Source organism: Rattus rattus, chromosome 11, assembly GCF_011064425.1.
Source record: "Rattus rattus isolate New Zealand chromosome 11, Rrattus_CSIRO_v1, whole genome shotgun sequence".
NCBI lineage: Eukaryota > Metazoa > Chordata > Mammalia > Rodentia > Muridae > Rattus > Rattus rattus.
Window position 1 is genome coordinate 85,534,788 of NC_046164.1, and position 72,089 is coordinate 85,606,876.

Below are 72,089 nucleotides of genomic sequence, written 5' to 3' on the forward strand. Positions count from 1 at the left end.
TGGAGCCTTGGCTGACCTGAAACTCACTTGGTAGACCAGGCTCGATGTCCCAGGGCAGGAGAATGCTATGGCCGTGAGACAGAAGTGAGTAGATGGGGAAGCACCCTCATAGAAGCAAAGAGGAGAAGGGATGGGATAGGGAGTTTGCAGAGGGGAAACTGGGAAGGGTGATAATATTTGAAATGTAAATTTAAAAAAAGAATAAAGAAAAAAGGAAATTAATCTTTAAAAAGAAAACAAGAAGACAAACTACACAACATAGGCCACTATTTCACATACCACATAACACTCAACTCCAAATGGATCAAAGTCCTCATCATGAGGCTGGAATTTCTAATAAGGAACACATAGTACACTTCAAGACAGAGGAATGGTAAGAGTAATCTGAATAGGATCCAATGACTCCGTAAGTAAGGCCAACAATTGAAAATGAGACCTCATGAAACTAAAAAGCTTCAGTAAGGTATCAAGACAGTTGCTCAAGTGAAGAGAAAGTCTACAGAATAGAAGAAAAGTTTTAGCTAGCCAGAGGTTTAATATCTAAAACAAACAAACAATTCATAACATTAAACTTTAAGAAAGCAAAGAGCCTAACCTAATCAAAAAGTTGATCCAGCCTATGACTATTCTTTGGTTAGTGGTTGAGTCTCTGAGAGTCCCAAGGGTCTAGGATAGTTGACTCTGTTGGTCTTTCTGTGAACTTCCTAACCCCTTCTGGGCCCAGGTTTCTTCCTCCTATTTTTCCATAAGAGTCCCAACCTCCACCCACTGTTTGGCTGTGGGTGTCTGCATCTGTGTGAGTCAGCTGCTGGGTGAAACCTCAGAGGACAGCCGTGCTAGACTCCTGTCTAAAAGCTCACCGAAACAGTATCAGGGGTTGGTACTCACTCATGGGATGGGTCTCAAGCTGGGCCAGTTATTGGTTGGCCATTCCTTCAGTCTCTGCCCCATCCCCCACCCTGCATTTCTTGTAGACAAGGTAAATTTCGGATTTGGTGCCCTTTTCACTCCATTAGGGGTCCTGCTTGGCTACAGGAGGTGGCCTCTTTAGCTTTCATGGCCCCAGTGTTGTGAGTCATAGCTAAGGTCACCCCCTCTATTCTTGGGTACTTCCCTTAATCCAGGTCTCTGTCATGTCCTGGAGATTCCCCCTCCCACCTCCCCACCCTTATTAGTTGCAGATTTCCATTCATTCTCATGGCCATCTGGCAATCTCCCCTATCCCTCCCCATACCTGATCCTGACCTCCCGTCGGCTTCCCCATCCCCTCCTACCCATTTCCCAGTGGGAGATGATATGCCTAGTCTCAAAGAGACTTGATGTGCCAGGATGGGGGATACCCACGGGAGCCCCACCCACTTGGAGGAGAAAAGGAGGAGGAGGGGGAAGAGTTGTGGGGGAGGTGTCCGGGAGGGGGCAGTGAGCAGGATGTAAAATAAATAGGTAAAGAAAAAGAGAAGTAAACTATGGAACTGAACAGAATCTTCAAAAGAAGAAATATGAACGGTTAATATGTTGTGCCAGGAAGCATATGTGAATCCCAAAAGACCGCCAAGGAGCCAGTTCTGATGTAATCACATTAGGGTCTTTTAATTACAAACTCAAGTGTGGCCTTACTCGCCACTGCCCCACAGGATGGTTTGGTGAAGTAGCCCTGATCTCTCATCAGGACAAGGTTTTATAGGAAACGGAAGTGAGTGAGGGGAGGTCCACCCTGGCATAACTAAATGTCTATTGTAATCCAACAGGTAGGTTGGTTGCTCTGAAGCCAGACAGTATACAATCAGGAACAGTCTAAAAATACATCTGAAACAATCAGACTAATCTTTGATTGACTGTTGCTAGGAAGCAGCTAGGGAGTAACTCTAGGGTGTGGGCCAAGGACAAGCCATGGGATCCTTCCTGGTACTTGGGTATAGCTGGGTTTCAGCTGTGGGCCAACGTCTCAGGCTGGCTTGCTTTCTTTCTTCCTTCCTTCCTTTCTTTCTTTCTTTCTTTCTTTCTTTCTTCCTTTCTTTCTTTCTTTCTTTCTTTTTCTTTCTTTCTTTCTTTTTTCTTTTTTCTTTATGATGGAGACTGGTCCTAAAATGAAGTAGGTTTGGCCTCTTGAATTAATGTGTTTTAAAGCACTCAACATCTTTAGTCATCAGGGAAATACAAATAAATTAAAAGTGCATGGAGAATCAGTCTCAGCCAAGAATGCCTATCATCAAGGAGCAATGACAGCAAATGCTGATAGAAGGCTGGACAAAGGGAATCCTTATTCAGTGTTGGTGGAAAGGTAAAGCTGCTATGAATCTCAGTATGAAGGTTTCTCAAAAAGTCAAGCTAGAAATACTAAATGACTGAGTTATTCCACTCCTGATCATATACCCAACATCCTAAACCAGAGGTCCTTGCAAATCCGTGTTTATTGATGTCCCAGTCACAATAGCTGGATGATTGAGTCAACTTAAACATCCATCAACTGGTGAACAGATAATGAAATGTGGTTGAAACATATGCACAATGACATTCTACTCAGCTACAAAGAAAAATCAAAACACAAAACTTACAGTAAAATGGATAGAACTGGAAATACCACATTGAGGTAATCCGGGCCCAGAAAGACAAATGTTGCATACACTCTCATATGAGAATCCTGTTTTCAAAGTTTTTGCTTTGTGAGTTTAAACTGGAGTCCCTGTAGAGGCCAAGATGCTCATAAGAGGTGATGAAGGAATAAGAAGAATGCCAGGCTGTGTCTGCCTGGCCATTGAGGTCCCCAGAAAACATGCTGCTCAGGAAAGGCAGAACACAGTCCATGATGGGGGTCATCAGCCCATGTCTTCCCAGGTGGGAAACAGCAACGTCTGGAACAATTTCTGTGGTTCCCAATCTCCTGTGTACCCAGGCACCGCTGGAGTACTGCTGGGAGTTAGGAACAGGGGTCCTGGGCTGTGCTTTTCCTCTGGGAAATTCTTAATTAATGTTATAGAAATCCTTGTATTTAACTCCTATTACATGATTTCTTTGTCACTGTAGTAAGAATTAAAGGCCTGGGAGCAGATATCTGAGGGTAGAAAGGAGCAGAACATGGGGAAAGACCTGAAGGATAAAAAGAATCCAAAGAGGCCAGGCAGGAGTGGGGCACACCTTTAGTCCCAGCATTCAGGAGGCAGAGGCTGGTGGATCTCTGTGCATTTGAGGCCAGCCTGTTCTTCAGAATGAGTTCCAGAATGGCCAGGGCTACAGAGAAACCCTATCTTTAAAAAAAAAGAAAAAGAAAGAAAGAAAGAATTCAAGGAGAAGGAAACTTCACAGTTGATGACAGTCTTATGACTGAGGGCTCACACAAGTTCTCTGATGAACCTGGAGAGCCAGAACCCAGTAGCATGCCAGGCTATCCATGGGTTTTCTTAACCTGTGCTGAGGAGATGTAGCAGAAATTCTACCCATCCTCCCATCGTCAGGATCACTGTGAATTCTCAGTCCTTATATTTAGAGTGTAAGATTTCACAATTCTCAAAGCCAATCTGTCCTGTCACTTCTTCTAAAAAGAACCTGGATCACCATGGTAACGGCAAAGGCAGTCAGTGAGGTGCTCATGTTTTAACACTACTAAAATAGCAGGTGAAAGGCAAAGGTTGGAGAAAGCTTCCTCACTGTCCTTTAGAAACCATCCCAGTCACTCTTTAGTACATTAGAGGGGTGCAGATATTGTCTCCCAGTGGCTTCTATGGCACCCCTCCAGAGAGCCTGGTTTATGGTGCTCCATCTGGACACCCAAGGAAACCACTATTATCTGCATTTGAAGAAGGGTAAAATGAGGCATCAGATGGCACGAGCCTCCCTAAAATCTGGTAATTGCCAAAAACAGAACTGAAGCCTGGATCCACCGGTGTCAAGGCCAGGATCTCTATGATGCCAAGGCATTAAGGCGCTCATTCAGAAACTGTCTGTGTGATCCTTTACGCCATAAAATGAGCTCGGCTTGAAATCTGATGAAGGCAAAGGTAATCAGAAGTGTAAGCTGTGTGTACTTAAAGTTCCAGCGGGTCTTGAAAATTTGTATTTACTTCCTTTCTTCTCTCAACTTTCTACCAGAAAAAGAGAATAATATTAGTAAACAATAAGAGGAAACAATTTTTATAGAAACTATAAAGAGGTAAACAAAGAACCCCATGAAGGTATGGATCATACGAACAATATTCTGGGATAAATAGAAATTATACCACTCACTCTAAACTTCTTCACACAGCTCCTTGAAAGATCGGAGCAATGTTAACCACAACATTTACTAACCCCCCCCGTAATAAATATTTTGTTGGGAATTATAAGTGGGGACTGAAGAGATTACTGTAGGATACGTGATCACACTGTGAACCCTGAGACTGTATTATGTACCGAAATAAAAAAACTTTCTAGCTATGGTGTAGCCCACCCCTTAGCACATGCCTTTCATCGAAACCTATGAAGGTAAAAGTATTTTGTAGAAGGAAGCACCCATGTTTGAAAGTGATGTCTAACTGAGTAGCGATCAAAGCGATGAATCAGAAAAAGATTTAACAGGATAGGATATGCCCAACTCTGTCAAGAAGAGAGAGAAAAGAGAAGCTACTCAAGAGAGCAGTGAAGAGAAGGTAAAAAAAAAATCGGCAGTTGAGATGTTCTTGTTTTTCTGGCCGGGAACAGCTGAGTTCTGGCTTCTCATCTCTTCCTAAATGAGCACCCCTGCCTACTGGTAAATTCGAGTGTGAGGACAAGAGCAACCATGCAAATGTAGATCCCTTGTGGTGATCAGCTTTGGAAAGGAATCTCTAGATTTTGTGTGTGTGTGTGTGTGTGTGTGTGTGTGTGTGTGTGTGTGTGTGAGAGAGAGAGAGAGAGAGAGAGAGAGAGAGAGAGAGAGAGAGAATGAGTTGTATATCATCTCCAATGTCCCCATACCTCCTAACTGAGCTTAGAGTTGCTGCTTCAGAGGGGAAACTGATGCAGTAAAGAATGGGATTTATCTCCAGGTAGATACTGGTAGTTGTCTCCTCCCTTAAGAGTTAGTCCAGTTGAGCAGGTCAAGAACCTGGCTCAGGGATCCACCCCCCTCAGGAAGGTGGATCCACATGAAAATTGCTAAAGAGAGAAGAGGAATAACTCTTTACTAGGACAATCTACTTTTCCTTCCAGGGTTCTATGCAGTTACTCAACAGCCACAACAAGGCTCTGTTGGGTCTGTCTACCTTTCTAAAAAAAGGCATAACTTTCCTCTTTCTTTTTCTTTTGGATGCTAGCCAGAGCCTACACATGCTTTCTCCAGTACATTGGACTTTTTTCCCTTTCTCTCAAGCTCCCCTCCCCACCTATGAAGCCACTTGTCTACCACGTGACTGACCTCCCAGGATCTTAACTCAATCATCATGGATTTTCTCTTTCTCTGTCTTCCTCCAGATTATAGCTAGTCTTTCCTAGGGTTTTTCTTTTAAACTAAAGGTGGCTCCCAACCTTCAAAATAAATGATAAAATTACACAGACCTTGTTTACAATTAGGTTTGCATCTCTTTGCACTCATCACAGGTGAATTCACATTGTGAATCTAAATACTTTTAGATGTGGAAGAAGTCACATATGACCAGAGTTAAAACACAGCAATAATTCAAGTCTGTCAACATGTTGGGGACATGTATGATGTTCCAGGTACTGGTTTGTGCGTGTTGACAATTTAGTAATAAGTAAAATAGAGAAAAATCCCAGCCTAGTGTTTCAAATCCCACCCTCATGTTTCCACTGCTCATCACCCACCCACACTTGTAATTAAGTCTGAGCATGGGTTAGCCAATGTAACATATGATACATTTAAAATAGTTGTATAGCAACCGTAGTATAAGTATGTGAGAATGTATTCAGCCATTCTTTATGTTGCTGGGTCTTTTTGCATTGTTTACAGATTGGCAGTCCACTTACGTTTTGTTTTGATTTTTGCTAACATAGTTACAATAAATACCAATACCTCATTTGTATACACATATATAGCTTATTATCTCTAAAGAAAAGCAGTCTAACCTGGATGGGTACAAAGTTGCAAACAAGCAGAATCTGTCCCAATGGGTGGCATCCATTGGATCCGCATTTTCCAGGTATGAGGCAGAGCCTGTGGTACTATCCACCTGTGTGGTGCTGAAGAAGGAACTCATTTTTCTCTGTCAGGAACCAATTTTCATGCACCTAGTTTCTCTTTGGCTGCTTGGAATCTTCAGCTGTCAACTAACATCTACAAGAAAGCCTTCCAAAAGCAAATCTAGCACGCAAGCGCAGACTCCACGCTGTCATACGAAGTGTTCTGCGGCAGTTCTTTGACTCAACCTTCTTGGACATTGTCAGGAGCTACACCTGACTCGCCATACTTACTACCTTGCCTTTTACAGAGTTGGCTAGACTCGCCCTTCCAGATTTGTGCAAATATATGTGATTGATTACAGTGTCAATTTTGAGCCAAGATAGGTACAATGAAAATGAAAATACAGGACTCTCTCAGCCTCTTCCCGCTCCCCTTTTTCCCTAAGCCGCAACTGTCTTTCTATCCCAACCTAATCTAGGTTAGTTTCCACTCAGCATGAGATGGAGTTCTGCCTTCCCTGGCCATTTGCCCTAACTTCTCAGTAGGATACACTCATTTCCTGAAATTTAAATCACTAGCCAGCAGTTTCCTACCCCATTTCCCGCCACTTGCCTCCACTTCCCCTCTCAGCCTCTTTACCCCAAACCGCAGCTCAAACCCACTAGAAAGTGAATTGCACAGCCCTCGGCGCCTAGATTCTGGGGTCTCCGCTCCTTGTTGTAGCAACTAATCTTGGCCCCAGTGCCTGCCCGCCCCATCCTCCTCGCATCCGGTGCTGTTCTAGGAGGAGCCTAAACGTCAGTCCTGCTGAAGGGGATTGTGGTGCGTAAACAAGATTAACTCTCTAGCCCCCAGCAGTGCTGATTTGCGGGGCAGCCTGCCAGTCCAGTCACTGCGAGCCCTCGCGTGCGCGCAGGGCCCTGCGTGGGGAGCGGGGGATGGGGCAGCCTGCCGCCTCCGTGCTGTCTCTGGTGCCCGCTCCTTGTCTGAGTGTGGTGGAGGGCCACAGCCTCGCCAGCTGCTTCTCAAAATCTGGGGTGGACCGAGGCGACCGCTCCTAGCTGTGGCCTGCATCCATCAGCTCTCTCTTCCTCCCTGCTTGTCCCTGCCGCCCATCGCGCTGCAGCAGCTCCCCGCAGCCCGCACTGTCCACGACTCGGGTCACGGTTGCCAGCCCCTCTGCCAGCTATGGGGGATCTACCGGGGATCGTGCGCCTTTCCATCGCGCTGCGCATCCAACCCAACGATGGCCCTGTTTTCTTCAAGGTGGACGGGCAGCGCTTCGGCCAGAACCGTACAATCAAGCTGCTCACCGGTTCCTCCTACAAGGTGGAGGTGAAGATTAAGCCCACAACACTGCAGGTCGAGTGAGTGTGGGGCGTGCCGGGTGGTGGCAGGGCAATACTATCCGGGGCATGGGAGGAGCATGGAGGCTCCAGGACTTCCCTAGCCTCCACTGGGCCCTTCTAGTCTCTTGCTTGCTCAGCAGGACCTGGGGTGAGGGCCAGAAGCAACGTCCAGTCCCTAAGCTACTCCCCCCTCCCCCGCTGTGAGCTTGTGGTCTTACATTCCTGAACCCTTCCACCCATCTCAGTAAGTTCCTTTAAATCTGAGACAAGAATTTAGGGTTTGGGGGCTTTTGTTGTATTTTGGGGTTTGCTTTGTTTTGATTTCTTGTAAATCTCTCTTCCGTCTACCTACAGCAGAGAACCACAGGTAGACAGGGTGGGGCAGATGGTAGAAAGACGGAGGGTTTCAGCAACCACAATCCCATCTCTCCTCTCCTGGATCCTGCGATCTCTCTTGCTTCTGCTGACAATACGGAAGGGGGAAGAGAGGCCGAGGAACGAGTAATGTCAGTGGACAGATGGTCGCTGGATTCCCTGAAGGATGCTCTCCAGGTGTCCTTTGCAGGGTTAATGGCAGCCGAGGCATCAGGCACAAATAAGCGGGCATTGCCTGTGCTGGGCCTACCTTTATGGTTTTCCATGCGCTGTCCCTTTTCTTTCCTTCCGGCTGATTTTTTTGGTCAACCTAGTGCTGTTCTCTGTGGTGGTTAACAGCATCTTCACAAGAGGACTGCAAAACAGCATGATGGCAGTTGGAAAAGAGATTACATATGGGTCTTAGTCGTCCCCCCCACCACCACACCGCCCCATGGCTGTGATAAAATACCCTAACAAAATCAATTTACTGACGAAAGGTTTAGTTTGACTCAGATTCGACGTTACATTCCATCATGTGAAAAAGTCAACTTGAAGTAGCTAGTCATACTGCATCCATAGTCCAGAGCAGAGAGCAGTGAACTGGGGCGTTCACGCAAGTGAACTGGGGCGTTCACGCAAGTGAACGCTCATCCGCTCCCTCCTTCCCATTCTGCCCGGCCCACTTTTGGACGGGTCTTCCAACTATGATTAAACAAAATCAAAAAACAAAAACAAAAACAAAACAAAACAAAACAAAAACAAAACAAAACAAAACAAAAACACCCACATAGGCCAGGAAGCAGTTCTCATTGAGAATCCCTTCCCAGATAATTCTACATTCCCTCAAGTTGACAATTAAAACTAACTGTCCCAGGGTCCTCTATTGGTCACATTTCACCCAAGCCTTGTGTGAAGTGTAGTTTGTAAGAAAGGATAAAACAACATTTATGATCCCTAACATATGCTGAGGGAAGAAGAGACTTTCAAACAATCAGATACTCTTAGTTTGAATTAAGTTAACTTAGTTTATTTAGCCCCCTCCACACAAAGATCTGTTGCCACACTTGGCCGTTTCTGGTGTTCCCCCCAAACCTCCACCTCCCTGTATCATGGTCCCTAGTTGTCCCTGCACTTGTACCCAGGCTTCGTCCCTGTCTTCTGCCCTGTTGAATGTTGCCCTCACTCGCACATGTTATTTTCCCATTCTTTGGGGGGTTTTCTAGATTTCGAGCTAATCTAAAAGCAGATTTGGTGCTGGTAACTTTTCTCTAATTACATTTAAGTTGTGGTAAGGGTTTCTTCAGTGACTCCCTATCGAGTTTCTATCAGAATTCGCTGGAGAACTTGTTGAACTATAGTCAGTTTGGGCTCACCAGAGTTCCTAGTTTGATATTTCCAGGATGAAGGCTAAATGTTTTATTATTGATGGGTCTTCAGTTGATACTAGGACTTTGCATTGAGGACATTTATCCTCATATGAAGGGAACAGCACCACTGAGAATTTCTCGAACACAGTAAATCTGAAGGAAAACCTTCAATTGTTGGAACAAAAAGTAAAAAAGTATTAAAAACTATGTTTTAGGTCAGAGGCCTTTGAAACTATTCACACGTCTGCATCATTGAGATTTGTCAGTGCCAAATTACACCCCAGACCAGTGGGATCCTGGTCTCTAGAGGCTGGACATACATGAAATTTTAATTCCGAGATGATTTCAATGAGAAAAGAGATCTTCATGAAAATACTGAAGTTACTCTAGGCAGGGGAAGTGGTTGGCCTATGGTCAAGTTTCTGTTTAGCTAGACAACCGTGACCTCCTGAATTTTCTGAAACGTCTGCACGTCTTCTTTAGCCAAACCCTGGAGGTTTCCTCTCCAGGATTTTGATTCAGAATAGAAAAGGATGCCTGAGATAATTCTTGACAAACGCAGAGGCAGATGCTCCCAGCCAACCATTGAACTGAGATCAGGGTCCTCAACAGAGGAGTAAGAGAAAGGAGTGAAGTAGTTGAAGGGGTTTGCAACCCCACAAGAACAACAATATCAACCAACCAGACACCCCACAACAGAGCTCCCATGGACTAAGCCACCATCCCAAGAGAACACAGTGTAGCAGATGGCCTTGTCCAACATCAATGGGAGGAGAGGCTCTTGATCCCGACAAGGCTCCCAGTGTAGGGGAATGTCAGGGCAGGGAGGTGGTGGGGAGTGGGTGGGTGGGTGAGGGAGCACCCTCCTAGAAGCAGGGGGAGAGGGGAGGGGATAGCACGTTTCTGAAGGAGAAACCAGGAAAGGGGATAACATTTAAAATGTAAATGTAAAAATCCAGTAAAAAATAAAATCTAAAGAAAAAGATAATTCCTACTATCTATGCTCAGCTCAAGTCCATTGCAGGAACATTTCCATTGGTGGTGTGCTTGTCCCACTGGAGCTGAAGTGTAAAGAGCCTGATGGGGAAAGAGTTGTCTACACCGGCATATATGATACAGAAGGGGTAGCCCCGACCAAAAGTGGAGAGCGACAACCCATCCAGATCACCATGCCGGTAAGTCCACATTGGGGGTGTGGGGGTGTGGTTTCAGAACAAAGAAAAACTACTGGGGGATGTCGGGGGGACACTACCTCTTCAGGAATATGAAAAGACACATGGAGTCAGTTACTATGGAAATAGGATTCAGTTTCCCTCACGGACCTGTGGAGAAAGAGAAATATTGACTGATGCTTTTTTTTTTTTTTTTTGTTTGTTTTTTGCATGAAAGACTGACTCCAGACATTAAAGATCCCAGATAAATGGTTCTGGAAGAGATAATAGCTACATTGCCATTTTCTCTGTTGGGTCCTACACAAGGACTTTTTACATAATTCGCTCTTAAAAGACTAATTCTGGCCCATGGTCCTTCGTTGTGAAGAAAGCCCTCTAAATGGCATTTTGCTTCTTAATCCACTCCCACTTGAGGACCCAAAAGGTGACTGCCCTTGTGAACCATAAGCATCTTCCTCTGACCATATCTACTGCGGTCACCCCACTATGCCCATGGGAATTGACTCCAAGGCCACTCCTAGAGGCCAGAATCCACACATATCATCCTTTATATAAAATGGCACAGTGTAACCCAGGCATGCCCTCCCACACCGTTCAAATAGTCTTTGGATTATGATTATTGTGTAAATATTTCTTGTACTGTTTTAGGGAATGATGATAAAGAAGTCGTAACATGTTCAACACACACGCGCGCGATTTTCTGAGCGTTCTCAGATGGTTGGCTTATCCACGAATGCAGAGCCCGTTAACCTACAGTGCCTGTGAATACTGTTAGAAAATATTTATCAGCAAGCAATAGAGACATCAAAAAGATCAAAGAATAGAGTTGACAAGTAGAGTTAAGGGTTATGCATACTCTAAAGATGATGTGGTGACCTTGCTAAAATATAAGGAAAAGAAAGACCACCTAAGGGACTGCTTTATAAAACCTAGGTAGTCTTTTCCTTCTGAAAGAGCAACCTTGAGTTGTCTGCCCTGTGCCTTTATACAGGAGATCACAGAGCTTCCCAAATATCCATACAAGAAAAATTTCCTCTAATAATTACTTAAAATTTCAGACCTAGGTCATCTATACAGTGATTTTCTTTATTTTAATGGTGGGTAAGTTAGAAAGTGGCATACCTACAGAAAATCCACACTATTGAGGATCGTCTGTGTTATCTATCCCCTTCCTGAAACATTGATCTGAGACCTAATCCCCCTCACATGGAAAAACTTAAAGCCTCCCAGTGTCTGATATATTTAAACAAGCTACAACATAAGGAAATAATTTAAGAGCCTATTCTTTTGAGTGCAATATTTGAACTCCTTTTGCAAAGAATTCTGTTTTCCGCCAAAGAGTCAACAGAGGAAAGTATAACATGCAGAAAATATTAATTTCTCCAAGAGACGACTGTTGTCAATACTGTAGCCTGTGTTCTTAGAAAGATGCTTACTTTATCTTCAGTGTCTTACTTATGTGCGTACTGGGCATCATTCTCTGCATAGGTTTCTATGGACATATACATACAAAGATGTAAATATGGAACATCATTTTGAAGTCTATTATTGAGTGTATCAATCCAATTACCTATTGGTGGTTTCCATTTCTTACCACTTTAAGTTTCACTCACTTGTGCAAGGTTATTGTTTACTCGAGGTAGATATCCAGAAGGAATATGCACGCTAGAGGATTTTACAAACACTGGCATCTAGGAGTGCAAGGAGAGTCTGCATAGATGGCTGAGTGTCCGTCACCCAGAGAGACAGCCTGAGCTCAGTCCCCAGAGCTCCTGTGGTGGAAGGGAAGAGCCCATACTTAGGCTATCCCATGGCACAGATAACCACACACCAACACACATGACAGGATACTTAATAATAAAGACAAATAATGACATGGTTTAAAACACTTCTAAATGTTTTAACTCTCATAGTCCATTTTAACTTCTATGTTTCTAATTACTGTTGGCTTGAAATATTTGCCATCTGCACTTCCTTATACAAAATATATGCATGGTTTGTAATCTTATTTCAACCTGTGTGTCCTACTGACTTTATTAAATCTTTAAGTCATCTTTTGCTGTATTTTGGAGATGCTTATTATTTACCATATGTACTAACTTTGATTGCAATGTAAATTTAATTTTGTTAACATGACCCATCATAGTTGTCTCTCCTTCTTTGGCTTTTACAGTTACCATCCATCAAGAATGGAGAATCTTTTCTAATTCTGAGATTAATTATGTATGTTCATATACACAACTACGTTCCTACATTTTTATTTGAACTCTTAAAGTTTCATTTGCTAAATTTCAGATAAATTAGACTCAAACTTTATTTCAGTTCCTATCACACTGTTGTAAATAATGTAGAAATTAATTTTTAAAATAAGCTAAACTTAAATGTTTTATTTTATTTAACATACTGGTGAGTTCGATATGATGAGATTATAGTTAGAATTTTTATATTCATCACTTCTCAACCTTTCTGCTGAGATCAAATGTAGAATTTTTATATTACTAATTTTAATTTATTTCCCTTATCAGCAAATGTTTGAGATTTTTCTGCATTTTGGGCATTGGTGGAAGAGCAGTGAGAAAAAAATAAATATTCCTAACTTTGTAGAGCTTCTAATCTTTTGGGGGGTTATTTACATTTCAAATGTTATCTCCTTTCCCAGTTTCCCTGTCCATAGGCCCCCTATCCCCTCCCCCTCCCCTTCTTCAATGAGAATATTTCCCCACCCATCCACACACCCCTCCCAGCCTCCATGCCCTGGCATTCCTCTATACTGGGAGAATCCAGCCTTGGCAGAACCAAGGGCTTCTCCTCCCACTGATACCCAACAAGGCCATCCTCTGCTACATATGCAGCTGGAGCATGGGTCCGTCCATGTGTGCTCTTTGGATGGTGGTTTAGTTCCTGGGAGCTATGGTTGGTTGATATTGTTTTTCTTATGGGGTCGCAAACCTCTTCAGCTCCTTCAATCCTTTCTCTAACTCTCTTAAGAGGTAAAGCCAGACTTTGGATATAACTATCTCTAATGATGTGAACAGCAGCTATTATAAGCAAAAACAGCTGTTATTATAAAAACCTATATAGTAAAAGCATATAGTCCCTTTGGAGGATATGACAGCTGTTTTATTTTAGTTTAAGATTAGGAAAGAAATAAAGAATGGGGTGGTGGAGAGACAGTTTGGTCTTAAGGAGCAATTACTACCCTGGAAGAGAACCTAAGTTTGGTTCCTAGCTCCCACTTCAACCAGTTCTCAACTGCTTGTAGCTCAAGATATCTGCTGCTCTCATTCAGAGCGGGCAGGCACCTGCACATAAACTCAGGTAGGCACAAGTGCACACACATAAATAAAAATAAATAAATCTTGAAAGGAAGGAAGGAATCTTCCATTAAGTACAAATTCAACTATGCTACTCCATGTGTCAATCCTGCCATTGTGTTTTGGGTCCTTTATCAGTGGGTAAAATATTTCACCTTAAAATCCATTTCTCTCTTTATACACACATGCATAGCTGATTATTTTGAGCTTTTGCTATTATGTATAATGAGCACAATGAGCAACTAAGTATAATTCTCAACTAGAATCCATGCTTTCATTTCTTTTTAAGTTAGTGACTAAGAGGAGAATTTCTAAGTCACAGACTAATAAGTGTATATTTAACTACATATGAAACACACACACACACACACACACACACACACACACACACACTCACTCACTCACTCACTCATTACAAATTTGAAGGTTTTAAGGGAGGGTGCCAGAGATGTGGCTAACAGCAATAGCATATAATAGTCTTACAGAGGACCAAGTGAGGTTCCCAGCACCCACATCACATTGCCCACAGCTGTCTTAAGTCCAGCTCCTGGGGATCTGACACCTTTTTCCAAGCCCCTGTATTCACGTGCACATAATCTAATACACACACACACACACACACACACACACACACACACACACACACACACACACACACTCACCTACCCACAGTCTGAAAGGCAGACAACAGAGTCAAAAACAGCTTCTGCTCCCACTTTTAGGAGTCCCATGATAGGACCAAGCTACACAACTGTAACGTATATATGGAGGGTCTAGGTCAGTCCCATGCAGACTCCCTGGTTGGTGATTCGACCCCTGTAGGCTCAGGTTAGTTGATTCTATAGGTTTTCTTGTGGCATCCTTAACCCATCTGGTGACCAATCTGGCTCCTACAATCCTTCTTCCCCTTCTTTTGTGGAATCCCCAAGCTCTGCCTAACGTTTGGCTATCTCTAGTCTCTGCATCTGTTTCTACCAGATGCTGGGTGAAGCTTTTCTGATAACAGTTGGCCTAGAAACCAATCCATGAGCATAGCAGATTATCATTAGGAATCATTTCATTGCCTTTTTTTTTTTTTTTTTTTTTTTTTTTGCCATTCATGTTTAGTTTTATCATGGGTCTCTGGGCTATCTTTACTCTGGCTCCGGGCCATCTGGGCAGTGTTAGGGATGCTCTCCCTTTCTTATGGCATGGGTCTCAAGCAGGACCAGTCATTGGTTGGCCATTCCTACAATTCCTGCAGCACCTTTACCCCAGCACATCTTGTATTCAGGACAAATTGTAGCTATATGATTTTATGGCCGAAGTGGTGTCCCAGTCCCTCCACTGGAAGCCTTGCCTGGTTGCAGGAGATGGCTGTCCAGGCTCTATATCCCCTGTAACTAGCAATCTCTAATGGCTGAGGAGCACTTAAAGAGACATTCAACCTTAACCTTCAGGGAATGCAAACCAAAATCACTCTGAGATTCCATACACCTGTCAGACTGGCTAAGTAAGTACACACCATGATTGTCTTTCCAAGTCTGGATTAATCCACTTGGGATGATATTCCATCCATTCTTTTGCCAGCAAGTTTCATGATGTCCTTGCTTTTAACAGCTGAGTAATACTCCATTGTGTTAATGTATCACATTTTCTTTCCCTGTTGTTTGGTTTAGGGAAATCTATGTTGTTTTCCGTTTCTGGATATTATGAATAAAGTTGCAATGAACACAGTTAAGCAAGGGTCCTTGTGGTATGGTGGGGCATCCTTTGATATGTCCAGGAGTGGTATAGCTGGGTCCAGAGATAGACCAATTCCCAATTTTCTGAGAAGTCACCATATTGATTTCCAAAGTGGCTGTACAAGTTTGTGCCCCCACGAGCAATGGAGAAGTGTCCACTTTGTTCCACATCCTTACCAGCATGAACTGTTACTCGTTTTGTTGATCTCAGCCATGCTAACTGGTATATGGAATCTCAAGGTCACATTAATTTGCATTTCCTGATGGCTATGGTTGAACATTTCTTTAAGTGCTTCTGAGCCGTTAGATATTCCTCTGTTGAGAACTCTCTGTTTAGGTCTGTATCCCTTTGTTTGTTTGGTTGGTTGGTTGGTTGGGTTTTTGTTTTGTTTTGTTTTGTTTTGTTTTGTTTTGGACTATCTGATTTGTTGGTGTCTAGTTTCTTGAGTTTTTTATATAACTTGGATATTAGCCCTCTGTCAGATGTGGGGTTGGTAAGATCTTTTTCCAATCTGTAGGTTGCCATTTTTGCTCTTTTGATGATGTCCTTTGCCTTACAGAAGCTTTTCAGTTTCATGAGGTCTCATTTATTAACTGTTGATCTCAGTGTCCACACAATTGATGTTTTATACAAGAAGTTGTCTCCTGGCCCATGTGTTCAAGGTTATTCCCCACTTTCTCTTCTATCAGGTTCAGTATATCTGGTATTTTGTTGAGATCTTTGATCTCCTAAGATCTTTGATCTTTGATCTTTGGACTTGAGTTTCGTGCAGGGTGAAAGATACGGATCTATTTGCATTCTTCTACATGTAGACATCTAGTTGACCAGCACCATTTGTTGAAGATGTTTTGTTTTTTCCATTATATATGTCTGTCTTCTTTATGAAAAAGCAGGTGTCCATAGGTGTGTGGATTTATTTCTGGGTCTGTGCTTCAATTCTGTTGATCAACTTGCCTGATTTTTATGCCAATACCACTCAAGTTTTATTACTATTTCTCTGTTCTCTGAGTACAGTTTGAAGCCATGGCTGGTGATACCTCTGAATGTTCTTTTGTTGTATAAGATTGTTTTAGCTACCCTGGACTTTTTGTTTTTCCATATGAAGTTGAGTATTGTTTTTTGAAAGTCTCTAGAGAATTGTGTTGGAATTTTGATAAGAATTGCTTGAATCTGTAGATTGCTTTTGTCAAGTTGGCCATTTTTACTGTGATAATCCTACCTATCCATGGGTGTAGGATACCTTTCCATTTTCTGATATCTTCTCCAATTTTATAATGTCTGTTATTTCTCTGTTTAATTTTGTCTGGACAACCTTTCTATTGGTAAGAGTAGGGTGTTGATGTTTCCCACTACTAATGTGTGGATTTCAATGCATAATTTAAACTTTACTAATGTTTCTTAAACAAATGTGAGTGTTCTTGCATTTGGGACATATATGTTCAGAATTGGGACATCATCTTGGTGAATTTTTCCTTTGATGAGTATAAAATGTACATCCCCATCTCTTTTGACTAGTTCAGTTGAAAGTCTATTTCATTAGATATTAGAATGGTTACACCATCTTGCTTCTTGGGCCCATTTGCTTGGAAAACCCTTTTCCAGCTCTTTATTCTGAGGTAATATCTGTCTTTAATGTTGAGGTGTTATGCAGCAAAATCATGCATCCATTTTGTTAGTCTATGTCTTTTTTTATTGGGGAATTGAGTTCAATCATATTGAGTGATATAAAGATCAATGATTGTTAATGCCTGTTGTGGGATGTGTGTGTATATGTGTGTGTATGTGTTTGCTTCCCTTCTTTTGGCTTTGCTGGTGTGAATTATTTATTTCCTGTGTTTCCTTGGGTGTAGGTAACCTCCTTGGGTTGGAGTTTTCCTTCTAGTATTTTCTGTAAGGCTAATTTGTGGATATATATTGTTTAAATTTGATTTGGTCATAGAATACCTTGTTTTATCTGTCTATAGTAATTGAAAGTTTTGCTGGGAATAGTGACTTGGGCTAGCATCCGCGGTCTTTTAGAGTCTTTGTTGAGAAGTCAGGTCAATCTCTAATAAATGTACTTTCTATGGTATTTGGCCTTTTTCGTTGCGTCTTTTAATATTCTTTCTTTGTTCTGTACATTCAGTGTTCTGATTATTATGTGGTGGGGAACATTTTCTGGTCTAATTTATGTATCATTCTATAAGCTTCCTGTACATTTTAGACATCTGAAGAAATAATTTTCTTCAATGATTTCGTTGAAAATAGTTTCTGGGCCTTTGAGTTGGGAATCTTCTATTTCTATTTTTCTGTGTTCCAAATTTCCTAGATGTTTTGTCTCAGGAACATTTTAGCTTTAACGTCTGTTTTTGACTGGTCAGTGTATTTATTCTATCATATCTTCAACACTATGATTCTTCCACCTCTTGTATTCTGTTAGTGATATGTGTGTCTGTAGTTCTTGTTCACTTAGCTAGATTTTCTACTTCCAGGATTCCCTCAGTTTGTGTTTTCTCCATTGCTTCTATTTCAATTTTCAGGACTTGAACAGTTTTCTTTACCTATTTTGTTTGTTTGCTTGCTTGCCTGCTTGCTTGCTTGGGTTTGGGGGTTGGGGGATAGGAAGGTGTTGTTTTGTTTTGCTTTTCTTAGATTACCTGGCATTATTTAAGGAATTTATTGACTTCCTCCAATTTTTTGTTTATCTTTCCTTGATTTATTTAAGGTTTTTTTTCCATTTCTTTTTTTAAGGATCTCTATCATCTTCATAAAGTTGCCTTTAAGGTCATTTTCTTGAACTTCAGCTGCACTGGAATACTCAGTTCTTGCTGTCATGGGATATGTGAGCTCTGGTGGTGCCACATTGCCCTGGATGTTGTTGACTGTGTCATTACACAGGGATTTAGGCATCTGGGTTTGGGATGATTATAAGTCAAGGTGCTGGTTCCTGAGTTTCTCTTTGTTGGATGTATGTTTTGTTCCTTCACTTCTGTTTTCTCTTTGGTCTTCTGGGCTTTAGGGCCCACATTCCTGGCAGCCTGCTTGACCTCTGAACCACAAGACTAGGTTTGGGGCTTGACCTCTGGCAACATGCTTGATCTTTCACACAGCAGGGGAGTCTCTGTTCTTCTGTCTGGTGTGGCCTGCACCTGAGTAGCTGGAGACTGCCAGAATTGGGGATGGGATCCACCCAAGGGGCAGGCTTTGATATAGTCGTAGGGGAGTGGTAGAATGGGTCTTGGGGAAGGGAGTCTAGGGAGTAGAGCAGTTCAGTTGGCATGGGCTCAACTCATCTGATTGGACTGATCTGCACCTGAGCAGCTGAGGTCTAAAGAGTTCAAGTTTTTAATAGTATGACAGTTATAACTCTGTATAAACTCAAGTATGGTTAAAGATTCCCTTCTGCTTTACTGAGCATTTTCATTATGATGTTACAGAATGCTTTTTAAAATTTTTGTGTATTTTCAGAGTTTATCATTAGGTATTTTCATTTTGTTTTGTTCATAATATATTATATAGCTTTTGTTCAACGTTAAAATAGACTTAAATTCCAGGGTAAGTAGTAATTGATTGTGGTATGATTGTTGCTAGACTTTGCTTATTAATATCTTAGTGATAATTTTTCAATCTATTTCTGGAAGTGATTGGTCTGGTCTCACTCTCATGAGTCACATGATTTAGAAAGAGTTCACACACTTCTGGAAGAGTCCTTCCAGATCTGATAATATATTGGGTAGAGTTCCTCTAAAGCTTTCTATTAAAATTCAGTTTTATCAGGCTAGTCACATTTGAAAATTTCGCCTTTGAAGTAATTAATTTTATTAAGTTGTCTCATTTGCTTCAATAAAACAGTTCATGATAATTCATATTTTCATATCATGCATGTCTCGGTATATATCACAAGACAGCTCCGTGGTAGTTGTTTTTCTTCTTCTATCATGTGAGTCCCAGGGATTGAATTCAGATTGGCAAGGTTGGGATCAAATGCCTTTACCCCCTTTACACGTTAACCCATCTCAACAACATGACTTAAGGAATTTTAAATGCCATCCCTGGTTCATTCAACCACTTACAAATACTTCAAGTATGTATTGCTCAATCTCAATGTATTTATGTTTTTTCTCTAGTTGTTCTTTCTATTGATTTATAATTTATTGTACTACAATCTAATAAGATACAAGGGTTATCTTGATTCTTTTATTTGCTAAATCTTGATTTGTTGCCTAGAATGTGATCCATTTTTTAAAAGGTTTCATGAGAAAAATATGTTTATAATATAAGTCAATTTGCCCTGTAGTATAGTTTAACTCTGAGGTTTCTTTATTGGCTTTTAGTTTAGAGGACCTATCTAGAGATGAGGCTAGTACATTAAAAACAGCATGTTATTGTTGTATAAGGACTAAACAGACCTTTTAAGTCCATCAGTATTTATTTTGTAAAATTGCACATAGTCTCCTACACTAAGTAAAGAACCCACATTCCCATGCTTAGGTCTGCATGAGCCAAGTGGGAGCCCCACCCTATGTGCCCAGCTTCCTGTAACTACCCCATATATGCCACCCAGCAATTTTTCCCCAGAAGCCCAACCCACACAGCTTCCTCTACAAGCTGAGGGACCATGGCTTTCCCTGCTTGCTACCACCCATGCACCAAGACTTCTAGACAGTAGTTAAGTCTCAGAAGAAAAAAATAGAGCCTGCAGCCTGCAGCCCTCAATGCCAGACACATAATGGTGAATTATCCCAACCATACCCAGACTTAACCACCTTCTGAACATTATGGGAGTTTCCACTGGAAGAAGAAAGGTGGCTTGAACAAAAGAGCATGGAGAGATCACTACTAAGAGCTCTTGCTCCCCTTCCAGAGGACCTAGGTTTGATTTCTAACACCCACCTGACAACCTGAGTCTCCAGTTCAGGGAGATTAAGTGCTTCCTTTCAGCTTTCACGTACTTACCTGCATGTTAAGAGAATTTAAGTTATAACCTATATCTTATTTCACCACAATGAAATAAAGCTATATATCAAAAGTAACAGAAACTATAGAAAGTACATAAACTCACAGAAACTTAACTGCCCACTGTTGATAATTGTGACAGGGAATAATTAAAGAAGAAACTTTTAAAATCCCCTAGGGTTTAATGAAAATTAAAACACAGCAAGCCAAAATCTATGGGACACAATAGAGGCAATCCTGAGATAAACAATTACAGTACTAAATCTGAGCAATCTCGAGTCAATGACTTAATGATATATCTATGGCATTGGGAAGATAAAAATCCCTCAAACACGTCTCACTTTATGTCTTTGTTACTTTTTAATGACATACCTCCTCCAACAGTCACTCCTCCTCCAACAAGGCTACACCTCTTAATTATATCCCAAAAGTTCTATCTACCAGGGACCAAGTATTCTAACATATGAGCCTATGGAAGCCATTCTCATTCAAACCACCACACCACGAGTCTCAAGCTCATGGGTTTTCCTGCTGGAGTCTCTCTTATTTAGCTCTTCCTAGGAGAGCAGGGAAATGGAGATTCTGTCTCCATGAATCCTCCTAATGCCCCTTTGTTGAACATTGTCTGTAGCAATCTGGACTAATAAAGCAGAGAAGAGATGAGGTAGTTATGAGGTTAATATGTGATGGAAAGAGGTGACCTTACATGTCCACAATATAAAATTTGTTCCTTATGGTATTTGGTAATGTTTGACAAGAGCTGTCACAATTATGCACACAAAAAAGCCACCAATAGGAAAGAAATAATAATAATAAGATAAGCAAATGGAAAGTGAGCTTAGTAATGGCAGTAGACAACTCCTAAGAAAAGAACTCAACTCTTTGCACAAAGAAAGAGGACTATGACTTTACTTTTGCTGTTAGTAAAAATATAAATATATCAACGTCAAAGCTCACCTGTAAAATAGTAAGAAGTTTGTGTCTTGTACACCTACCAAATTCACTCATCCTAGTAGCTTTGTGTTCAATTGCTTAGCGTTTTCTGCAGACAGAGTTTTCATCTGAGAATGGAAACATTTGATTTCACACCACACTTGCTGCTGCTGCTGTTGTTGTTGTTTCTAGGCATTTACTAGAACTTCCAGTACAGTGAGTACAGTGTTGGATAGTGGGGTAGGTGTTTATAGCTTTGGTTTCTAATCTCATGAGCAAAATCCTCACTCTCTCACCATTTGCTACAGACTCTTTGCCAGTGCCCCTTAATAAGTTCAAAAGCTTTCCATTTCTAGCTTGCTGAGAGCAGAGTCAACACAACATGGTCCAAGTTCTTCCTCGTATCTGTTGATGTTAGTACAGTCGTGATGAAGGAGATAAATGTTTTAAGAACTGCTTCATGGTGCAAGTTTGGTTCAAAGCACCCACAACTACTGAGCTACTGAGCTGCTACTGAGCCTATAACTCTAACTTCAGGGGAACCAACTCTCTTTTCTGGCCACATGGGTACCCACATGCATTGCAGGCACACACACACACACACACACACACACACACACACACAGAGAGAGAAAGAGAGAGAGAGAGAGAGAGAGAGAGAGAGAGAGAGAGAAAGGGAGAGAGAGAGAGAGATTTTTAAAAAGACATATAAAACAGAACAAACGCAAATTATCACTTTTGTCATGAAAGTAGTCACAGTGTGTACTCACTCACATATGTTGAGATGGCAGTGATGTCACCGTGCACTGAACATCAGATCCATTATCAGTTGAAACAGATATCTAACACAAATGCACATACCCTTTAACCTTTTATTCTATTAAAAAACATTCTTGGTCTTCACATCCTACCGATATATTTCTAAATTTAATATTTCAAAATATAGAAACAATACACAAATGCGTATATAAGGCCATGACATTTTCTGTATAAATCTTTATTTATAACTTGTTTATGAAATTGTGTTGTTAGGGTGATTCAGATTGATAAAACAAACAGAAATGTTCTCATCTTTGACTGAAGGTATTTAAATAGAATTGGTATGTTTTCCTAAGTATCTGAAATTATTAATGAATGAATGAGTGAATGAGTTATCAAAGATTTAAACCTATTTTCATCTTCTCTCTCTCTCTCTCTCTCTCTCTCTCTCTCTCTCTCTCTCTAAAAAGAGGACTCAAGTGGGATGGGTAGAGAAGGAGGGTGGATCTCAGTAATGTGAGAGGAGCAAATATGATCAAGACATCCATCTTTATTGAAATTGTTGCTATAAAGATTACACAAGCTTAAAGACTATGCAACCTATAATTATTCCCTGTTTTGCTTTTTGTCCATGACATTGGTAGTTTTATTCTTCTCATTCATTTTTCAAGGATTTAATTTTTCATAACAGTTGTGAAAGCACATACATGAGCTATGCAAACCTAAGCCAGACAAAAATGTCATCCTGGAGAGGAGAGGTCAGCACAAAGTCCCACCATTAGCTGAAGAGTTATTGGCAAGTGATAGCTTCTGGCAAAGAGAGAATCAATCCTTTTAGAGTGTGGCCCCTGATATGTCAACCTTGCTCCAGTGGACAATCATCCAGGTGTATATAAGGAACACAAACTGTACTTGATGGGTTAAAAAAAATAAAAGAGAAGACTCAAGTTGGATCCTCTTACATGGATCTGAGAAATGTTGAGAGAGAAGTAAATGGTCAAAGTACAGTATACAGAATTCTCAAAAAAAAACAAACAAAATGAGAGAAAAGAGTTTATTAATTTCAAAGACATTTTCTAAACAGTAGATCTTAAAAGTTATTATTTTTTCTCATAAGAGTCAGGGGGGCCAGGACAGAGAAACAAGCATATGTGGTTGTTTCTGTTCTCGGACAGATGAGAAAATGCCTGAGCTATATAGGAAAAGGACTGGAAGTGGAACTCCAGAAAATTAGCGGGAAATGTTTAAAAGACCTAAGAGCTGGGAGAGAGGGAGATAGGCAGATTTATCGGCAGTGTACTGAGCTTGACTTTGGACTTTAGCAGTAATCAAGAGAAGCAAAACCAAATGAGGAATATACACTAATACCTCATGTATGGGCTGACTGCTGCTGTCGGCACATTTCTATTTTAGTCTCTTGTGCTACTGAACATCACTAAATATTCTTAGGTTAAAACTTTAAAGGGCTGGAGAGGTAGCTCAGTGGTTAAGAACACTTGTTACTGCTCCAGAGTACCCAGGGTACTATCCCAGCACTTTTATGGAAGCTTACAACTGTCTCTAACTCCAGTTCCAGGGGATCTGACGCCCCCTCTGGCCACTGTGGGTACTGAACACACATGGTACATGAACATACAGGCAGTCAAAACACCCACACACATAAACTAAACATAAACTTTTAAAAAAGACTTTCCTGACTTAAACTTTTTTTCAGGCAAGTGTAATACCCTAAGTTTTCTCCTATTTGTGGTTGGTTATATTATTTAAAGTTTTTCTTTTGTTATTTTATATCTAGCTCTTTCTTATTTCAAGAAAAAGCACTGTTTTCCCTCACTTACCTGGTACGTGGCTTCAGGGTTGCTGCATTTCCCAGTTAATCAGCTTTATTAAGAAAATATTTTCATAGTAGAACGTTTTACTATTAAAATATGTACTTTAGACAATACCTTTAGTGGCCAGATAGACAGCAAATGGTTCCACCCTCAAAAGGCAGAAGCAGGAAGATCTTCGTGATTTCAAGGGCAGCCCGATTTACACAGCAAGCTGCAGGTAGCTGGAGGTACTCAGTGAGGCTGTATCTGAAAAAAGATTAAACGTTATAATTTAAAATCTAACTTTCAGTTGAATTTTATGATTTACTTTTGCCTATCACTTGGAATGCTCCCCGTCAATTAAAGATAACAAGACTACATCTTAAAAAGTGAGTTATTATATAAAATAACCACTTGTACCAGCCACTGCTCTCTTATTTTGGACAAAGCTGTGATATTTCCATCAGGATGTACATATTCTTAATGGAATTTATAACACGTCAGTCTTAAGTTTCGAGGTAGGGTAAGTCATTTCATTTGGAAAATAACACTTTATCATTGAAAAAATCTGAAGGAAAAGATAGATGTCTTGATTGTATAGAATTGAAGGCTCAGCTTTAATGTGCTTTAGATTTTACATAGTCGAGCTTATGTGTATAAACTGTCCTATTCTTTTTCTGGTTAAGACTATTCTATGCATGCTGTACATCATATTGATAACCTGAATTACTCCATAATGCCTTTGCAAATCCATCACCCCAATACAAGACCTTTGTCACAATACCTTCTTAACAGTGAGCTCCCAGAATAAAGGATTTTAGCTAATTGGATACATAACTGCTATCTCTGTAAAGGTTTGTAGTTGCTTGATTGCTAATACTGTGTTTGAGTGACTTCCACACATTAATCATAGTTTTCTTTTTTTAATTATTTAAATACTTACTTTTTTTATTTTCTGCGCGTGTGTGTGTGTGTGTGTGTGTGTGTGTGTGTGTGTGTGTGTGTACTGTAATGCAGGAGGCAAAAGAGAACAGATGAGGCCTCAGATCCCACGGAACTGTAGTAGCAAATAGTTGTGAGCCAACATGTGGGTGCTGGGAACTGAACCCTGTCCTCTGCAGAGCAACAATGCCTTTAGTCACTGAGCCATCTTTCCTGCCACCAGTTTCCTTTTAATGAACCATTGTTCAATCTTTTGGTCCTAAGAGTCTTAGAAATTCATAACAACTCGTGTAATATTTCATTTATTACATATTTTATACTATGTGGTAAAAATGCTAACAGTTTGGTGGGGTTTAGGCTTCTTTCTCATTAAATTTTAAAAGTAAAAACAAGCACATAGGAAAACAAATATATTCCATCAGTTTCCAACATTAGCAAGCAGGATTAAGTTGGACATCAGAGTAATACTATCCTGGATTTCAGCTTTTACTGAGGATCAGTTCAGGGTCATTCATGTTCTCTAAGCAAGTACCCTACCACTGAACTGCACTCCTGGACCAATGGCACGCACCCACTATTGTACTGTACTTGATTCATGGAGGAGTAAAAAATAATAGAAAAATCTTAAATTGCTATATAGTAGTCCTCTCTCTAAGTAAGCATTTCCATGTTCAGTTTTCCACTGCTCTGAAGGTTACAGTGATCTTATAGAAAACACAACTTCTGGCCCTACATTCACTCATGTCTTTAACCTGACTTTCAAAGGACTCTTAATTAGGGTGTCAGCAGCTACCTTCCTGTGACTAACTGCAAATGAAGACTGATCTAGAAAGCAATCGGCTGTATGGCATGCTTTACAAATAATAAATACAGTATCCTGCACATTTCCATCAAACTCACCCACCAGGCTAGATACCCACAGATATTCTCTGTCAGTATAGCCTGTATTTTGTCATATACTTTCAAAATAATTGGAATCACATGGTATGTATACTCTAGAATCTAGATTTGCACATACTGTCTTAGCAAACAGAATTAAGTTGGACATTAGAGCAATATTATCCTGGCTTTTAGTTTTAACTGAGGATCATCTCAGAGTCTTGCATGTTTTCTAAGCAAGTATCCAGCCCTGTTCTTACCCAAATCTACATGTCCTATTGATGGGTCAGTCAGATGTCATTTCACATATATACCAAAACTTGCCTCCCATCAAGTGAAGAGTGAGGGCTTTTCAGTTAATCCCAGCCTGAGGTTACTATAAATGAGCTCGTAGGTCTTTACCATGGCCCTCCAAGAAGAGATACTCTTTTCGTACCCAGACAGTATGTAGACTCTAGTGGTATCATCCCATGCTTCACATCAGACACGGTTCCCAAAGGCAAGCCCAGAACTTGCTCTGGGATCAAGTTATCGGTGAGGCAATGGTGAAATTGCTGAGTACTGAGCTCCTTGGAAAGCTCTCTGTGAAGCACCCGATCACCCTCCTCCTGTATCAACTGCAAACTATAAAAGCTCGCCTTGCTTGCTGCCCTTCTCTCTATGTCTCCTGGCTCTTGGAGAGTCTACGATTCCTGCCAAGTCATTCCTGCCCCTTCCCATCATAGGAAGATCAGAGAAGAAAATAACCACAAGCATAATGCTGTTTAATGCCAGATGCTCTAAATAGCTGCAGTAGGCAAACCCCAGGCCAACCCCAGGCCACTTGAGCACCTGCCCAGCGGCCTCCAGAGCATTCTGTGCCCTCTTTGGCTACCAGACAAACCCGTCCTTGCAGCTCAGAATCCTGTGCAGTAATTTTCCTGAACCTATCTTCCAACTCTAGTAGAATGATAACTTTCATTCCCACAGTAGTTGGGGCTGGCCTTGAACTCATGGCAGTCTTTTTCTCTCAGCCTTCCATATGCTGGGATTTCAGTGTAAGCTATTATATCTGCTTGGGATGCAAACATCTTAAAAGCAGTAATCATGCCTTATACAATTTTTTATTGTATATAATGTACACAATAGGCATTAATAGTTTGAATAGATTACTATTCATGTGTATATATAATATGTAGCTGTATAGTATAACACACACACACACACACACACACACACACACTTGAGACATGGGCACAGACTTTTGACTTAGACTACTTCGATATTTGACAATAATCTTTACAAATCCAATACTTTGAAGTGGAGTTTTTGTGGTTGTCACCTTCAATCAAATGTTCTCACCTGAATTGAGACTAGTTACAAAAGAACAATTATGTATATTTAGATACAGAATATAGACATTTTCTTGTACTATGGTCTTTTGAAAGAGAACCCAAAAGATAGCCAGTCAATACTATTCCCTTTCTTCTTCTGTCAGGAACGATCATTAGGAGAAGCTAAAAACTAGCAGGTGATGTAGGATCTAGGTCCACCTTGGATTAACATCTATGACAGATTTGCTCCAGTAGGCAAGGCCTGGGAGAAATCCATTTTAGAAAAGATTCTTGCTATTAATATGCTTTTCCTGGTATTATTAAATATATTAAATATATATATAAATATATAAGGGTATTGACCCACCCTTTTGAGCAGGTTTCTGCAGACTTACAAAGATGTACTATCTTGTAGTGATGCTATATAGATAAATAGATAATGATTGTATAGGATTTCTGACTTGATTCACATAATTTTAGGAAGAAAGTTTTTAGAAATGGTCTTAGTTACTAGAAAGAAGATATAAAGTTGGATTAAAGAATATAATTGCCCATTCATAATAGTAATTAAAGGCCGCATTATAAAAACTACAATGAGCTTTCATAATCACACTAAAAAGAAAAATAGACTTGGGACAATTTTGTATTCAAGGAAAAATGTTTAGGTCCAAGGATAAAGTCACAGGTGTGTGCTATGATAAGGAAAGGTCATGTAAAAACTGTTGCTTTGAACTTTTAATGAGTATATTATAATGAAACACTGATTTGAACTTAATATCAACATCCTCTGTAGCTCCCATTTTATATAACATTTTATCTCTGAGATAATTTTCTAAAGAACTTTTTGTCTAAGAAGGGATAAAAGACCAGAGAAAAGAAATAAAGTTGTTGGTTGAATGGTTTGGCTTGAGGGCCTTTGCCCCATCTACCCATCTATCTATCCATCCATCCATCCATCCATCCAAATATGTATGTCTGCTTGTCTATATGTTTGTGTGTGTATGTGTGTAAGCACTCATGAATACTTGTAGAGTTGATTGTAACAGATGGTCAGACCTTGCCAGAGTATGGTTGTATGAATGTATGTGTATCTGTGCATACTTGTCTGTATAGAGCATATTAATTATTTTTTCTTTCCTTCCTCTCTGGTTCACAAAGAGTTAATCAGCTTAGCTCTTTCACCAGGAACCCCAGCAATCAATACTTTTACTTAATTCCCTACTACTAAACAGTATGTGTTAATTGCCGGGTATAACTACTTATTAAAGCACAAGTAATGAAGAGTTAAGTTTTTAACCTTAATGAAGCACAGAACAGTAAGAAAAAGTTAAGTTTCCCTAGCACTTAATTAAGCATAAAGAGTTAAATAAAGCACAGAGAGTTGTGATGCTTAACAAAGCACAGAGTTAAGGAGAAACCAGTGTTTGTTTTTTTTAACCATAGAATAAACAAGAAATTTTTTAGAATCTTTTAGAAGTTATCAGCAAGCACTCGGTATAGCAGAGAGCTAGAAGGCCAGAGACCATCAGACTTTAAAGCAACGTCTGACACTGTGTCCCACCCACTTCAAGCCCATTCCAGGCAGGGAAGGCTCCTGGTACTCCTATTTCCGATTCCCTTCCGTGGCAAGGAGAATGTCAGGAAAACCAATGAAACGGTGAGAGTCTACGGTTAGCTTTTCAAAAATCTAAACTTGGAAAAGTAAGAAAAATTCATGAAACAGTTCAATGCCAAAGAGATCTGGAAAAAATATCTCCAACAATCTAGGAACGTAGTTCACAAAAGGAAATGTGTAAGCTGGGCAGACTGAGAGAGGCGTGGCTACTGAGACCTGATTGCCAGGGGCTGTGTCGCTGACTTTAGCAGGCATCCACGGCTTGTGGCAGGATGAGATTTTCATGGTTGCCTCTCTTCCTTCAGTTCACAGACATTGGGACCTTCGAGACGGTGTGGCAAGTCAAGTTCTACAATTACCACAAGCGAGACCACTGCCAGTGGGGAAGCCCGTTCTCCGTCATTGAGTATGAATGCAAGCCCAATGAGACGCGCAGCCTCATGTGGGTGAATAAGGAGTCCTTCCTCTGAAAATGGCTCCTTCTGACGTTGCTAGACAATCTCCGGAAATCGACGCTTAGACAAACCAGCACAAGCCTTAACCAAGGCACACCATACCATGGCTGTTTCCCAACGACCTCCTATCCCCAATTACTGTGAAAGTGTGATTCCCTCCTGAGGCAGTACCTGTGACATCGCGTGGGATGTCACGTCCCTGAAAGTTCTCCTTCCACTATTGTATACTGGTGTTCCCGCATCTCTCTTGTCTGCCAGTGTGACTGGAGCTCAGTGATAGTATCAGGTTTGTCCTATACCAGAAAGTTCCACAGAAGGACCATAGTGTTTTGTTTCCGGGACAAGCAATTTCTCCCTTTTGTGTTCATTGTCAAATTAAGATAACAGTGTGCTGGAGTCCCCCATGTGTGATTTGTAACATGTAGCATGCAATGTTTGTGAGCACCCAAAGAAGAAGTAATAGCATAAACAACGGTAAACGGGACCCAAATGTTGTGCTTCCTATCAGCAGCTGTCAGCTTCTTCAGAAAAAGAAAGATGATGAAGAAATAAAAAGATGAGTATATAAATAAGAGTTTATAATGTATCAATGGTCTTTCAGGTAGCGGGGCATTTTGCTGTGATCTAGTAGAAACAGTGGAATCGGAGCTATGGCTCGCCCTTTTGACAAACTACCATAGACTTTAAACCAACATAGAGATGGCGCCCCTGCACACCCTTTCACTTGAACTTTGTACAACTGTGTGTGGAATGGGTAATCAACTTTTGATATTTCTTAATAAAGACATTGAAAAGCATGCCCCAACTTGAACTCTGAATTGCGCGACAGCTGCCTAGCAGGTTGATCTCTTTTCTAAGATGGTGGACTCAAATCTCTACCCTGAAGGGTAAGGGTCGTTCGTGTAGCCAGAGTAAAGCTAACACTCCTAACAGGGCCTCCAGCAAGGCCCAACAATGGCAGCAGGAGTCTAAGCATCCACTAATCAATCGGCATAAGTCCGTCATTACCTTTGTTCCTTACTCTGTGGCAATTGCTCCACTGGTGAGCTACCGAGGGCCTCATCCTGTAGCTGAGCATATACACCACCAGCATTCAGACTCCACGGAGCACTTCAAAAAACATGGCACCCAGTCTGTGCGCCACGTGATTCCATAAGAAGGAATTTCCTCTTTAAAAAAAAAATAACGTCCTACCCTCTATCTTATCACTTACTTGAACATAAACAAACCCCACCTTGTTGGGGAAAGGCAATTGGAGATTTTGTTTCTTTTTCTTTACCTGCAAGCTTTCATATGAGAATGTGGGGGTCCCCATCTGCAATTCCAGTACACGGGAGGATGAAACGAGAGAATTATTAAGTTCAAGGCAGCCTGTGCCTCAGAGCCAGACCCCGTCTCAAAACACCAATCGCGTGCAAGGTTAATGGAAGTACTTATGAAGAGGTGATTTATTACAGGACTAAATTTGGAAGCCTTTGTTCCACCAGTTAGTAGCCTGCAATGAGTCTGTGCTACCACCAGGGAACAGTAATTCCCCAGTTTGGGGCTAATAAAAAGCTCACTGTGTTCCTCGGTGAGCTCGTTCCAATAGAATAGCATTTACTACATTTGCCAAGCAAGAGCGCAAGCCTGCTTCTAATTACCATATTTTAAACGTCTAACTTCAATTATTGGCCAGACATTAAACTATTTTTAAAAGTAGGGTTTTCTCTGGAATGCAATAAAAGGGGGACGGCAGCGCAGGGGAAATCTTTATAAATATTTGATTCATAAAATGTTGTGTTTGTGAAATAGGAGTTTCCAGTCCGTAAGTGACCGCAGAGCTTGGGAGTGTGCTTGGGGGCTGTACGTGGTTATCATCATGCTTGCGAAAATGTGTGCTTCCTGAGGCAAGAGCTTCACTGCGAGTTCGAAACCAGTCAACACAGGATTGGAGGAAAAGTGGCGAGCCTAACCATGTCAGCTTCGCCGCACAGAGGTGCTAAAAGAGCACGGGTGAAAAGCCAGGGCGTGAGCCCCACTAAGACCTCTTCTGAGCCACGGTTCCCTCAGCCTATTCTATTCTCAAGTTTTACCAAACCCTTTAAAATCTATGGCTCGCACCTCTCTTTCTTTTTAGAGTGGTGTGTGGTGGGCGGGGATGAGGGGGTGGGGGTGAGGGTGGGGGTGGGGGGTGGACGAGTGGTATAAATGAAGCAATAGAAAATCTTAACAGTTCATCTGCCATGCTTCTGGCAACTTCTGTTCTATTTAGTATTGGACTCCAGCCCAGTCTCTCTGGCTACTTTTCTCTGGTTCTCCTCCTCCTCCAAAATACAAGTGCTCAGCGCTATCAAGCAGCTGAGTGGTAACTTAGTCCCTCAACCACCTGGGAGAGTTATTTTTGTACAAGTTGTAGTCACTCCTTTTACTTCCAACCTCAGATGGCTCCCTCCCTAGAAGCCTGAGGAATGAGGCCATCCTTTTAATTGGGGTGGTGATGAAAACACTTTGAAGCAAGCGGAAGGGACGACATGCATTGGGGTTTATGCTCGTTTCTTGAGAAGTCGTCTCTCTAGCCATGTAAAGGGCACAGGTCACCGATGGGAACGTAAAACATGACAAAAATAAAGATTCTGCCACAGACGCGTCAACATCCGTTCGCTACAGACCGCGTTTCCTGCAATGACCTCCGACTCTTGAGGTTAGACACAGTTCTGCCGTGTGCACTGATCCAGTTTCTGGCTGTTTGGAAATTAAAAGCAGAACGAGTAGAGGAAAGAGGACAATCTGTAGAGATTAGTTGTAGGCAGAATAATCCCCCCCCACACACACACACACAGGAAACGAAGGCAATCATCAGAGTAAGTCAAAACATATACTAGTAATGTCCATTTACAGTAGAGATGCAAATCTCTCCTAAATCGAGGCGTCGCTACAGATACCAAATAAAACTTCATGTACATGGCCATCGCTCAGAGTCATTTAAGGGCACCGGCCCACGGTTTTCATTAATGCATCGTGCATGGTCCAGTGCTTGGGAGCTCAGATTCCGGAACCAAATACCTCGTTTAAGTCCTCATCCGGGACCGGAGAAAGGAAGTCTAGATCGCCCTGCCTCCACCTCCCAGTGCTGGAATTGAAGGTGTCAACACCACGCCTGACAAGACTCCGTCTTTAATAAAATGCAGAACCAGGACAGAATCAGAGCACTTCAGTAAAGGTCAAGATTCATGTCAAATTTTCTATATCTTATTTCTTTCAATCAGCTTGTCCTTGTGAGACAGGCAATGTACATCCCATTTCCATTTCTCACGGAAAAAAAAAAATCGTCCTGGATATTGAAAAGCAAGATGCAAGTTTACTTTCTTACAAGAAACCCCTTCATTTGACTTTTAATTTTGCCATTTGTGAGTTGATAAAAAAAATACCTAATAAATACCTAATAAAGCCTCTCTTCTCCCCCTTACTCTCCGCTTGACAAGCAGAGTTTGTTTAAAATATGTAATTATATATCCACAGCCCTGCACTGTTTTGGGGGGAAAAATTGTTAGGTTCGCTTTGCTTTGGTCTGTTTTAGCGTAGTAGATCACCTGATGTTCCCAAAGAAAGTGTGTGTGGGGGGTGTGTGTGTGTGTGTGTGTGTGTGTGTGTGTGTGTGTGTGTGTTACAGCACCTATAACATGATTTTTGCCAAGAACAGAAGCATTCTTTTCCTGGAAGATCATTTTTACAACAGTCCCTCATATCTATATGGGATATTTTCTAAGAACCCTAGTGGATACCAAAAACTTTGAATAACACCAAAACCCATACATTCTGTTTGCTTGTTATACCTAATTTATGTAGTAAAGTTTAATTTGTGAGTTATGTACAAAAAATGAATAACATGAATAATAATATAGCATAATTGTAAACACAGACTCTAATATCCTAAAAGAGATTGCATCAAACTGCTCAGAACGGCGTACAGTTTAAAATGTATGGACTGGAGTTTATTCCTGGAGTTACCTCTTTGATTTTTTTTTGGGATACCACTGACAATGGACAAATGACACTGTGGAGAGCAAAAGTTTGGATAAATGGACACCACTACACTTCCTGCAGCAGATTACATGGCGATAATCTTTTTCAGTAAGAGTTACGATGAATTAAACATTTTATTTAGGAAATAAGGCTCCTAATCTTCTGGCTCCCAACAAATGAACTTTTTGGTCCTGCACTAGAATTTCTGGGTATTCCAGATGGACACAGTAGCCCCAGCTTCCTTGAACACTGTCAGCCCAGCAGTTTCTCGGTCAGCATACAGCCTGACCCTGTAAGCAATGCCCTGCCAAGTAAATGTGACATTTAGGCTGTCACATTTAAGGTTGTCAAATGGCTGAGTCAAGAAGTGTCCAAAGTTGAGTTAGATGTTTGGTTTTATTATTTTATTTCTCTGAAGTGTCATCAACCTCTCTCCACCTAACGTCTGCTTCTCTCACTCTCGTGACAGCTTCCACATCTCCTTATTGGCTCACTGGAAACTGGCTGACACAGCAAAAAGGGTGTTGAGAATCTAGAAAGAGCTGGCTAACCGGCCAGCTGGCTGGCTCACTGGCCATAGCACCAGCCAGCAAAAAGTTTGGAATAGATTAGTCCTCGGCAGGCTACAACCGATCTACTGAAAAGATTTTTGAAAGAAAGAAAGTGAATGGGGGTGGTGTGGTGTCTGAATTCTCTTACTGACATCTCTTCTAGTTAGCTTGCTTTTTTGTTTTTTGTTTGTTTGTTTGTTTGTTTGTTTGTTTACAATAATTAGCTACTTGAAAAAAAATATGCATTTACTTTTGTCAGGGTAGTGTTGCTGATCAAACGTTTCTAACCTTCCCCCAATGAAACCCAAGACAGGATCTGTGATGGAGCACTGGGCTAGTAGCTGAGACCAATGAGTTATAAACAAACACGGTCTGAATCGCTTCCAGACAGGACGATCAGGTTGGCTCTTCGGTGGCCAGCAGACAACTTCTCACCCAAGATGTTTAATGTGATAAATGTTAAATTATATAGAAACTCGAAGGCCTGCACAAGCATCCCACGGGTTTCCCAAGTGTGTCTTTGCTTTATGATATGACTGCTGCACCGTGAGGTTTCTCCCTTTCCTCGCTATCACAGGCGCCTGTAAGGTGCACTTTTTCCACCCTCTAACCGAATCCCTCCATCCCTGGTTGGAGAAGGGAGTCTGATCTGCTGCGAAGGTTAGAACATCATATACAGGTGTCTTCTCAGGGAAGAGTTAATCCAGTTTGACTGGCTAAAGGACCACCCCTCGGAAGGCTGGCTCACCAAAAGCTGTGCTAAAGAGACAAAAGGAATCAGTTGTTTAGGGAGCTGAAGCAGCACACCTCTGGTAAGTTTGAAAAGTATCTCCTTTCTTCTTCTTCTTCTTCTTCTTCTTCTTCTTCTTCTTCTTCTTCTTCTTCTTCTTCTTCTTCTTCTTCTTCTTCCTCCTCCTCCTCCTCCTCCTCCTCTTCCTCTTCCTCCTCCTCCTCCTCTTCCTCTTCCTCCTCTTCCTCCTCCTCCTCCTCCTCCTCCTCTCCTCTTCCTCCTCCTCTTCCTCCTCCTCCTCTTCCTCCTCCTCTTCCTCTTCCTCCTCCTCCTCTCCCCCTCCTCCCTCTTCCTTTTCTTCCTCCTCTTCTTCTTCCTCTCCCCCCTCCTCCTCCTTCTTCATCTTTCTTCCCCCCTCCTCCTCCCTTTCCTTTCATCCTCTTCCTCCTCCCCCTCCATCTCCCCTTCTCCTCCTCCCCCTCCCCCTCTTCCTCTCCTCTTTCTTCTCTCTTTATTCTTTTCTATCTCTTAGCCAAAGGCTAGGCATGCATTCTCTGCTACCCTGTGTTTTCTCATTCTTCCTCTGAGGTAGGCACACTGTTTTTGCCACTGCTGCTTGCTCTCTTCCATTGAAAGTGCCAGCCTAACTCTCTCTCTTTTTCTCCACATCCCTCCTTCTAGTGGTTAAGATTTACACCTTGCCTGCCCTGTGTTTCCTCACAAACCCTAATAGCCCTACTGACTATTTTGAATTTATTTTGTTAACAGGATTAAGAACTCAAGGAGGGAGCCCCAACTTCCCCAGTCACATTTGGCATCCAACGTGGAGCACGAAGCAATTATGGGTAGCCATCTTTTCTTTCTCTCTGACCTTCATTCTTCCTTTCTCCCTCTGTCACTTATGTCTGGGGGCTGATCATTGCCACGGGATCTCCTTGCTGTCCTCATAGAGAATATCTGAACCTGATCAATTCAGGCTGACTGCTTTCCTTTCCCGCCAAGGACCTGAAAGGGGAACCACTCAAAAAAAAAAAAAAAAAAAAAGAAAGAAAGAAAGAAAACTTTGGAAAAAAAACACAATATTTTTTCTAAAAGAATGGATGTAGATTTATTAGAGAAAAGTAAGAACAACTTCTGAGAGCTTGAATGGTCTCCGAGGAATGTATAGGGAGGAAAAGTAATCGTTGGGTCAGTTATAAATGATTTTCTGACAAGTAGAGTTGTGTATATTGACTTATGACTATGATCCCGATACTTGGGAGATGGAAGCAAGAGGACCTCAGTTAAGAGGGTAGCCTGACCTATAGACCAAGACCCTGTCTCTCAAAGCAAGCCATAGGGTGTACTACAGGAGTGATTACTCATTTTTTTCTCTCACGAAGTCTTAAAGAATAAGATAAACTCTAACGAGCTTGGGTGTGCTCTACTTAGGGTTAGACGGATGGCTCAAATAGAAAGAAAAGGTAAAGTTAGTATGTATTGTGTAGATAAAATTTTACATATACTGTCTCTTTAGAGCCTCCAGCTGCTCATCTATAATATGTGTGATATACATTTCAGTGATGGAGCAATTGAGCTGGAGAGGTGACTCCCTGGTTAAGAGCATTTATGGTTCTCCCAGAGGACCCCAGTACATTTCCGAGCACCCTCGTTAAGTGGCTCAGAACCATTGATAATTCCAACTCCAAGGGATGATGCCTCTGACTTCTGTGGGTATCTGCAGACAGACAGACAGACAGACAGACAAGCACACACACACATATTTTAAAAATAATAAAAGTAAACCTCCCGAACAATGGAAATATTAAGCTCAGCGACGTGAAGGTGCCTACCCACAGAGCTAACATATGGAGGAGATAGAATGAGATCTCATGTCAGTGTGACTCCAAGACACTTGCCCTTCCTTCTTTAGAACATGCTAAACCCTGGCTCTCTGGTAACCCCAGCAGCTGACAATCCTTCACCCTAAGATGGCCATTCCTGTGGAAGCCGTGGCCTGGGCCGGACCAATGATGTTAGAGGCAGCAGCTCTACTGCTTGAAGCCAAATTTAAAATGTCAAAATTATTTAATAACATATTCTGCCTGCTTGGGAAAAGTGCAACAACGGACTAAATATAGAAGCATGTGAGTTTTCTAAAGCTGACACAGCTGCCTTGCCCTTGGCCGTCATGACACTCACTATCTCTAGCAGAAGCATATAATTTAAAACGCTAACTGGTTTTCTTCTTGTGAGTGTGCACGCGTTCGTGTGTATATGAACACACACATGAGCGTGTGTGGTAGGCAGGTTATAATCTGGGGTCTTTCTCTGTTGCTCCCTATCTTTGTTTGTTTGTGGTGCTGTTGTTCTTGTTGTTTTGAGACTATGTGGTCCTGTCTGTCCTGGAACTCACTTTGTAGACCATGCTGACTTCAAACTCACAGAGATCCTCCTGCCTTTGCCTCTAAAGTGCTGATATTAAAGGCTTATACCTCCATTCCTAGCCCTTCACTTTATTTTTTTTGAGACAGGGTCTCTTACTGAACCTAAAGGTTATCAAGCCCCAAGGGTGTTCCTTTCTCTGCCTTCTCTGGCTACATTACAGGTGCACACTGTGCTGTTTGATTCATGCATTTGCTAGGGGTCCTTTTCCCAGGATTCCTTCTGTTTCCATTGAGACGAGACATCCCTATATGGCCCACACTCGCTATGTAGCCCAGGCTGGCCTTAAATACACAATCTTTCTGTCTCCATTCCCAAGTGCTACCAGTAAGCCATCAAAGGTAAAGGTACTAAATTTAATCATTTATGTTTTTAAATTTAATGGAAGCAGGATCCCTATATGTGTGTCTGCATGTGTGTGTGTGTATGTGTATAATCACATATATAAACATATATGTGATTTATATAGAGCCTATTGCCTAGGATTTCTAATTAAAAGCCTGCAAGAAAATAAAAACAATTTAGAGATAGTAAGTATTCCCCAATGAGGGAATGGTAAAGTCAAGTTAATTTTTGTTAGTTTTTCCCCCCATTTTTTTTTCAAATACTTGGAAGACAAATTAGCAGATTTATAAAACATAAAACTGGTTGGAGTAACAAATACTTGTTTTCTCTCTCTTTTTAAGTTAGATATGATAGAAGTGGCCAGAAAACAAGACTAAATGCTTGTAATTTAACAAGCTGAATGGTCAAAAACCAAAATGCTTTCAGGTTTCTGAGGGCAAATAAAACACACAAACCAAACAAAACAAAATGAAGCCATGAATTGCTGGAAACCAAAATACTTTCAAACCAAACAAACAAGTCAAATGCTCTGATAGGAAGTCTTCACCCCAAAGGGGACAAGAAAAAGTATCTTATAATTAGTATCTTAAACAACCAGCTCAAAATAAATCAAGGAACGGTCAATCAAAGGGGGTCCCAGACCAACTCTAGGAGTCATGGGTTGGCACAAGGGGCCCACGCTGTTACCTGGCTCCAATCCTACTCACTCCTCCGGTAAAAAGTGGATCATCTCCAGGGTACCACATTAAAAGTGCCATACCTGACAGTGTGAGAAAGACAGCTCGCACTCCAAAGGGGACAAGAGATAGTTTATTTGGGAACCAACTCTAAGTGACTATGGTCTGGGAACAAATTCCATGCTATCCGATGACAGTTGTTAGGTTCTGGGTTGATAGTGATCTGTTTTGAAGCTAGTGAATTGTTAATACATTTCAAAGGGTTTCTCATGATAGTCATGAAGATGTTAGGTCCAACACAGAAGTGAGTAATGAATGACCATTAATGACCTAAGTAGATCAGCATCTTTCCAATGTCTTTACAATCACTGAAGTTCTAATCATTCAATGAATGTTCAATGGAGGGGCAGCTTTAGTTCCCAGTATGAAAATGAAAACATCACAAACAAAGAAATTTCTTAAAACCAACACTCAAGTGTAATCATAATAATTAAAATTTAATGTATAACCATTTATATGCCCTATCTACATGCGTGTACATATTCTCTCTCTCCTCTCTCTCTCTCTCTCTCTCTCTCTCTCTCTCTCTCTCTCTCTCTCACACACACACACACACCCCTCATACATTAAAACAGAATCTTAAATAATAACCCATCAAAGACAAAGATTCTAGCTGAACTCACTACAAGTAAGTTAAAAGGAAATGTTAAAAATAAAGAAGAAAATAAAAGTTTAGGGGTTACATAAGATCTAAAGAAAAATTCTGCGAATCTAACAGTTCTTACTCCCCCATTCTCATCTGTCCTTCTATGACCTTAGCCCTCCCTTCTCAATCACCCAGCAGAGAGAATTCTTTATCAAAGGGAAGACAGTGATGGCACTTGGATTGCCTTGGCCCCCTGTCATCTAGACTCAAGGGACTGAAGAATGAGGACATTGTAGAGATCACAGCCAAGAAGAAAAACAGATCATTTGGAGTCAGAGAAACACTCAACCCAAAACTTTAGCTCAATTGGGCTACCCTCACTGGAGCTGAGGACAAATATGTTTGTTATGCGGTGGACAGTGGTAAAAACTCACAACTGTTCAAAGTGCAAAGAGGAGAGGTAAACACATCTGGAAAGTATGTATTATAAAACCACCCCTCCCCTAAGGTTCATCATGGAAGAGCGGCAGGGAGACTGAGAGTCAGAGGTCACGGAGAAGAGAGAAACAGTCTGGACCTGTCAGGACCACTGCACTCCCAGAGTCATGGCAGGGTGGTCACCTGAACAAAATCAAGAGTCACCATTCTATTGAGGAGGTGGGTGAGCAGCTCATAAGGCCCCACCCCTAACTGAAGTGTTCTGGGCAAGTGAAGGTTTCTGGGGGTAGGAAAAGTCAATTTTCATTAATGGTGTGGCCTCTGGTAGGCTGACCATGCTCCAGTGCTGATTCCTATATTCAACAACACGAATAAGACTTAATAGATTATTTAAACACACACACACACACGCGCGCGCACACACACACACACGCACACACACAGAGAGAGAGAGAGAGAGAGAGAGACAGAGACAGAGACAGAGACAGAGACAGAGACAGAGACAGAGGGAGACAGAGGGAGAGAAGAGAGAACCAAAGGACACAAAGTTGTGGGCATGGAAGAGTGTATCCAGGAGGGGTTAAAGGAGGAATGGACGGTGAATAGAATCAGACTACCCTGTGTGAAATGCCCAGAGAATTTTCAAATGATGTATCGATTTTAAGGACAGAGAGAGAGAGAGAGAGAGAGAGAGAGAGAGAGAGAGAGAGAGAGAGAGACTGGTAAATGCAGCACTCAGAATTAAGGGGGTGCAGAAAAGCTAATTTAAGGTTGAGCAGCTGAGGTATGTCCAAGCATATCTAAGTGGTTACTGTTGGAGCACCTGGGCCTGTAGGGTTCTGCTCCTGGTGGAGATGCTGTGGTGGCTTGAGTGAAAATGAGCCCTATAGGCCCACAGAAAGTGGCACTGTTAGGAAATGTGGCCTTCCTTTTAGAAGAGATGTGACCTTGGAGGAAGTGTGTCCCTTCAAGGTTTCAAATCCTCAAGCCAGGCCCAGTGGCACTCTCTTTGCTGCCTGTCCATCCAGATAGAGAACTCTGGGCTCCTTATGCAGCACCACGTCTGCCTGCGTAACAACATGTTTCCTACCACGATGATAATGGACTAAACCTCTGAAACTGTAAACCAGTCCCAATTAAATGTTCTCCTTATTAAGAGTTACTGTGGTCTCCTCACAGCAATAGAAACCCTAAGACAGATGCCTGACACAATCTCAGTTTACCACTTTCTGAAAATCTTTTAGACTAAAACCGTCTGAGGCTCTGCCTTGCCTGGTGTGGTTCCTCTGCACTGAGTAAAACCTGGGAATCCTGTGGGATTTATCACTCTTGGAAGGGAAATTGTTTAAACAGCCAGGAAAGCACCTGCTGCAGATAACATGAGCATTTGGCAAGGTGGGTGGTGAAAATGAGACAGAGCAGAGGGGAGGGGGCTGAAAATTATCCCACATTCTCACTCCTTGTAGCTGGTGCCCCAGAAGCTGCTCTTGAGCGATGCTTCTCCAATGAGTTGGCGGGACCTTGTACTTTTTCCTCCTTCAGGGAACGAGGGAAGACAGTCTTAAATCTGCTAAAAATACTTGGAGAACATCCAAAGAGAAGTTTGACAAGTGCATCGTTTTAATGGGGCGGAGGGCAGGGGTAGGGGTGGGGATGAGCGTAGCAAAATGGCGACTGTTCTGACAAAACAATAATGCAACTGACCGGAAGAATCCACGGGCCCCTCGTACATAAGCACAAAGCTTTATTTCACTGCGGTTTCCTCCGATTCGGCTGCTATCTATTTATTCCCAAGACTGCAGAGAACAACCGCTTCCAGGGATCCCTTGAGGGAACAAGCACATTCTTCAGTGTGTGTGCCACCTCCAGGAACAAATGTTCTATGCTGTTTTTCCCTTCGAATTACTTTGTTTTCTAAAGGAAGCTTCCCCCAAATCATCAAAATTGTCTGGGATGCTTCTTTAAATGTACATCTATAGTTGAATAAATGTCTGTGTGGGATGGTGGAACATCTTTTGGATATATTCCCAGGAGTGGTATATCTGGGTCTTGAGGTAGAGCTATTCCCAGTATTCTGAGAAACTGCCAAATTGATTTCCAAAGTGGTTGTACAAGTTTACACTCTCACCGGCAATGGAGGAGTGTTCCCTTCTCCACATCCTAACTAGCATGTGCTATCTCTTGAGTTTTTTATCTTAGCCATTCTGATGGAACCTCTGAGTTGTTTTGATTTGCATTTCCCTGATGACTAAGGACTTTGAACATTTCTTTAAGTGCTTCTTGGCTATTCAATATTCCTCCTCTGTTGAGAACTCTCTCTTTAGCTCAGTGCCCCATTTTTTTAGTTGGGTTATGTGGTTTGTTGGTGTCTAACTTCTTGAGTTCTTTATAAGTTTTGCATATTAGCCCACTATCAGATGTAGGGTTGGTGAAGATCCTTTCCCAATCTGTTGGTTGCCATTTTGTCCTATTGACAGTGTCCTTTGCCTTCTAGAAGCTTTGTAGTTTCATGAGGTCCAGTTTATCAACTGTTGATCTTAGAGCCTGAATCATTGGGGTTCTGTTTGGGAAATTGTCTCCTGTACCAATTTGTTTAAGGTTATTTTCCACTTTTTTCTTCTATGAGATTTAGAGGATGTGATTTTATGTTGAGGTCCTTGATCCACTTGAAATTGAGTTTTGTGCAGGGTGACAAATATGGATCGATTTGCACTCTTCCACAGTAGACATGCCGTTAGACCAGCGCCATTTGTTGAAGATGCTTTCTTTTTTCTTTTAAGATTTTTTTATTTATTTATTACATATAAGTACATTGTAACTGTCTTCAGAAACCAGAAGAGGTTTCCAGAACCAGAAATCAGATCTCATTACAGATGGTTGCGAGCCACCATGTGGTTGCTGGGATTTGAACTCAGGACCTCTGGAAGAGCAGTCAGTGCTCTTAACCACTGAGCCATCTCTCCAGCCCCTTTCTTTCTTTCTTTTTTTTTTTTTTCATTGTACGCTTTTGGCTTCTTTATCAAAAATCAAGAGGTACTCACCAATCTCTGACACTACTAATGGTACTCTGTTATGCTTGCAGACAAAAGTGTAGCATGGCTGTCCTCTGAGAGGCTCCACTCAGCAGCTGACTCAGACAGATGCAGACACCCACAGCCAAACAGCTGATGGCGCTTGGAGACTCCTATGAAAGAAGAGGAGGAAAGAGACCCTGAAGAGCCCCTGTAGAGGCCCTGAGTGGGATAGAACTGCAACAGAGTCAACTAACCTGAACCCTTGGGTCTTTCGGACAATGAATCATCAATTGAAGAATATACACAGGCTGGATCTAGGCCTCCCCCAACATATGTAGCAAATGTGAAACTTGATCTTCAAGTGGGTCCCAAACAAGTAGAGCAGAGGCTATCCCAAAAGCTGTTTCCTGTCTTTGGGATGTGTTCTTCTAGCTGGACTGGCTTGTCTGGTCTCAGTGGGGAAGAATATGCCTAACCTCATAGATACTTGATGTATCAGGGTAGAGGAATACCCAGGTGGCCCCACCTCCTCAGAGGAGGAGAGGGGAGATGGGGGGGGGGAGAACTGGGGAAGGGGTGATGGGGGGGTCAGTGAATAAGTAAAATAAATAAACAAACTTTTTTTTTATTTATCCATGAGCTTCTCTTTGTTGACTTGTTTAATCCAGTGGACTCTCAGAGAATAAATTCAAAGCATTTGCATTTTTAATAAGCACATTTGGTGATTCTTAACACATTGTAGCTTAGAAAGCATTACCTAGAATTTATTCACTACAGTCCTTTTATATGCATTTTTTTAAGGTTTAAATAGACTTTATTGTTACAAAGGGGGACCCCCACCAAGCAGAACCAATATATGTGGTCCCAGTTGTCACCATGGAGACATCGAGAGGTCATGATTGCTGAAGAGGTGACTGGAATTGAATAACATGATCCCAGGGAAGGCCACCCAGGAATGCAGGAAACACGATCAAAGTGGGATGGCAAGAGCGGTCTAGTCAAAGGATGAGGGGAAAACGCTCCCTTCGCTCCCGCTTCTTATAGCTCTCCAGGTGTGATAGGACCCAACCTGCAGGCAGAAGACAGCACATGAAGCAGGAAGTGAGCCCAATGGTGATATCCAGTACCCCGAGCTGCTCCTGTGGCGGCTTCGAGTTGACCTGAGCCTGGGGCACCATGAGCCGCCAGGCGGAGCCGGTCAGGCTCCTCAGCAACATCGCGTCAGGGCAAACATGACGGCACAGAGTGACCAAAGACAAGGACCAGCCGAAGCCCAAGGTCAGGAAGTCAAGATCTTATATGCATTTTTTATATTCATTCAAGCAGCACTGGTGTATCTAGTATTCTAGGGTAAAATGTGATCATTGAAATGTAATGATAGGTAACCAGATTGCTCATAAAAATAATAGTGGTAAAATGTACTTAAACTGTTTACAAGTTGAAAATTCCCAGAGAAGAGACACACCTGTCTAACAACAGGCTAATTAAAAAGTCCAGTAACTGAGGAGAGGCTTGAATGTTATGGGTTAGGGGCCTAAATACAAATTCCCTTGGGTCATATTAGTCTCTTGAATATTCATTGTTCTCTGTGTGTCACTTCTTGATGCCCGTGTGAAACCATGAAACCATTTGGGATGCATTGATGGATGACTGTCTTCCACCAACACAAAGGAAAGTAATGTGGACTACAACAGAGGTTTCCCTGCCTTTCTATAATGTATCGATCTGGTGTTTCCACCAATGTATCTGAAATGCCATGACTTATTGTTTACTTTCAGTTACTATAAAACATTATGACACTGTTAACCTGTTACAACATGAAATTGGGGGTAACCTGAAGTTGTATTCCTGGGCCATGGTCCCTCACTTTTGGCTCTAGCCTAAACTATCTCTTGTCCCGTCGGATTTAAGAGATGTTTTTTGTTTTGTTTTGTTTTGTTTTGTTTTGCATCATCAGCGATGACACCCAGAACCAGAACCTCAAAGGCACTTGTCACTGAAGAAGTCACCTTGGTTGGTACTGGCCTGGGCCCATTGTGCCCAAACCAATTGTCTTCTCGGGTAGCTTTTTTTTGTGAGTTCCTCCTTGACACCAGCCCTCCCTTGGTTTGATCAAGGGTCCATTCATTTAGTCTCAGCTGGTTGTTTAAGATACTATTTGCTGTGGGTCTGGAGGGATTGTTCAGTGGTTAGGAGTACTTGCTGCTCTTCTAGAGGACCCAGTAAGCACATGGCAGCTCACAATCACTGCTAAATTCAGCTTCAGATAATCAAACTACTTCTGGCTTCTCTGAGTACCGCGTGTATGTGGTGTATGGACATAGCCATTTGTGGTGCCACAGAACACGCATTATATGCATTTTAAAAATCTTTTTAAAGATTCTATTTGTTGAGTACCTTTATTTGGTTCACTTCCAAGTGCTTGGTTTAAGGTATACTTTGATGTGTTTGCTAGTTCACTTCGAAGGTATTTGTTTCCTGGCCATTTGACTTGCTAATCTGCTTGTACTCTTGTTTTCCTCTGGTAACTCCTCCCATACTTGACTCAAGGAAAGTGTTTCTCTTTTCAGAGAGAAACAAATTATGTGGTGCTTTAGTTGGCTTTGTGCTTGACGAGCTTGTAATTCTACTTGTGTGTGTTTTTAAAGCGAGAAAGATCTAGATACAAACGAGGTAGCTTTCCATTTCTTTAAATGTGGAACATTTACTATGACTCAGTTAGTAACAAGTTAGTAATACTTTAGTTCTAAGCAACAGGAAAAAAAAGAGAGTCAGAAGTGACCAACCTCTTTCATTGGAATTCTAAAACATCTAAACATTATACAAACTACAATTTGCAAATTAATAAGAGTCCTAGAAAGTATACCTCTGATTAAAAGAATATGTTGAAACAAATTAGGATATTAATAACTCTTGGGGAAGTTTCATACCTTACAGTGGTGACATTGGAAGCTGTAGGCCCAGGATATAAATTTGATTTGACTTTGGATGAGATCCACTGGCACCAAAGCAGTTCTGTCTATCCCAGTGGCTTCAGGGGACACTGTGGACCCTGAGTATGCTCCAGCCCTGAGCTATGATAAAGCCTATTGGGACTTGGAGAGTTCCACATCTTGCATAAGTTTCATCAGAATAAATAATATTATAACTCCTGAGGAAACACAGATGACCCAGAACAGTAAAAATGCTGGGTAAAGCCACACCAGACCTTATTTCCAAGTTATACTACAGAGCTGTAGTGATTAAAAACAGACACACAGATCAATAAAGTTGATTTGAGGACCCATATGCAAGCCCATACATACTCTTACAGCCACCTGCTTTTTGATAAAGACTCACAAAATACATGATGAAGAAAAGACTGCATCATCAACAAATGGTGTTGGTCTCACTGTATAGAAGTTCATCAAGTTATATGGACGTTGGGTTCACTTCTGGTGTGAGTGATGGTTTTAGTTGCAAGGGGTTTTAAAGAATAAGTTTGTAGTAAAAATCTTAAAAGACATAGTTGGATGGGTGTGATAGTTGGTACCAGGGACTGGGATATTACTAAGATAGCCATGACCATACTTTTGTTTGGAAGAATGTGGATTTGAGTACTTTAGATTTGGAAAGCAGTGGGATGCTTTAATGGCGTTTAATGAACTATCCTAGTAGGAATATGGAAGAGTTTGCTAGTGAGAGTGATTTGAATTGTTCAGACCTGGCCTAAAAGGTTTCAGTGGAGAATTTCCATATCTGGCCTAGAGACTGTTTTTGTAGTGTTTTGGTTAAGAATATGGCGGCTTTTTTCTCTTGTCTGAAGAGTCTACCTGAGTCTGAGGTAAAGAGATTTATATCAATTGCATTGACAAAGGAAGTCTCAAAAAAGCCCAGCAGAGATTTAGTTCTCTGGTTAAGTTTCATGAAGAGCATTTTGAACAAGTGTAGCAAGCTTAGAAAGGAAAAATATAAAACATATGGTTTGAGTATTAAAGGGGTTGTGCAAAGGATTTGGCTCGGCACCATGAAATGAGCCTATGATAGGCTATTGGTGAAGCCTCATTGCAGCAGAAGACCCCATCGTATTGGAGATGCCAGTATCATGTGACCATCACCAAAAACAGCAGTGTCAGTGGAGTGTATCAAGCTGAGCTTGGGGCAGACCTGGAGATGTGATGCCCGCCCTTTGAAAGAGTCCAGAAAATCATCTGCAGTTCCTAGACACTGAAACGAGAAGTTGTAACATTGAAACAAGAAGTTGTAACATTGCAACTGCCTTGGAAACCTTAAGATTTTAGAGATGCCAGAGCCATAGGAATGCTAAGGAATGCTGCTAACAGGGAATAGAACCAGGCCAGGAAAAGACGTTTGTTTCTGTCAGCAAAGATGAAAACGGAGTTGGAGATCTAAAAACTGCTTTGACATCAGATAGGGAGATGCAGAATTTGGAGTTTGCCTCGCTGGTTTCCGTCTTGGGTATTACAGTTTAGGGATTACAGTTAAGTGATTGGATGGACCTCAGAAGAGACTTTGAACTTTGAACATGGTTGAGACAGCTGTAGACTCTGGGGATTGGGGAAGTTGGGATAAGTGTACTTTTTATTATGCTATGGCTAGATATGGCCTCCATAGATTCAAGTGCTTGAACAAGCCTATGGGGGCCAGAAAGTGGAGTGTAATGGTTTGTACATGCTTGGTCCAGGGAGTGGCACTATTAGGAGGTGTAGCCTTGTTGGAGTAGGTGTGTCACTGTGGATGTGGGCTTAAGCCCCTCACCCTAGCTGCCTGGAAGTCAGTAGTCTGCTAGCAGCCTTCAGATGAAGATGTAGAACTCTCAGCTCCTCCTGCACCATGCCTGCCTGGATGCTGCCATGTTCCTGCCTTGATGATAATGGACTGTACTTCTGTAAGCCATTCCCAATTAAGTGTTCTTCTTTATAAGAGTTGCCTTGGTCATGGTGCCTGTTCACAGCAGTAAAAGCCTAACTAAGACAGTGGGAAAGGAAATAGGGGTGACCGTGGGAGGGGCTGGGGGGAGAAGGGCTCAAAGAATTAATAAAAATATTAATTTAAAACCTACTTATTGAAAGCAGCTAAGGGTGGGGTCAGGCTCTGGACAGTCCCTCTTCAACCAGCACCCGTGCTCTTCTTTCAAACTGTTTCAGCCATTGCCGTACTCAGCCGCTGCTGCAGCTGCCTATCAGTCTGTTTCAGCACACTGGAAACCACGGCCATTGTTCCCAGGACGGTGCTCTTTCTTATGGCTCTAGGGCAATTAAGAAGAAATGGAGAGATAATAGGATTTGAAGAAAATTAAACTGCACGTAACAAAGAGGAAAGCAGAAATGAATGAGGGGAAAACAATGTATCTGAAAACAGTAAGCAGCTACGGAGCGCCCCAGTCACATTAGATTTTCAGAGAAAGTCGGTATCTGATGCTTTCTTTGGAGCCAGATAAAATAATGCAGTTTGCCTTTTCCGACTTGAGGTGCCACCTGACTCAAAAGAAGCTTAAGCCCAAAAGGTGCAAGCATGGATGTGGGTAGCTCTCCTTCAACGTCCTGAAAAAGTGAGTTCCTGTTGCTTTTATAAACTCAAAAAATTGCCTTGACTTCAAAAGAAACAGGCTTCATGTTGAAATCATAAATTAGTCGGTGTTCCCATGTGCAAGCAATCAAACTGAATACGTAGTAGAAATTTGAACTTGATAGAAAGGAAGATGAGAAATGAAGTTCAAACTTTACGTAGACATCATAGGATAGCATTGTTATCTGACATGACATGACATTTTATGTACTTTAAAGATTTTACCAAAAACATACTCTCAGTTCTTGATATTACCATGTAGCTTAATGATATGTGAAGTTCAGAACTGAGGAATTGAAAGAGGAGAAAAACAGAGTCTTACTCCAAAATTTTCTCATTAACTTTAGTAACTATGAATGTGAACCTTGCTGATATGATGTCACTGTTATTGAAATATTTTTGCAGATTATGTTTATGATGCGTTAGACGTTATCACTTCCTATGGTGATTTTGACAGTGCCATTCTTTTGTAGAAGAAACCTGTATGTCTTGTTCCACAAGTTCTCTGGGCTTCTAAATATAATCTCTCATTGCACATTCAGTGATCAAAATAGTTGACTTCCCACAAGGAAAGCATTTAATGCATTCCGCTGACAGATTCCTCATCTAACTATGCAATTATGACATAGTTATGTTTGCAAGTCGCTTGCCACAGTGGAATATGGATATATAAGTCATGGAAATAAGATGGCAACTAGGTTTAAAGCGGTCCTTCCTTGCAAAGAATACAGACTTTTAATTCACTATCTCCAGGGTCCCACAGAGCTCAAGATGTGTTTTTCTGGGTACTTGCTAAAGAAATCTTAGGGGGTCCTCCCATTGCCAGTGATCATTCTTATTTCCAAATCATGTCACCAAACAGCAGTGCTGGCAACAATTTCCTACACGGAAGGACCCCAAGTAAGCAGAGGGTTGATATTGGGAAAATGGAAGCCTGAACTCAGCATTCATCAGGTGGGTTTCTGCTTACCAGGATAACCACCACCTCGCTTATCCACCCCAATGGTCAATTACTTCAGGCAAGGGGATCTAGTTCCTGATTCGTCCAAACAGCCTGCATCAGCCCAAGGACTACCATCCTGCTGAGTGCCATATAAACCCAGCTTGCTTTACCACCAAATTGCTGTCCCCCTTTCTTGTCCCTCTGCAATTTGCTCCTCCAGTAAATTTTTCTTTTTAACACATGGAAGGAAAGGTCCAGGCTTTTAACTCAGTCATTTCTCTATGCCCTCACATACAATTATTAAGGCTACCCTCTCTTGATAATCTGACCTTTTTGTTTCTAGTCAGGCAGAATGTGTGAACACACTATGAGATGAATCACCACTGTGCCTTGACTTCATCAGAAATAACAGGTATCAACAGGTATCAACCCAAACTGATAACTTTTGAAATGAAATACTTTGAAAACAAAAACAAAAAACATGATCCACGACACTCAATTGGAAGGAATTCGTATTGTGTTCTTGTCCCATATTACTTTACTCCTTAAAGCAAACACATTTTACTCTAAACAACACCATCGTATCTGCTGTTCTCAAGACTGTACTCTGAAAATACAACCTACGACGAAGTCGTGGCTTGTTAGTTGACATTCAACTTGATATGCTTTTAGAACATTTAAAACGAATCTCCTTCCAAAGTCACTATTGTTTTGAAAGATCATATTATACCAGTGAGTCCTAAAGTTATTTTCAACACCAAAGCCACAAATCCAGGTTAGCCTGAGTTGAGATCCCCAGACATCTAAGGGAATTCTTCAAGTGGCTAAAGATTAAAGCATAGAACTATAGAGGTTCCCCCCATCCCCCTACCCCTGACAGCTGCAGACTTCAATTTACTCCCCTGGCCCTCTGGCTCTCTCTCCTGTCTCTCCTCACACCTGATCCCGACTCCCCCATTCTCCTCCCCCCTCCCACCCAGTTCCCTCTCTCCCTCTATTTTATTCCCCCTTCTAAGTGAGATTCAAGAATCTTTGCTTGGACCTTCCTTCCTGTTTAGCTTCTTTGAGTTTGTGGGCTGTATCATGAGAATCCTGTACTTTAACCACTTATAAGTGAGTATACACCATGTATATCCTTTCATGTTTGGGTTACCTCACACGGGATGATATTTTCTAGTTACATCCATTTGCCTGAAGAGATCTGGGATGGTAGAGGCTCCCAGGAGTTGATGCAGGTGACCTTAGGCAAGACATCCAACTGTGGAAATATGAAACCTGAAAAGACCACCTCCTATAGCCAGGTAAGACCCCCCCCAGGGGAGGGATAAGGCCACCTACCCACCCACAAAACTTTTGACCCAAAATTTATCCTGTCTAAAAGAAATGCAGGGAGAAAGATGGAGCAGAAACTGAGGGAATGGCCAACCAATCACTGGCCCAGCTTGAGACCCATCCCATAGGGGGAGAGTCAATCCCTGACACTATTAATGATTCTTCGTTGTGCACACAGATAGGAGCCTAGAATAACTGTCCTCTGAGAGTCTCTGCACAGCATCTGACTGAAACTCCACAAGAAGAACAACAGAATCAACTCGCCTGGCCCCTGGGTGTTCTCAGAGACTGAGCCACCAACCAAACAGCGTGCACAGGCTGGACCAAGGCCCCCTGCACGTATGTAGCAGACTGGCAGCTCAACGTGAGTCGCCCAACAACTGGAGCAGGGACTGTCCCTAAAGCTGCTGCCTGTCTGTGGAATCCATTCCCCCACAGGGCTGCCCTGTCTGGCTTCAGTGGGAGAGAATGCACCTTACCCTGAGGAGACTTGATGTGTCAGCAAGGGAAAATACCTAGGGGGGGGCCCACCAGCCCAGAGTAAAAGGGTATGGGGGAGGGGAGGGATTGTGTTAGGTGGGGATTTGGAGCAGGATTTGGGATGTAAATAAATAAGTTGATTAAAACAAAACAAAACAAAAAGGCGTGGAACTATGTTTCCAGCCCCTCACTATGAACATTGGGAGGCAGGGGTGTGCTGAAATCCACCTTAAAGCATTCATTTTGTCTTTCGTTTGCCTGGTCTGTCCTGCTAAGCATATTTTGCCTGTACCTTAAATTCCTTTGCTTCTGCTTTTCTCTCCAGAGATCCACTTAGTGTTTAGCATGCACTACTGACACTGAAGATTTAAATAAAAGACAAAAACAAAAACTTTCTAGACCCTTCAATAAAGGTTTCCTAGATTGGATGAAACTTTATTGGCTACACTAGGAAGACATTACTAAAGATTTGTCATCCAGTATTTTAAGCAGCCTCAAACTTCTCATGAAATATGTAAGACACAGAGGGAGAGCTACTCCCCAAAACAGACCATTCTGGATCCAAAATACTTAAACAATGGCAGCTTCCCACCCTAAGAACTTCAAGTTGCTCTCTGCTCCTCCCCAGACCTTCCTGTCTCCTCTGCCTTCTGTAGAGCTAAAAGCTTAGGCCGGAAAGTTCATGGACTTTCCTCCTCAAAGTTCACAGCCTTGAAAGAGGGAACTCTTGTAACATTGTGCTCATGGCGGTGTTGATAGCCAGCCTTTAACTCGTGAGACACCAATCTCTTGTCTTTAACTGTAGATTCTCACTGTGTGTATGAGTGTGATGATGACATAACTGGTACCTGTGGAGGCCACAGGAAGGTTTCAGATCACCTGTAACTGGAGGTACAGAGGGTTTGACCCATCATGTGAGTGCTGGTAAGCCATGTCCTCTGCGAGGCCAGTAAGTGTTCTAAACCACTGAGCCATCTCTCTAGTCCCACAGAAAATATATTTAAAGACACCACAGTATGTATATAGTATATTTCCATCTATATTTTTACAAACTATGTGAAGAGAAGAGAGAGAGAGAGAGAGAGAGAGAGAGAGAGAGAGAGAGAGAGATTGGGAGATTGGGAGATTGGGAGATTGAGAGATTAAGGAAAGGGAAAGAAAGCATTAGTCACTGCTATTGAGGAAGAGCAGGGTTGTGAGACAAGAGGACTGAAGAGCTTTTACAGTAGACCCTAATGTCTTATAACTTTCTGGTTGTTTTTAGTAGTAAATTTTCATGTAATTTGTAATTTTTAGAAGTACATTTTTAAAAAAATGCTTACACATCTTGGCTACCCCTAGGTGGTACTAATGGTAGAACAGAATGGATGGATTTTAAGCCTCCTATATTCACCCATGATACCTGGATATGAGTCTAATTTCAGACACATGCACATAGGTCTAGGTTTCTAAAGTTACAGGGTAAAGCAAATGCCTTTGCCAGTTACTACTGGTGTGTTTCCTTAGAACTCCCAGTGGAGCGCCCCAGGACTTCACATTACTCTCCTGCAGATATGGGATTCAGGATTTTGGTATACTTTCCTCTCTAATCTAATTGACACAGCCCCGTTGCATATATCAGCATGAAGCTCTGTGCCTACAAAGCGATTCCCATGCCAATCTAATATGTGCACAAGGAAAACTGAGAGCACCTGTGATGGCTGTTCCCCCATTGCCAGCCTGACTGTCTGGAATGAACTGCAACAGAAATGGAAGGCACACCTCTGGTCCAGGTCTTGAAGCATACTGGGCATGAAACGCTTAGGCTCAGGCAAGGTGGCGCACACCTTACGTCCAAGGAGACAGAGGCAAGCAGATCTCTGAGTTCAAGGCCAATGCATTGGTTTGAATTTGCTTGGCACAGGGAGAGGCACTATTAGGAGGTGTGGCCATGTTGAAGTAGGTGTGGCCTTGTTGGAAGAAGTGTGTCACTCTGTATTGGAGTGGGCTTTGAGACCTTGGTCCTAGCTTTCTGGAAGTCAGTCTTCTCCTAGTTGCCTTCAGAACTAGAGCTAGAACTCACAGCTCTCCTCCAGCGCCATACTTGCCTGGACACCGCCATGATTCCTGCCATAATGATTATGGACTGAACCTCTAAACATGGAAGCCAGCCCCAAGTAAATGCTGTCCTTTATAAGAGTTGCCATGGTCATGGTATCTCTTCACAACAATGAAACCCTAAGACAATCCACCTGGGACAGAGCAAATTCCAAGTAAAGAACAGCTTAGGTCCAGGCTTGGTGGTGCACACCTTTAATCTGAGCCATACCTTCTGCTGGAGGCCTACATAAAGACAATGGAAGAAGGAAGGCTTGCTTCTTCCCTCTTGCATTTATTTTCCAGCAGAAATAAATTTCTAACTTCTGTTATTTTCTAACAGAAGTCTGTTAGAACTTCTTCAGGATTCCGGCTTACACAGAAGACCAGCTGAAACACCCAGCCTCGTGGGACTGAGCAACTGCTAGACCCTTGGACTTCCCATTCACAGCTGCCCATTGTTGGGTTAGCTGGACTACAGACTATAAGTTATTCCAATAATTTCCTTTAATATATAGAACTTCCATAAGTTCTGTGGCTCTAGAGAACCCTGAATAAACAGCACCCTTCACTTGACTCTCCAACTACGACTAGTGTGTCTTCCATTGCCTCAACTGACATGGGCATGACATAAGTAGTCCATCGTTTTGCCTTCTGAATGTACCTATTATTGAGCTGCATGTATGATTTTTCTCTCTAAGCAGGATCTATTTCTAATTATCAGTTGAGTCAATCGTTTAGATCAAACCAAAGAAGAGATGACCAGTCTCTTAAAAGTAGTAATTACATATACACACAGCCAAGTAAGCCACCAAAAGATATTAAATTTTAGTTGGACAGCTGCTATCTATAATTCATAGCAATGAAGCTAGTGTTTTTTCAAATTCTTGTTTGTTGATATGCCCTGTACTGAGTGCTTTGTTTCTTTAACGCTTTTGATCACCCTGTGAAGTAGAATTATCCCTCTAGTCTTACAGATATAGAAGTATAGTTAAAAGATGAAGGTGCCCATATTTGTCTTCTCAATCTAAAGATAATTAAGGGCTCTGAGTCTTCAAAGATCTTTGATAGGCACTTAATGAACTATTAAGGACATTAACCCTTTCTTCTCCTTTACCTTTCTCAAGGGGCAAGGCAAAGTCAAGGCAAAAAAACAGTGGGAGAGGGGGTAAACCTGTTCACATATTTTATTTTTAAGACTTTTTTAACTTTAAAAATATATATATGGATGTTTTGCCTATATGTGTGTGTGTGTGTGTGTGTGTGTGTGTGTGTATATATATATATATATTTTGCTACATGCATATCTGATACCTACAGAGGTCAGAGAAAGGCTTCAGATCCCTTGGAAGTAGAGTGACAGAACCACGAGCCGTCATGTGGGCGCTGAGAAATGAACTAGGGCCCTATGGAAGAGCACCTGTGCCCCTCCAGCCCCTATTCAGATCATTTCTACTGAAGGGGAATATTAGCCAAAGTGTCGTTTTCCTCATTTTGAGAATATTTGCCTCAAGGTTAATCTTTCCCTCACTCATTTTCCCTAGAAATTAAATGAAAATGAATTGAAATATTAATGTATGGTTGAGACTAATTTTATTAGGTGAATTAAATATTATTATTTCGAGAAAAGCTAATCAAGGGCTGGAGAGATGACTCAGCAGCTGAGAGCATTGGCTGCTCTTCCAGAGGTCCCACAGGGCTGATCTTGGCTCACAACTGCCTGTAATCTCCACTCCAGGGTATCCAGCACCCTCTTCTGACCTCTGTGGGCTCCTAAGTACATATGGTGTACAGAGACACACTCGGGCGGGCAGGCGGGCGGGCACACACGCACACACACACACACACACACACACACACACACAAAATAAACACCTTCTATAAGTAAAGAAAAGTTGACCAACAGTGGCTGCTTGAAAATAGTAAACAAGAATAAATATATCACAAACGTTCTTTGCTAGAAACTTAGAACTCAGATTATCTTCAGCACATAATTAGGCATGGAGTTCAGTGACAGTTTAAAGGTCTGACTTACAATCACTCACACACACACACACACACACACACACACACACACACACACACAGACTTTTTTGTCTTTTTTTTTTTCAAATATTACTTTCTTCTTCTACCCCTGGGTGAGCCTGGCTCTGCTACTCCAAATTCAGTGATGTCAGGTCAGCAGGGACCAAACTCAAGACTATAATTTTCATCATCTATTAGCAAGGGACCTATTTTCATCCCCAAGGTCCAAGTTCAGTTCTAAAGGGCATGTTTTCTTTTGTACATGTGTGGTTATCTCTTGCTAACAGTAACGGGAGCTACCCATGAACGTACAGAAAACACTGTGCCCCTAAGATTGGCCCAAATATAAATTGCATGAGGCCAAAGGAAACACATTTTTGTCTCATGGTGCCATTCTCCTTTGTGTTAGGACAAATGCTGCTACAGAATGAGAATTTTAACCAATGAAATGCCAACATGTATTGCTTGTGCTCATAAGAAACAACTTTAAAAATGTGTTTTGTTTTGTTCTATGTTTTGTTTTCTTTCCTGTTCAATGATGAACCCAAGATCCATTACAGCCTTAGTGAATATCTTAGGTGAAGAGATATTTCTAAATGTTTTTTTTTCCCCTGTGCACATTTCTCACAACTTGTGTTAATTTGTCTTCATTTGATTTCATCACTATCAGATCCTCTGGTCATAAAGTGGAATTACAAACAGGTGTGGGGAAAAAAAATCCCTGAATTGTGAATGCTAAGCTGTTCGAGACAAAACAGCATGTTCCAGAAGGCTGGCTACAGCTGAGAGTTGTGTGCCAAAGCCAAATCAGCCAGAGTAAGAGGCAGTCTTGTTTATACAGGACTTAATAAACCCCGGAGGGACGAAGGACAGCTAGCTTAATGAAACAATATCTTGCCCAATTTTTAAAATTAGGTTCTTAATTGCATGTAACTCCTGGTTTAGAAATATCTGCAAAACACAATGATTAAAAGAATGCTGCCCTGGCAATCCTCTCCAGGTTTGTTTAATGCGATGCCGTTAGCTCTGTCAGAGCGAGCCAGTCAGCAGCCAACATGTTTCTGGTTTTCCTCTGGCTGTCCTGGAACTCACTCCATAGACCAGGCTGGCCAAGAACTCAGAGATCTGCCTGCCTCTGCTGCCTCTGCTGCCCGTGTGCTGGGATTACAGGCATGCATCACCACTGCCTGGCTCGTCTAGCTTGTTTTTCAAACACTAATCTTTGTATGTGATGGGTATGACTGGGCTGAAGATGTAGAGAAGTTGTAGAGTGCATGATGAGCCTGCCCGGCGCCCTTGGGGTCAATCTCAGACACTACCCCCCAACAATATATTAAATTGGAGTTCAGCCCTACTGGAATGTACAAATGACTCTATTACCCCATAAGAGAATGTAAGTTGGAAATATTTCAAGTGGTGGCAGTAACAAAGTCTCCCTAACAGACACTTGCATTTTTCCCTTCAGTGATTTGAGTATTAGGACAATAAAAATCCAAAAAATCTGGAATTTCCCCAGGAGTCTCCTGCTGAGAAAAGGGTGGCCCAGAACCATCCTCCACCAAAGAGATTTTACCTCATTTTGGCAACATTCAGACTACTTAACAGGAGAGACTGGACCAGAGGCAACAGTGGGCAGGACCACACCTTCATCAGGACTGGTTAGCGACACATACCTCCTGTCCCTTTTATTTCAACCTAACATGGGGTCAGTATCCTGAAAGCATCACTAGGACCTGAAGGCATCACTAGGAAGAGATAATATAGACTAAGGTCAGAAGTTAACATTTAGAAACTTCAAGGAAACTCTTACATTTGGAACTTTCAGGCCCATGGTCCTAGTGTCTTAATTTGGGATTTATTGCTATGAAGAGACACGATGGCCATGGCTACTCTTATAACCAAAAACATTTAACTGGGGCTGGCTTACAGTTTCAGAAGTCCCATCCATTATCATCATGGCAGGAAGCAAGGCAGCATGTGTTATTGTAAAAATAAAAAACATAAAAGTATCTTTTATCCCCACTAGGTCTACACTGCAATGCCCCAAGATGTCTGCTGGATATCTTAGTTCTCAGTCAGCAAAGCGTCTCACCTTCTCTGCTCCATCCCATATCATACTGCTGAAGGCCTCTCTCTGAGCCTGGCAGCAATCTCTCTACCTATCTAGTTCCCAAGGCAGGTTTCCATGCCAGAAGCACACATCCCAACTCTGTGGTGGCTCAGACCAGCCACCACACACTTTCTTACACTTAAATCACTACATGAAAGAACATACAACACCTTTGGCCCAATTGAAAAGACATAATTGCCCACCTAAACATACAAAACCCAATACACATCCAACCCTTAAAAACATTCATAACACCCTGTAAAGGTACAGTGTGGAATCTTATCATCACCCGCCATGTTGTCCTGCCATGGCCTCTCTCCCTCTCCCTCCTGTCTCTTCCTCCTTTCTGTTCCAGTCTCCTCCTCTTCCTTCAAACTTGTCTCCCGCCCATCCTTCCTTCTCCTCCAATGACAGGCCTCCTTCTATCCTGTACCTGCCCCTCACCTGTATTTTATAAATTCAATGGGGAGAAGGTTCTGGTGAAGTCACCTGAGTTCTGAGTGAGTGACTAGGCAGCTGTCCTTGAGGCAGTGGAATGAGCATCAAAATACAGATAACATCAGGGCAAACCACAACAAGCAAGTTGGTAGGTACAGTGCTGGAGGAGGAACTGAGCGCTGAATGTTCTGAGAGCTGAGAGTTTTACATCTTGATCCACAGGCAGCAAGGAAAAGACTGCGTATCACACTGGGCATAGCTTGACCATATGTGAGACCACAGTCCACCTTCACAGTGACACACTTCCTCCAATAAGAAAGGCCACGCCTACAACAACAAGGCCTCATCGCCTAATAGTGCCACTTTCTGTGGGCTAACACACTGGGGCAATACTTATTCAAACCACTACACCTGGTAAATGGGGAAGGGGAGGAATTCCAAGACCAGGGGGAGAGAGAGTCCATCCTCAGGAACAGGTAGGTGGGGAACACAGGCTGCCCTTCTCTGGAGTTCATGGACTTATGGCAGGTGGATCCAAGTCTCATGACTTCTTTGACTCTGAGGTTTACATGAATTTTGAGTATACAAAGAGAGGTAAAATTTCTAGACATATTATCATCAATATATTAATAATCAGTCTATACTGAAATCCACATTGTAAAACAACTGGGATAGACTCACAACTTTGAGTTCTAGCAAAAACTGTAGCTTTGGGGTTAAAAAGCATGAACATTTTCCCCCTGTCCAGAGAGCCAGATATATAGATTGGACAGAGCTCTGTTTAGGCCAATGAGAAGCACTTTTAAGTCCATACTTAGACAACCAAAGGAAATTTAAAATCTTGAGCTTGTAACTGAAAAGGAAGTAGTCGGTCCTCTACCAGCTTATGAGAACTCCATTGATCAATGTTAAGACTCTGAGCCTTTGAAATCTTAGCATAACAAAGCCTTTATAATACCTTTATCACTGGTATAGATTTCAACCCTTTCTCCTTCCGCCTCGTCATTTATAGAGATATGAGTAGTTTTTGAGAACAGCCACTGCAAGGCATGGTTCTTTAGTGAAAAGTTACAGCTGAAACCTGTTTATCCTTTAATGTCAACCCTGACAGCAAGGCAAACCTGTTTGTCTTTTCTCAACCTGATAGCTTTAGCTGAACTAATGAGATAGATTCAGTCTCTGTCAAAGGAGCTGGTTACCTCATGCTGCCAGGCTGACAAAGCTACACTTACCCTAGTCTTCAATGCCACCAGAGATCTGAGAAGGATAAATTATAGTAGGAGATATAACCCAAATGGCCTATGTATAAATTAAATGACAGAGACTGCTCCATAGTCCACTACCTAGACAGCCATCCCAAGTTCCTGTGGCTTCCATGGCACTGGGGACAGAGGAACCAAGACAGCGTTAGCCTTTGACTGCCAGGCCCAGAAGACAGAGAGAAGCTTTCTTGTGGGGAGGAGGGATATGGGGGACTTACCTTACTCTGCCTAAGCAAATGGGGCAAACATCTCTCCATCATCCTGCTTGTCTACAGTTTGAGCAGGATCCTGGTGGCAGGCGAGCCATTGGACCAGTCTTCCCCAGTGGTTAGTGTTACGATCCAGGTGAAGTCGCTGTCATGCCTCATCCTCTTTTTGGAGACTTTGGGGTCACTGCTAGGATCTGGGGGAGTGTCTGTCTGTCACAGTAAGCTTAAACATCTTTTTTATTATTATTATTAACTTGAGTATTTCTTATATACATTTCGAGTGTTATTCCCTTTCCCGGTTTCCGGGCAAACATCCCCCTCCCCCTTCCCCTTCTCTATAGGTGTTCCCCTCCCCATCCTCCCCCCATTACCACCCTCCCCCCAACAATCACATTCACTCGGGGTTCAGTCTTGGCAGGAGCAAGGGCTTCCCCTTCCACTGGTGCTCTTACTAGGCTATTCATTGCTACCTATGAGGTTGGAGTCCAGGGTCAGTCCATGTATAGTCTTTGGGTAGTGGCCTTAGTCCCTGGAAGCTCTGGTTGCTTGGCATTGTTGTACATATGGGGTCTCGAGCCCCTTCAAGCTCTTCCAGTTCTTTCTCTGATTTCTTCAACGGGGGTCCTATTCTCAGTTCAGTGGTTTGCTGCTGGCATTCGCCTATGTATTTGCTGTATTCTGGCTGTGTCTCTCAGGAGAGATCTACATCCGGTTCCTGTTGGCCTGCACTTCTTTGCTTCATCCATCTTGTCTAATTGGGTGGCTGTATATGTATGGGTCACATGTGGGGCAGGCTCTGAATGGGTGTTCCTTCTGTGTTTGTTTTAATCTTTGCCTCCCTATTCCCTGCCAAGGGTATTCTTGTTCCCCTTCTAAAGAAGGAGTGAAAAGCTTAAACATCTTAAACGCTGTTTTCAGCAGATTTCAGACAAGTTTGAAGACCATTACCCATTACATATATATGAGCTAAACAGACCTTGCTTGTTTTTTTATTACTTGCTTTAGACTCTATCTTGAAAACATGTGGGGTTGGGGATTTAGCTCAGTGGTAGAGCGCTTGCCTAGCAAGCACAAGGCCCTGGGTTTGGTCCCCAGCTCCGAAAAAAAAGAAAAGAAAAAAAACATGTACAGGAGACTAAATAAAGCTTTTTCCCATGATGAATTATGTTAGAAGTTAGCATGACTACAAGTATAGTTCTAAACATATTAAAGCTTAATCGTCATTAACAGTTCAAAACAAAAATAACAACTTCTGAATCTAAGCTCTTTTCATAAGTACGGTGGATAGGGAGATTGGCATCTTTACTTTCCTGGTCCTTACAAAGTGTACCATGATAGAATATAATAGTTTCTTGCATCACTCAGTTTATCAAAATAGCTACAGCTTAACAATGCTAGCAAAGACAAGGAGGTTTGACATACATTCTAAATCCGTATCTGTTAGCCCCGACCAGACCTCAGGTAAGGAGAGACGCTTTGCCAGACTCTTCAGGGCATTGACTTACTGCATCATAAGACATGAATACCCTAGTCTCTGCTGTTCAATGTTTGCTTCTTGTAGATGCAATCCTACTTTTAGCCCTTTTAATTATCCATTTGTCAAGATCACATATTAAAAAAGACACTATAATACAATGTCTTATAAACTTTAAAATGTCCCCTAGCCTTATAAACTCAATTTTTAAAAGCCTAAAGGTTCAAGGAAGTTTAAAAATCTCTCAACTGTGTGTTCCTACAATATTAAAATAGACTACCTTTTTTATTATTATCACATTTCAAGAGTGAAGACCAGGGTACAACCATAATCTGGTTGACAAAGCTCTAACAGTGGAAACAATTCATTATCTTTAAAACCAATAGCATCTGGGTGACTCTTATGTTACTAAGTTTGGCTGCCAGCAAGGTACGTTCCTGTATATAATGCAGAGAGGTGTGGCTTTAATACCGCATGAAGCAAGCATCGTTTTTAAATCCTCTGTTTCATAAACTTTGTTTTCAAGACAAGACAAGAATTCTACAAAAGTCCGTCCCAATCCAAGAGTATCTCCTTGGTTGACCCATATATACCACATGGTTGCCTTCAATCGAGAGGCAGGGAAGCCATAGGACATCTTTCCTCTGCAACCCTAGAACAATGACTGCTAACCATGTGGCTGCCTAAGGTGGCAGGCCACATGTCACTTATTTGCCAAAATTGCAGCAAAGCACACAGTTCCTTCAAGATTGCCTGTGCATAGGTTTTCAATTACCAACACTGTGTTACAAGTTTTAAGTTAACTTTTCTGTTATAGACAATGGATTTTTTTTTTACCATACAAATTTTATATAATAGTTTTAATCCCTTAATAGCTATTTTGTCTTGCTATTTCTCCTGTCTTGACTCTTGACCCTGGATATAGAGACTTTAAAAACATGTCTGGGTCTGGGAAAGGGAGAGACATAACCTAATTTCAGGGCTAACCTTTTCCATAAAATAGAGCTGTATAAAACGACTTAATGATACCCATATCCAAATGACATTTGCACTGTGACATTAGATCCAGTGGCAGAAAGTCCGGAGATAAATTCTGAGCCCAGGGAAGCTGGAGAAGCAGCAGAGTAGCCCCACACATTCAAGAGCAGTCAGAAATAAACCCGCAGTGGCCACATATATACGCTCAAAAAAGACGGAACTTTCTTGATCAAATCTCCTCCTCCAATGGTCTGACTTGGGGGCGGGGTACCTTGGTAGCTGCTGCTCAATCCAATACCCCACAGGTCCTGTGGTGCTGTACTGGGGCTGGACCCTGGCTTCACTATGGGGACCCTGGGTTTTTCAAAGCTTCCCATGGGCCCAAAGCATTGTATTCTACCAAGACACTGTCATTGAACCCTATGCCCTCAAAGCTCCACCATTTCCGGAGTAACCTCTTAAAGCAGCACCACCTTATCGGTCTAGTCCATCCATCCAGTCGCCCCAAGTCAGAACATACAATGGCAGTTACAGCCGTAAGACAAGAAGCAGTCCAAACAACAGAAAACATAGAGCCAAACTACAACAGAAAACAAAACAACAATGAAAACGGAGTCCTCTGTGTAAGCGGTCCACCAGTCTGACCAAGAGAAAAAAAGTATAGCCTTCTTGTACAGCCCAGATTCTAGAAACCCATCAGAGGCCAAGCCTCTCAGAGTCCTCCTCGGCTTCCAGATCCATACTGAGGCCTTCCAAATACTCAGCTTGGCCCCCAGTGTCATGGAATACCCACCTACGGTTCCTCAGTTCTGGCGTTCAGCCTAGGCATTGGAATCCTGTTGATGGGTGCCAAGGACCAGGCCTCTCCAAGTACTTCAGCTCCTGGTTTCACCAAGGGGTTCTCAGGGCCCAAGATCAGGAGAGAGAAACTGGTGGTTCTGACTGGATTCTCCCAACTGGCCATAATTAACCAATGGGCTGTGGGATGTCTCCCTTTGTTCTGAATAGGGGAGCATAAGCTCCATAAGATCCTCCCTATTTCCAGATAGGGGCATCTCATGACCAGAATACAGAAACCAGGCAGAAAAATGTCACAGGAAGCTAGCTTAAAAAAAAGCATCTATGAGTTACCTAAGTTCAATCCTTAAAGCCCATGTAAAGGTAGAAAGAGAGACTCAACTCCACAAAGCTGTCCTTTGACCACCACATACATGCCCTGACTTGTGTGTGCCTGCACATAAGCATCATATACACACAACAATAATAAATTAAAACATACTAATAGAATGGACTTTGGCTTAGGCTTTCATTATTGTGAAGAGACACCATGACCAAGGCAACTCTTATGAAAGGAACCATTTAATTGAGTCTGGCTTACAGTTTCAGAGGTTCAGTCCATTATCCTCCTCGTGGGAAGCCTGGCATCTTACAGGCAGACTTGGTGCTGAAGGACCCAAGAGTTCGAAGACAGCAGTAGAAGACTGTCTTGTGCACAAAGATAGGAGGAGGGTCTGGAGCACACTGTCCAGACTTGGAGCATGTATATGAGACCTCAAAGCCTTGCCTCCACAGTGACACACTCTAACCAGACGACATCTTCTCCAATAAGGCCACACCTCCTAATAGGGTCACTTCTCATGGGCAAAATATATTCAAAGTACCACAGACTTGGAACATATCTCAGTGGTCGAGTAGTTGCCCAATATGCATGAAGCCCTGGGTTCAATCACCAAAAATTCACCACATAAAGAGGGGAGGAATGACAGGAAGGTGGTTCAGGAGCATGCAGTTCTCTTACAGAGGGCTCAAATTCAGCTCCCAGCACCCACATTAGACTGTTCACCTGTAACTCCAGTCCCAGGGTAATTTGACCCCTCTGGCTTCTGCCTTAAATACACGTATACACACACACACACACACACACACACACACACACACACACACACACACACACACACACACTTTTAAAGAGAAAATGTTAGGAAAGTTGTCTGTGTGGTATGTGAGTGTGTATGTATGTGTAAACCATAAACAGGGAAATGATTTGTCTGCCAAGTGTGGAAGCCCATTTCATTTTTCCATTTCCACCTTAGTTCTTGTTCTTACTAAATTCCATTTTTAAAATCCACCTTTAGAAACAATTCGAAGCTTACTGAATAAGTATGGATCTTAAGGATTGAAGCTCTAAGTCTAAAAATGAGTTTTTGACTCCAGGATCAGCTGATGAGCAGGTGACATTAGGAGAGTTCTGGATAATACAGACAGCATATTTCCTCTCCAAATACACCACGCAAGGAAAAGCAGAAAGTTTACACATGAGGAATGAACTCTTCTTCTGACAATATACCTATAGGTGTATAATATATAGATATATAGCATGCCCCAGCCTACTGGGTCCCCATTTCTGGCTATGCTATTTCTTCAACACATCTCCAGATGGACCACTTGGCCTTGTAGACCATTTGTCTGTTGAATTGGGAGTGAGTGGTACCACAGGGGTGCTGATAAATTAATTAGCATTGTGTGTTCTAATTAAAATCCTCAAGCAATATATCTTGGTTAGGGTTTTACTGCTATGAACAGACACCATGACCAAGGCAACTCTTAAAAAGGACATTTAACTGGGGCTGGCTTACAGGTTTCAGAGGTTCAGTCCATTATCACCAAGGTGGGAGCATGGCAGCATCCAGGCAGACATGGTGCAGGAGGAGCTGAGAATTCTACATCTTCATCTGAAGGCTGCTAGCAGAATACTGGCTTCCAGGCAGCTAGGTTGAGGGGATTTAAACCCATCCCTACAATGACACACCTACTCCAACAAGGCCACATCTCTTAGTAGTGCCACTCCCCGGGCTAAGCATATACAAACCAACACACAATATATAACTTGAAATTTATATGGAAGCTCGCCATTATTTAAAGTTTTGAAAACAATCCTCTTTTGTTTTTCAATGTACGAAGTGAATACATCACTCTATTTTGTACTTCAAGTAGCATAATGCATAGAAGAATGGTTTTCTCTTCTAGCAACAATTATCTAGCTGCAGTGAAATACTAGCAGGTTACAAAGATTTCCTCAGGTTTAGGCTGTAAATTGAGTGGCTTTCATTTATAGTTTGTAACAGGCAAAGGGAGAAATTCCTATTTAAAATTTTTTAAAAAATGATATTTGAAAGCTATAACCCAAAGGACATCTCTTAATACATTTCATAATGTTTAATTTTTAGATGATGATTGACGAGGGCACACATGTGTCACAGCACACATGGGGAAATCAGAGGGCAACCACAGGAGTTAGTTCCTTCTCTCACAGGTCCTGGAGATGGAACTCCAAGAGTCAGGCTTGGGCTCTCTTACTGTGCCACCCACACCAGCCTTGTTTTTTTGTTTTTTTTTTTTTTTTTTTTGTTTTTTTTTGTTTTTGTTTTTGTTTTTCTTTTCTTTTTTTCAGAGCTGGGGACCGAACCCAGGGCCTTGTGCTTGCTAGGCAAGCGCTCTACCACTGAGCTAAATCCCCAACCCCCAGCCTTGTTTTACAATTACTGAACTCTACTGTTTAAACCCAGAAGCCATTGGTTCAGTCTCTTTGCGTGCAACAGTGTTGCTTCACATCTGCTTTCGAGAGCAGCACTTTAAGAGTTTGTTTATTTATTTGTGCGGATGTGCAAAGGCACAGGTGCGGTCAGAAGACAGCTTCTGGGGATCAGCTCCTTCTTCCCACCACGGGGGTTGCAACGGATTGAATTCTGATCATCGGGCTGGACTAGCAAGCAACTTACCCACCTGCTGAGCCGTCTGGCAAGGGCCCAGAACTCTCATTTTACAGGGGATCTTGAGAAACAGAGCAAAGGATTAGATCACAGCCCATCCATTCCCTTCTACTATCTCAAATAGGCATCTCTAGGAAATAGTTATACCCAAAGCTGCCCTAGGGGCTCCGGTAAGAATTTCTTCTGCCCATCCCTATTATCTTTCTAAACTTGAAAATTAAAGCAAGGATTTTTAACGAAACCGCAGTTATACCTTTGGAAGCTTTAAGAGATCGCCGAAATAATGAGTTTATAGGCATTTTGAGGGACACAAATATATAAAATAATTTTTGATTATTTAATTTTGTATAGATTCTTTGTGAATTTCACATCATGCGCTCCAATCCCACCCATGCCCCTGACTTCATACCTGTCCTCTGCCCTTGTAACCACCCACCTACCCCCAAAAACATCTCACTGTGGAAGCTGTAATGTGTCACAGTACGTTGTGGTGAAATTTTAAAAAGGTTTCTTTTATCCCGCACTATGGCTGGCACTGTAAGGCCACATGGCATCTGTTAGACATCTTCATCTCAGTCAACAAAGCCTCTCACCCGCTCTGCTCCATCCCATATCACACTGCCAATGGCTACTCTCTGAGCCCGGCAACAATCTCTCTACCCATCCAGTTCCCAAGGCAGGTTGCCACCATGCCAGACATACACATCCCAATTCCGTGGCAGCCCAGTGTGTCCAGCCACCACACACTCTCTTGAACTCAATTAAATCGCCACATGAAAGAACACACAACACAATAACCTCTGATCCAACTGATAAGATATAATTGCCCAGCTAAACAAGATATATTTTGTTTATCTAGACACACAAAATTCTGTATACATCCATCCCTTAAGAATATTCATAACAACCTGTACATGTGCAGAGAGGAATCTTCACATCCACTGCCATGTTCTCTCAGCTGCTCCCCTCTCCTCCAATCTCGTCCTCCTCTCTAAAACTTTTTCTCCTGCCCATCCTCCCTCCTCATCCAATGACATGCCTCGTTCTATCCTGTACCTGCCTTCACCTGCATAATGACATCAACCTACAGCAAAATACCCTTTTGTCCACAACTCTTTGCAAATGTTCACTTCAATGAGTCAATGGTCTGGTTCAAAGCCTCTGGCTTCTGCCACACTATCAGTACTAGATCCTCACTGGGACTCCTCTTGGATACTCTGTTGGTGCCTTGAGTCATACAGATCTTGCATCTTTGGGTTTGTAGACCGGCCCTTTCACTCATTCCAGCAGTTCAACCATAGGGTAGATATCAGTGTGGGCTAACTCAAAGCCCTCCATCTTGGCCTAGGTGATACCTGAGCTGGTTGCCCTGCCAGCTCTCCTGCATCCACACCACCAGGGATGGCTCTTCAGCACTGCCAGGGCTTGCTATCCAATGCCACAGCCAGTTAGTAGCCTGGCCAGGTCTCCCATGCTCATGCCCTTGGGGTTGACTCACCTCCAAGCCCCACAATCGGGGCAGGGTCTACTATGCTCTCACTTATTCAGGGCCAGCTCTCCCAGGATACCCAGGTAAGGGATGGGGTCGGCTCTGCACAGACATGGGGCACCAAGATGGCGCCAGGTGGCAGCCCAGAGACATCCACCAGGGTGATGTCAGACCTCCACTGCTGTCGGATCATGGATGCAAATACGGCCCCGGGGGGAAGGATAGACCAGAACCCCACCATAGCTTTAGCAGGCATTACCAGCTACTCACCTCGGGCTATTCATAACTACCCTGGAGTCTCCAGTTCTGCCTCTATCATTGTGCACATATCCTTCTACTTCTCTTCCTCTTCCAACTCTCTACCACTTACTTGCTTATTTTAGTGGTGCCTGGGCCCTCTGGGTGTCTGGGGTCATCTCTGGAGTGGTCTTAGGAGCACTATACCCAGCCCATGCGGTATAGTACCAGGCAGGGGTCTCCTTGGACATAATCTGCCAGCCCAGGCTTCTGTGGCATTGACGAAGGGTCTTCTCTGCCTTGCTCCTGACCCAAGCCATGTGGCCCTGGACTGGGGCAGAAGGGGAGGGATTCAGGCATAAAATAATTTTCAAGGGCCTGTCAGGTAAAACTACTTGCCACAAAAATCTGATAGAGATCTTGCAGCTCTGGATCTGTAGACAGGCCTTTCACTCACTCCAGCAGTGAGGTAGATCATCGATGGGGTAGATATTGGGTGGGTTAACTCAAAGCTGTCCATCTTGGTCTGGGTTGGCTCTCGGGAATCACAGCAGGAGAAGAGAACTGACTCCAACATGTTGTCTTAGGATCTCCACGTGTACTGTGTCATATACACATTTATACTCTCACACAGGTAGACATGATGATAATAATGTTTATGCTTAGCAATTTTAAAAAAAATTAAAAAGAAAAGAAACAGAGCAGAAGGGATGGCCAACAGGTAGGAACATCTGAAGCTCTTGCAGGGATCCTGGTTCGATTTCAAACAGGCACATCAAGCAAATCTGACACCCTCTTCTGTCCTGCATAGGCCTTGAAGGCGTGCAGTAATCATATAGGCCAGCTGGCACATGAGCATAGATAGAAATAAGTGGATTATTTTAAAGTTAAAAAAACTGTTTTTAAAATTAATTTTAAGATATGCTTTTGTGTATCTTCTTGAAAAAAGCACATGGAGTTTGTGAGCCAATGAAATGCTTAGTGAGTAAGGGTGTGTGCTCCCAAGTCTGATGATTGGAGTTTGATCCTTATAAGCCACGTAGTCAAGGGAGAAAACTGAGTCTTGCAGGTTGTCTGCTGACATTCACATGGATGCTGTGGAGATATGTGTGTGTGTGTGTGTGTGTGTGTGTGTGTGTGTGTGTGTGTATGTATATATAACTTATTATATTAAAAATAAATAGAAAAAAATTGTTCCTGTTTGAAAGAACTTCAGGAATAAAAATGGAGAAGAGCCTGAGGAAAAAGAGGCCTAAATTGAGATCCAGCTCGGGGGAGGCCCCAAGGCCTGACCCGAATACTGATGTTATGGTGCGCTTACAAACAGGGGCCTATCATGACTGCCCTCCGAAAGGCCCAACAAGCAGATGAAAGAGTGAGATCAGATATTTAGACCCAACCAACGGACAGAAGAAGCTGTTGACCCTTGTGGTTAAATTAGGGAGAAGCTGGAAGAACCTGAGGAGGAGGACAACCCTAAAAGAAGACCAGCATCTCAACTAAACTGAACCCCCTGGACCTCTCAGACACTGAGCCACCAACCAGGCAGCATACACCAGCTGATATGAGGCCCCCAACACATATACAGTAGAGGACTGCCAGGTCTGGACTCAGTCATAGAAGACATACCTAAACCTCGAGAAAATTGGAGCCCCAGGAAGTGGAGAGATCTGGTGAGATGGGAGGTGAGGCGGGGGGAGGTGAGGAGGTGGGGGGTGGGGTGGGGGATGGGGGGGGGGATGGGGGTGGGAGATCCTCTTCATGACAAGAGAGGGGAGGAGATGTGGGATCTGGAACAGTCTGAGGGTGGACCAGGAGGAGGACAAAGTCTGGGCTGTAAAAAAAAAAAGATTAAAGAATAAAATAAAACAAATAAATATATAGAGAGAATTTTAAAATGAAAAAAGAAATCAAGTTAGTTCACTCAGTTTTAGTGATTCTTTTTCAATTAAATTAACTTATATTGACAGACTTTAAAACTTCATTCTGAAATAGAATAAAACAAAAACGGAGGGCACAATCAGACAATTAACATTTTGTACTTACTGCGGGAAGGAGAGCGGCGGGACAAGCAAAGCATGAGACCCTGATGCTTTCTCCGTTTTAGACCTTGTGAGTTTTACTCTGAATCCAGCCTGACCAAACCTCAAGTACCCCTCAAGTTTTAGGACTGAAAAACTATTCAAGTCCCCCCTAATCTCAGCCAACGGGTGGCCAGATTGCTCCGTAAAGTTCCCAAACATGGGGCTAGAGATGTATTCCCCTATCCCCCAACACTTCTGCCCCTTCTTATCCCCACAAAGCCTTTAACAACTTCAGGCCAAGCTCAAGTGACTGAACCATCCTCTGTCCTGGGGGTTTGCTGTGGGAAGGCAGTGTTCTCTCAACATGGAGGGCTCTGCCTTCCTTACAAGTCCTCTGTGGTCTGGCCAAAGCTGAGAGGAGGAAAGGAAAACCCCACGTTGGTTAAAAAAAATACACAAGGAAAGGCCATAAAAGGCCATAAACAAAGACAGACTTGTGGTTTGTTTGCTTTTGTTTTAAATAAATACACTTTACATTAAAATAAAATAAAAATGGAAACGAGGTGTAGGAACTGGATGATGGGGCACAGGAAGGACTCCGGGAGAAGATTAGGCTAAAATAAAGATGGATGAAAAACTTCAATGGGAAACTACTTTGTAAGCTAATTTTAAAACATTTAAAGGAGTGTTCTAGTTTGCTTCATATTACTGTGATAAATCACTAAACAACAGTCACTTGGGGAGGAAAGCGTTTACTACATCTTGTAACGTCCAGTTCGTTGTTCATCACTGAGGGAAGAACAGCATGAGACTGAGGCAGGACCAAGCCACAGACTGTGGTAGAGCACTGCCTTCTCGCTTGCCCTCAGACTCATGCTCAACCCTTCCTATAGAGCCCAGGTTCACCCATGCAAGGGAAGCAGTGCCCGCTGTGAGCTGAGCCTCCCATACCAAACAACAATTTTTTAAAAATGTCCCCAGAAACAAGGCTGTAGGCCAATCTGATGGGAGCAGTTCCTCAATTGGGTCCCCCTTCCCCAGGTGTGTCAAGTTGACAACGGAAGCTAACCATGGTGAGGTGTTTGAGCAGAAGCACACTGCATGGGTGGCCAATGCCGGTCTCCAGAAGCTATAGGTTATTAAACCAACACCCCAGTGCTAGACACAGGAGACACCCGTATGAGCTGTTGGCTAGAGAGGTCCTCCAGGCTCCCACAGCAATTCAGGCCATTGCCATCGCTCTTGGTTGCCCACGAGAACTAGATGGTAAGAACCCATTAATGAATAGCCCCTATACTTTCATTACTGGATATGGAGAAATCAAGCTGGGACTAAGCTAGAATCCCTCTCCCTGTTGGCCAGATTCCATGGGGTCGGAAGGAAATGTGGCCACCAGAGGAGAAAAATTGTCAGTCGTTTTATCCAGCAGTGGACTCTGCGTGTTACAGTCCATGCTTTCCAGGCAGGAAGTGACCATTAGGACAATAATAGCATGACTGTTATGACGTAATACAATGCTGTCTTATGGGATGACACCACACTGTCTCATGGTGTAATACAACATGGTCTCATGGGGTAATACCACACTGACTTTAGGATAATATAACAACACTGTCTTATGGGATAATATGACACTGTTTCATGGGAAGATGCATCACTGTCATATGGGGTAATATAACACTGTTTTTTAGAGTGACATAACACCCCTGATTGCATTGGAGGTCCACACCACGGAAGAGAATTTATGCCTAACACTGTAAACCTGTCAAAAGTTCATGGCTGGAGAGGTCACAGCATAAGACCCTTGACCCTCGGTCAGTGGTACTTACTTCAAGACACCCCCCGAGTGAAACACCAAGACGCAGATGGAAGGAAAAGCAAGAGGTTTATTTCCCAGCACAACGGGGTCAACTTTCAATTAGTCCCTCGAGGCAAGTGACTAGAAGGTGACCCCAAATGACTATTACAAGCAGTTTTTATACTTTTTAGGGGCATAGGTTACATCAGCAAGGTTACGGTTCAAACTTATTGGCTAAGCATATTGACATTTAGATCTATTGGCTAGCAAACACTAGTCAGTACATTCTGAGAATTTTCTACTCCAGAATGTTCCTGTGGGTAGAGAATGGAACTTGGCCTAGCCTTAACCTGAAGCAGGAAGCTGGAACCTGGCCTAACCTTGATCCAAGGCAGGTGTGTATAAGACTGGTGAAAGCCCCTAGGATCCTTCAGCTGGTCATAGGAGGTAACATACTACTGTTTTTCACTAGATGGATGTGTTATCAAGCTGTCTTTTAAATGCTTACATTTATAGAGGAGCAATACTCTTGGTTTTGGTCAAAGAAGCCTCCTTTTGAAGTAATCAGCAGTTGAGGCTGACTCATAACTCGTTAAAGTGCTGAGAGTAAGTGGCTGAGTGCTTAGACTTAAATGGGACATCCGCATCACACACCCACAGAGCTCAAGAAACATCACAGAGTACATAAAGTCAGGAAGAATATAAGAGCTCCAGGGTGGAAGAGTGTGTTGTGAAACACTGTCCTCTGGACATAGCATGGTCATTGCACTCATGAGTTCATAGCAGCTGCACAAGACCTGCGCAACAGCATACCAGCGTCGATGAGGGAGGTTTACGAGGCCCCACTCCTAGCTAAGGAGCTATTGACAGTTCATGGCTAGTTGGAGAAGGATGGCACTGGTAAGTTTCCCATTGTCTAATGTTCTTTGTTTGTTTTCTTCCTACTACTGCACTAAAATCTTCTGACAAGAACAAATTTGTTGGGGAAAAGATTTATCTTGAGTTACAGCTCCAGAGGGATACACCGATCCTGGCAGGGGAGGCGTAGTAGCAGACAAGGAAGGCACAGAGGTAGAAGCAGAAGGCTGGCAGGTCACATGGCATCCACACTCAGGAAGCAGAGAATGAATGGAAGGCTTGTCCCCAGTGAGTCACTTCCTCTAGTGAGGCTCCACCCCCTAAAGATTCTGCAGCCTTCCTCAGCCAATGCCACCCTTGGGGTCCAGGCATTCTAACATGTGAGCCTACTAGGGACATTTCACATCCAAATCATAACACCGTGTTCCATGCCCATGCTTATGCAAGCAACCCTAATTAAACTCAGTCATTTAAGAGGACATGAAGGTAAGAGAAAACTTGCCTTGCCGGGAAGAAGGGTTCTAGAAGGATTGGGAGGAAATGAGAGAGGGTGAAGCAGGGCTGACTACAACCAAAATACATTACACACTTGGATAATATCACCAGTGAATAACAAAATAGTCTTTAAAATAAAAAAGTAAAAATCAAAACAGTATGCTTTTCTTGAAATGTCTAAATACCACTCCTACTTCATTTTGCAATAAAAAGGTAGGAATGATTTCCATTTTGCATCTCAGAATAATGTAGTATAGGCAATATTGCATTCTCTACATACATTAGCTTATATGCTTAGGAACACCTAATTAAGGATTAATCTTAATATTTAATTGAAATACTATGACAAGGTATTATGGTAATTCTGATTATCATTTTAAATGGCAATGATATAGTTTCTTATGTCTTCAAGCAACCAGTCAGAAAACAAGGACAACTTTAAAAAGTTTACAGGTAGGCATTGCTCTGTACTTGCAGTCATTTTGTTTTAAGTGTTAGGCATTGAACCTTAGGCCTTACACATAAATGTTGATGAACCTACATTTCCAACTCACGTTTCATTTTGTTTCTAATATACAGGGACTCCTGCAGCTGCCCTGCAACTACTTATGACATAGACCTGGCTAGCCTCCTCTCTTTGCCTCCAAGGACCAACTCCTGTCTTAGTTAGGGTCTT

The 72,089-nt window shown here is 42.3% G+C and overlaps 1 protein-coding gene across 1 annotated transcript; it reads left to right on the top strand.

Moving 5' to 3' along the window:
- Positions 1 to 6,931: 6,931 nt before the first annotated feature.
- Positions 6,932 to 29,816, top strand: Cnrip1 (cannabinoid receptor interacting protein 1). The gene is made up of 3 exons (XM_032916444.1): positions 6,932 to 7,458; positions 10,189 to 10,339; positions 28,868 to 29,816. Exons 1-3 carry the CDS (start codon positions 7,280 to 7,282, stop codon positions 29,030 to 29,032), a joined length of 495 nt encoding a protein of 164 aa, XP_032772335.1. The 5' UTR covers positions 6,932 to 7,279; the 3' UTR covers positions 29,033 to 29,816.
- The last annotated feature ends 42,273 nt before the right edge of the window (positions 29,817 to 72,089 follow it).

Excerpts from the sequence above, each read along its gene's own strand:
- Cnrip1 (XM_032916444.1), top strand. The coding sequence starts at position 7,280 with ATGGGGGATCTACCGGGGATCGTGCGCCTTTCCATCGCGCTGCGCATC. Across the intron at positions 7,459-10,188 it reads CCCACAACACTGCAGGTCGA|GAACATTTCCATTGGTGGTG; the intron begins GTGAGTGTGGGG and ends AGTCCATTGCAG. Across the intron at positions 10,340-28,867 it reads CCATCCAGATCACCATGCCG|TTCACAGACATTGGGACCTT; the intron begins GTAAGTCCACAT and ends CTCTTCCTTCAG.